Source organism: Harpegnathos saltator, unplaced genomic scaffold, assembly GCF_003227715.2.
Source record: "Harpegnathos saltator strain DR-91 unplaced genomic scaffold, Hsal_v8.6 scaffold526, whole genome shotgun sequence".
NCBI lineage: Eukaryota > Metazoa > Arthropoda > Insecta > Hymenoptera > Formicidae > Harpegnathos > Harpegnathos saltator.
Window position 1 is genome coordinate 61041 of NW_020230345.1, and position 72089 is coordinate 133129.

General features: G+C 50.7%; 1 protein-coding gene across 1 annotated transcript; it reads left to right on the forward strand.

Moving 5' to 3' along the window:
- The first annotated feature begins 5081 nt into the window (after positions 1–5081).
- LOC112589496 (suppressor protein of bem1/bed5 double mutants-like) lies at positions 5082–6266 on the forward strand. The gene is made up of 3 exons (XM_025303017.1): positions 5082–5265; positions 5432–5592; positions 5688–6266. The coding sequence occupies exons 1-3, from the start codon at positions 5082–5084 to the stop codon at positions 6264–6266; spliced, it is 924 nt and encodes a 307-aa protein (XP_025158802.1).
- The last annotated feature ends 65823 nt before the right edge of the window (positions 6267–72089 follow it).

A 72089-nucleotide genomic window follows, 5' to 3' on the forward strand; every position in this document is an offset into this window, starting at 1 on the left:
CAGTGGAAACAGTGGGAATATTATATCAAGTACATAATTATACATGAAATTATAAAGGCATATAAATGTCTTATAACTAAAATAGCTAATGAGAGAGATAGATAGAAGGCTAACATGAAGGAACGTCTCTGTGAGTCCTTGTTACGAGATAATTGTAATTTTTATTTTTATTCAATGTCTATTAACGAGGTGAAGGCCTAGGAGGTTGGAGTAAGCAGATTTTCAAAGCAGAGTCTCCGGCGTAAGGAATCCGCCTGGAGACGATGTCAGAGTGGTGGGATGCCACTGCTGATAAGGATTCTGACTATACTTATACGGCTCTGTGCTTGGCACCGATGCCATGCGCGCATGACCCTGTGCTTGGCACCGATGTCATGCGCCCGCAAGGAGGAATGGAAAGGGAATAATAAGTGTGTGAGCGTAGTTCACTGCGTTGACAGACACTGGGGTTTCGTAATCGCGATTTAGAAAAAAAGAAGAATCTGAAGATTGTCTTTCTCTCTCTCTCTCTTTATATATATATACTAGCTTGTATAGCGCATCCTAAGGAAATCGGAACGAAATTCTAAGAGCGGTTTGACAAACTAAACGTAGATAATACACTATTCGGATTATAATGAATGATCCTTACGTAAGGCAGTTACGAACCGACATGAATGAAAATTACAGCGTGATGCTATTGTATCTGTTAAATAATTCGACTTGGCATATGATGAAACGTCACTGGTTCACTCGCGTAACAATGTTCCTAAGGCTTAGATCGCGATTGTATTTCACTTGCGCGAAACGCGGTGTATGTGAGTGTTGTGCCTTAAAATATTGTATACTTACTATTTATTTCAGTAGCTCAGACTTTTGCAGAGAAATCTCAAAGAACAGGCTTTTTATTCCAGAATACTCGCAGTACTGTTGGGACCACTCCAGCCACGGCACAACTCGAGCGGGGAGTCGACTTATCCGCACACTTTGAGTATTATAAAACACCGTGGATGTTCTGGCAAGTTTCCTAAGAAATCTTCCAGATTTTAAATAGCACAAGGCAAAGGCTCTGAAGGAGCGTAGGAAAAGGCTCTTATGCGAGACGACCGTTGTCCGTGGTGGCACGGTCGCTCAGAGACACTTTTCCTCTTTGCGTCAAATTAACAAAGATGTCTTCGAGGCACGTCTGTACTGTATGAACTTCCGATGTCGACTCTGCGGTGGGAGCTGCTCCCGGGGCCTGGTTCGGTCCGGACAATGGAACTCAAGAGTGGGGTAGGCTATATGGTAGGAGTAATGGGATTATACGAGAGGGATCCAGAGTAGGAGCGTTCAAGGTTTTTCAGAGTGGGACTGAGTGGCGTGATGCTGACGGGGCGTCGAGACACCTCGGCGCGCCGCCGGATGTGATAAGGAGCGTGGTCAACAGGATGCCCTATGTTACGTGATATAGGCTCAGGTTACTCGGGGATTCCAGAGCACCCTCGGTGGCCCGGCTGCGTGCGTGCCTTATCTTTGAGACTTCCTGTCGCCAGTCTGACTTATTAATTTATACGTGCGCGTAATTATTTATGCCTTATAATATTATATTATTATAATAAAAATGGTTAATATTATATATGTGTGTTTCTTAAGGTTATAATATACGCCTAATTTAGTATTATATGAATAGTGTAATAGAAAGTTATAATGTTAATTAGTTATGATTTTTATAAAGACAATATGCATGTGTTATAATAAAAGAGATATTTGTTATTAAAGTTTAAATGTGGTTGTTAAGGATTATTACAAGAAATGTATATTGTTAACAGTGGGTTTTAGAGTGTAGAGATTTATAATATTGTTAACTGGAAAAATAGGATTTCTTATTACAGGGATCCTTATTATTACTGTTGTTAAATTAATGTTTCTCGGCAAGGCTGAGTTCTACCATAGGGCTCTCTACTTACGTATGTCGGTAAGGTAGACCCCTTGGGTAGGTTTCGCTATTATTGGCATCGGTAATTAATTAACAATTGTTATAAACGGTTCTTATGTATAAATTACCGACTTTTAGACCTTATAGAAGCTTATGGTAATAGAAGATTCGATGAACAATTAATTTTTATTATTAGTGATGAGTTCAAGCCGTTGTACTGTACGAACGAATTTAAAAGAGTGCAGTATTTAAAAGGAGCTTGAACGTGGACAGAAGGCTTAAATTAAATTAAATAAAGTATTTAAACATGACCAAGGCAGAAATGATGGATTCCAAGCTAAATAGAGTATTCAAGCGACCCCTGAACTTAAATAAATGAAGTTTATTAAATTTTAAGTAAGAATTACCAAATTTTGAGAATGTACTGTCAGAAGGATTCTCTGTTTGTGGGCAAGAATTAATTGGTTTCGTTTGGCATTATTTCCTTTTGTAATTAATATTCTGAGGTTTTGACATTTGCTTATGTTTCACTAAAATGTTCTCTATGTACGTAGGTGTTAAAAATATTTTAAATTGACTTTTCTTAATTTTCACGGAAGGTACGCATTACTGGCGTCCCAATAGTCCCTACGTATGAATTTTAAAATTTTCTGAAGTCTATTGGTAAGTAACATTGTTGGTTTCTTATTAATTGTTAATGTTTTCAAAATGTTAATATGGTCGTTAAATAGAGGTCTTTTAACGCTACTGTTAGCAATTAAGATTTTTCTTCTAGGCCTTATAGTTACTGAGAAAAACATGCCTTTTCCTGATTGGTCGAGACATTCAAATAGCCGTAACTTCTAAACTATCGATTTTACAGAAATTTTATTAGGATATAATTTGTAATACTTTGAAGGGGCCTTAAATCGCACCGCGCGATTTTCTAAAATTATTATTATTTTAAAAGATATGAACTTTTGTCGATAAATTTTAATAGTAACAATTACCTTTTATGGTTGAATCTACCTATATGTCTCGCTGGCCTTTTAATGTAGAGGCGAAAAAATGATATGGTGGAGAGAACGTCGCAGGACGTTATATAAGCACCAAGCTGCGACTGATGATCGACGACACGGGCGACGCGACGGCCGCGAACGACCGAATCAGCGCGTATCGTTATGACGACGGGACGAGAACCGATGACCACGGCGTCGCGGTGGACGACACGCCCTCGGTGTGGCTGCGACTGTCCGAGCGCGACGACGAGGTGTCGGGTCGCGTTGGCGAGAGAGTCGTGACGAGTCGATTCGCGACTCTGCGCTCGCGGGTCTCGTGCGAGTACGATCTGCGCGACTGCGTCACACTGCTGATCGCGCGATCGTACGTCGCGCTCGTAAGGGCGCTCGAGGTGAGCGCGTCCGCTGGCAAGGGACTCGCTGTCTGTGCGACGAGGTGGCGCGATCGCGCGCCGAACGCCACGCTCTGCGCGACAAAGTGGCGCGATCGCGCGAAGCCGCGAACGCGGAGGATCGCGAGATATCGACGAAGCGCGACAAAGCACGTGAATTGCGTGCCGTCAACGAGGTGCTGAACGCACGCGTTTGATTGGAGCGAGAACGCGTGGCGAATCGAACGAATCTGATCATAAGCGAGATCGTCGACGGTATGCGGGAGGTGGCCGATTTCGCGGAACGTAGTAGACAGCGTAAACTCGCGGAGCTTCGGGCCTCCCGGCAGCGACTCGTGGCGGCGCGCGACGACACGCTGAAATCGATGTCCCGGACGCTTCGCGCGATGGACATGACCAACGCGGGAGCGTACGATTCGGACGCGTCCGACGTCGCGTTGAGTGCGGAGTCGGATATGCGCGCCACGTTGGCGCGATGCGCGACCAGCGGAAAGCTCGTGCTGTTGACCGAGGGCGGAGTGGCTGACGTTGAAGCGACCTCTGCGTCGCGCGCGTCGACGGACGACAACGACGACCAAGAAAGCAAGGCCGCGGAACGCCTGGCCGTCGAGTTGCGCGCCACAGTGCCTCGATGCGATGCGCTGAAACGACCGCGCATTCACGAATTCGCCTCGGCTCTGGCAGAACAGACCGTCGCGCGAAGCAGACGCGAGACGCTTCTGCGCACGCGAGACGTGCTGACGTCTCGCGTGCGCGTTTACGCCGGGTTGCTGCGCCGTTACGCCCTGTGGTATTCCTGCGTCATCGACATGGACCGGTACGAGAGCGTGGTTCCGTATTGAATCCGAGAGCGACATCAGCCGTTGACGTCGACGGGTGTCACGACCATCGCCAATTGGTCGCGCGAGCTCGGTCGAGACGCTTACGACGCGATCGTGCGTTCGGTGACGCGTCGAAGACCGCGAGCGACGAGAGCCGGGAACGGGTCGGCGTGCGACTGCGGCGACGCGTTCGCCGTGCTCAAAGATCTGGTCGAACTGAGGCACGCGACGGCGGTGACGACGAATACCGAAAGCGCTGTCGTTACGTCGAGATCGACAACGCGACCGAGCTGTGGCGCGAGATCGTCGACTTCGAACGCACCACTCGAGTCGTCGAGATCGGCGATCGCGCGTGTGATCTCGACACGACGCGCAGGTTGTCGCTGTTCCCGAGCATGTCGCTGGCCGATCGCATTGGACTGCGCTTCGCCGTTTATTGCGCCTCGGCGCCATTCTCCTATCGCCCGCCCACCGTCGAGACTCTGTGAATCGTGGAGTCCTCGGTTCGAACGCACGAGGCGTGCTGACGCGGGTCCGTCGACGCGAACTGATCTCGAGCATTTCCAGTCGCGCGCGATCGCGGCACCTGTTCCCTCGCGACCGGAACCGCGCGTCGCGATCCATTCGTGAGCGGATCCCATTTTCGCGCGAGTCGCGAGCGGATCCTACTTTCGCGCGAGGTGCGAAAAATAGGTGCCGTCTCGAGGATTTTCGATGGATCCTAATGACCGTCAAAGAAACTCGAATCACCGTGTTTTCGCTCGATTTGACGAAAACAGAGGTGGCACGCGGATCCTCGAACGGAACCTAAAAACGCGCGATCGACCGAGCGATCGCGCGAAATAGGCATCCTATTTTCGCCGGAGCGACGTGCGCTCGCGCGAGAATATGATTCCTCGTTTACCGTGCGATCGCGCGAAATAGTTCGCGAAAGAGAGATAAAACGATCGAGCGCGCGAAACGAGACCCTAACATGGGCGCGAGCACGACCGTGCGCGTCCTGGTGATCATCGCGATCATCGTCGCACTCATCGTCGCATTGATCTACCTCGTCGGGCGGGCGAAGGTCCGGAGCAACGATCGACTGAAACAGCTGTTCAACAGCGAAACGTTGGACACGCTGCGCATCGGTGTCGGCGTTACAGCCGAAGAGATCAGTAAGTCTGTGGTCTCGGGACCCATGTCTGCGCTGTTGTTCCCTTCGAAGCGAACCTCGCGCGATTCGCCGTCGCGATGAACGCGTCGCGTGGCGCGACCACCTCTCGCGTTCCGTCCCCGTCGAGACTACCGCGTACGAGAGAGCGACCGACGAATTCGTTCGAGAGTACAACGAAGAGGCCCAATCGATCGTGGAATTGGAGCGCGCCGACAACACTGCAGCGGCCGACAAGCATGTGGCTCTCGGTACGATCGTGGTCCGATACGCCGCCACGTACGATCGATTCATCGTCGATCCGGCGCACAGACAGTTTCTGCGCAGCGGTGTCGCGCGCGTCGTCGCTTGGACGACGCGCGCAACACCGGCGACTCCGCGGACGCCGACGCCGATCCGCATGTGCACACCGATGGACTGTATAAGGAACAGCACGCGCTGTTGCTGAACGCCTATTTCGTGATCAACGACGAGCCGGAGAGCGCCCTGTTGGCGGACGAGATGATGGAGCGACGACCGAGCACGCGGGCCGGTGCGAACGTGATTCTGTACGGACCATCGGGCACCGGTAAAACTGCGGCCGCTCGAGCAGTGGCCCGGTCGCTCGGTTCGACTCTGGCGTTCGTCAACGCGGAGAACCTGCTGTCGGCCTACCGCTTGGAGACCAAGAAAAAACTGCGCTCGCTGTACCGGAAGATGCGCGCTCTCGTTTGCATCACCGGTCGCAACGTGTTGCTGCTGCTGGACGCGGTGGACGGACTGGTGAAGAATCGTAGCGGTGCCGTGACCAGCGGCGAGTACAGTCTGCTCACGAGATTTCTCACGATTCTCGAACCGAACGACGGGACGGACAACTACGGCGTGTTCAGCATCTTCACGACCAACCGTCTAAGCAACCTGGACGACGCGTTTCGTCGTCGGTGCGCCGCCGTGTTCATGGGTTACGTGGGTTACGTGGGAGGCCACGGTGCGATTGTTCAACGCTTTTCTGCACTGACCGATTGACTATGCGACACGAGGCACTAGATTCGCCAGTCGGGACTACGAATCGGAGATTCGTCGAACATGTCGTCACTGGGTGCCCGGAGACTTCACGCGCTTCAAACGCACGATCGGGGAACCGTCGCGCTTGCGTCGTTACTTCGAACGATCCGACACCACGTACGAGGACTTTGTGACCGAACGCCTGGCGACGCCGTCGATGACGGTCGCGACGATCGAGAGATAAGCGTGACTCTGCTGTTGCTATCATATACCGAGATATTGGCGCACGCGGCGCGTTACGAACCGGTGACACCGCTTGACAAATACGGCGAGTACGATCCGCCGCCGGCGCGACGGGACGGGAACGATGATGAGGATGGGTGAACCAGTAGCAGGAAATAATAAACGACTCGTCGTGGATACTGACGCGTACGTGCATTGTTTAATCGACCTCTTTCCTTCAGGTGAATGTGCATACAAGTGCATATACGTGCGTGCGTCACGAAAAACGCAAAAAGATACGGCGCGCGAACGCGCGCTCGATCATCGAGGTATGTGCGACGCGACGCGAGAGCCGCCGCTACGAAGCGACCGTAGCGGTAGTCCGGATGAGATTCGTTTCGTGTATATTTCTCAGATCGAGCACCCCGGATCGAGTTCGGACGTTCGAAACGTTCTCGGCCGAATCGCGGGACTCGGCGACAGGGTTGAACCGCAAGCCGCGCGGACACTCGACGATCCTCAATTTCGCTCCGCATAACTCGTTCGAACATCGACGATTCCGTAACGGCGACGGTCGTCTTCGGGCGGTTCTCGCGATGGTCGTTGGTCGGTCGTCGCGAAAAACGGTCGTCGCGTCGAACCGCGGACGAGGGACGCGGCTGTCGATAGCGACGATCCTTCGCGGTAGCGACTGACAGACATCCGGCCAATGGCGAATCGTACACCGTGGCGTTTGTTCCTTCGAGCGTGTGTCGACCGGCATCTGGCGCGTACGTACGATCGAGAGTCGACGATTTTCTGTCTCGTCGCGTACGCTCCGGGCTCTACGCGACGCCCGGATATCGCGATCGCCGGACGACGACGTCCTCAATGAACCATCCGTGCTATCGTTGCTCCGCGCTGTGATGGAGAATCTGGTCGCGCGAGCGAGTGTTGGCGCGAACGCGCCGGTCACTTGCCGAACGTGATATTTCACACGTGACGCGACGGCGAGACGAACGATCGCGGTGGCGCGTACGACGCGATCGGCACCATCGCTGCAGACTCGGCGCTTGGCGCCAGAAGGCGCCGCGCGTACACCGCGATCACGAGCGCCAGGATAAACAGCGCACCGCCGAACAATCATGGCAGATTGCTCGCGCTGGTGACTAAACTGTTCTTCGCTATCCTCGCGATCGACGCGCCCGCTCCGACGGCATTGTCCACCGTGGACCCTACGAATTTCTGCAGCGCATCCAAAGCGTCCATTTTCTCGCAGAGTACGTAAGCGTTATCGGCCAATTTCTCCTTGTTCACCCAATCGACGTTGCGCGGGTCGGTCTCAGTCGCAGTGCACGCAATACGGCGCTTTATGCTCCGCGGCCGCGCGATCGCACTCGTTCTCGCGGACTCGCATCTTCTTCCATAGGTTGGCGTCGCGACACGCGGTTGCGAGTGGCTTTGTCGCGAGAGAGCGCCAATTCGCGCGATCGTATTCCACCGCGAGCGACACGGGACAGGAACAGCCCGTGACTCGCCAATTGCTCACGCCGTTGGTGAGATCTCGCGTGTACACGGAACATCCCGTGTTCGCGGCTGCGTGCTCGACGACCACGCGCGCCAGATACCACAATCCGACGCCGGCCGAGATCAACGAGACGCCCAGATATAGAATCATATTAGTTCGCGACGTTTTGCTGAGAAGCGCGTTGGCTCGATTTAGAGTCGTCGGATCGGAGCGAATCACGCGCTCCAGTGTCTCGACGCTCTCGATTCGCTCGGTTCGCGCGACAAGGTTTCGCTCGATCAGCGTTTCGCGATGGCGCGTCAGGTACTCGGCGCGATGAGTGATATTTGTGTCGGGAAAATGAATCGACGCCACTTCGTCCAGATGTCGGAAGAAGGAGCTTCGAACGGCGGGTGACAACGCGGCGCCGGTCGCCGTCTCGAACGCCTTGACCGATTTGGCGGTGCGCAGCATCGCCATGAACTCGCGGGCTTCCACGCGACCGCCGAGCATCACCAGTTCCACCCCGTTTTCGGCGACTCGTTCAGTCGTTGACAGCGACGAGAAGCGCGCGGCGAGGGATCGCACGCGCTTTCCCAGTGTCGACAGCGTGATGTTCCAATGAGTAACCTTCACCGCGAAGGAAACGCCCACCGCGTGAAACGCGCGAGTCGCGTTCGCTATGAAATGGCGCAGAGCCGTACCTACGCATGACATGATGCTCTCAACGCACCATACGGATACGGATTGGGAGAAGGTCGAGAGAACGAGCGGACGATCGAACGACGAAACAGTGTCACGTTTTTTCCTCTCTCTTTATTCCCATTTGTCGTACACGCGCACACTCCGGTCTCGAATTTTTTCGCCAGTAGCGCATTTATCAATCCGAAACGCCGATGTCGCCGGTTCCTCTACCACGGACGATTCGTCGGTCGCGACGGACGTCGCCATCGGTCGTTTTCGTTCTCGTCCGATGTCGAGAATTGAGGGTCGCTGCGTTTCTCGGGGTCTCGCTCTTCGAAACGATCATCCTCGAGATGCGGATATTCGGTCGATTGAATCGCGATGTCCTCGGTAAGCGATGCGATCGTCGCGTCTTCGAGCCACGATGACGTCTGGGCTCGGGAGCGCGACGCGTCTTCGCACGACGCGAGCACGTAATCGCCCGTCGTCGTCGCGGCGACGCGAGGTCGCGACCGTTGACATGACTCGCGATCGCCTCCCGAGACAACGCTCGCGTCGTCCACGATCATCGCGACGCGTCATCGTCAAGCGGACGACGATTCTCGCTTCCCTCGAGGACGATTCGCGACCGCGCGAGATTCCTTTTTCTCCGTGGAGATGATCGCCTGTTCGAGAAGGCGCGACAGCAAGACGGTGTCGTCGGTGTCGTCGTTCTCGCCCGGTGGCTTCGTCGCGACGTCGACCTCAGTGGCGTCGATCGCGTCGTCGCGAGGAGCGACCTCGACGCGAGTCATCGCGGCGCCGATCGCGATCGACCCGGTCACGCGCGTCTCGCGTTCCGGCGACGCGGGATTGCGACGATCGCAGTCGTCGGTCGATGAGACTCGCGACTCGATATCGGCGACGACGTAGTCGACGGACGGTCGTCGCGACGACGCGATCGTCAACGCGTCCGCGTCGCGTTCGTTCGCGACGCTGTCGAATCAAAGTTTGTCGACGGTTGGAGGAGCGATCGACATCGTCGCGCGTCCCGCCGCGACCGTCGTTCGCGACGCCATCGTCATTGCGTTCAGTTCTCGCGTCGAACGAACGCGCGGCGACTCGCTCGCCTCGCTCGTCGTTCACGGCGATTGCGGCTCGATTCTCGCTCGCGCCGGAATCGCCGCGACGATGGAACGAACGCGTTGGCGCATTCGCGGTGTCGTCGACCGCTCTCTTTCTTTTGACGAACATGTCCACGTACGTGTTGACGGCGTCCATATCATTCTACTCGTACACCGGCGCGTCTCTGAACAGTCGCGAGTCATTACCCACATATTCGCGCAGCGCCTCCAGCACGACCGAGCGCATCAGGCGAAAGTACGGGTTCTCGCAGGAGTCACCGCTCGCACTCGCGTCGTACGTTTCGCAATTCCGTCGAATGTCGTTGAACACGTCCTCTATAGTGATGTAAACGGCGCGCACTCCTCTGTCCAGCGGAACGAGTTTGGACGCGGTGGACGCCATTACGCCGGTGCCCAATTGAACGGCGTACCGGTAGAACGTCAGTCGCGTCAACAACTGCACGAACATATTGAACACCATGTTCATTTCGCAGCACGCGATCACTGTCGCGCAGCAGCGTTTTGTACATGTCACGCAGTACCGCGAATATGCGTTTGTCGTGACATCGCAGCATATCGATCGATGCCGTTTGTACGTAGCGCACAGCGTCCATGATCGGCGATCTATCGCTGGCGTACGGATTAGTCGCCCGAAATGCGGCGGTCGCCGCATCGATCAGCGACGACGATCGTGGCGGGGTGTTCTCTCTCGTTCGTTCGGACTCCGAAACACCCTTCTCGTGCGCATCGTCGCGAGCAATGGCTTCCGCGACGCCGCATTCGTCGTTGTCTCGCGGCAGTGGAAAGGTTCGCGGTGTCAGATTGTGCAGGTGTTCCACGATGTTTCGCTTCGCCGCGCACGAACGGGGTGTGCTGAACTCTAACGTAGCGGCGCGAAATCACGCGGTCGGAATAATACGCTCCTGTATTAAGAGAACGAGGTTGGCGAAAAAAGAGCATGGTGGAATCGAACGCGTCGTCTTCGTCGTCATCGTCGTCTCTCTTCAACGCGGACGAATCGTCGCGGGCGACTCGTCGTCGCGATGAGCGTAGTTATCGCGAGTACTCTCGAAGCGCCAAGGGCGTTGCTCGCGATCATGAAATCCCAATGACGACGTCGCTCCTCGTCGAGAACGCCGTCGTCAAACCGATGTTTCGAGCGACGACCAGAAATGGCGTTTGTGGTGGCGCGTATTGCATGTTGCGATTCTCGTCGCGATCGGCTACGTCGTCGTGTACAGCATCACGCAGGCCTCTTGCAGGTACAGTGATACCTGCCGTTTTGAACGAGGAGTTCGCCAAACGACCGTTCATGCACGATATCCGGTACTTCGTGGTGTCCGCGGAGAAGCAGACATCGTTGACGACGACGACAGAGCGGGATGAACGTCGCGAACGTCGTTTCTCCGCGGAAACCGTTGCTCCAGACGCGTAAAGTACAACACCGCGACTTTCGCCGATTCGACGAAATGCAGCAGTTGTTTGTAATCGATTCCTCGAGACAATGGCGATTCGTCGAGCGGCTCGTACGAGATCGAACGACCGTCAGAGACGAATCTGGCGATCGCGTTGTCGAGAACGTTCATCGTTGCGCGCTACAGAGCCGACGAAACGGAAGACTGACGAGGAGTGCGCGCCGAGACAACGGAAGAAAGAATTCTCACGAGCATTGTTTTCCGTCGGATCGTTGGAGGCACCGACGATCTGTGTTTCTTTTTCTTCTGTACGGTCGAATGAATGAGAAATAAATTCGACGTCGCTGTCGTTTCGTCACTGAGCCGAATTGTTTGATTCGCCGGAAACCAGCACCGTCCTGTTCAATCCCGTGTTCTCGCGGTTCACCTTCGAGGTGATGCAGAATCCATCCTGACAGTTTTGACTCTTGTCGTACTGTACCAACGTTCTCTTGCACACGTCGGTGTACAGCATCGGCATTGTCGCCATCGCGCCAACGGTCGACAGATTCTCGGTCCTGGTGGTACCGTGGGGCATAGGTTGTCGCTGTACGCGAAATGTCCGCTCATCCATACGCCGTAGGTAGCCGGTGCCGAGTGAAATCGATTGTCCTCCATACGACTGTACGATTCGGATAACAAGCGAACGATCATTTGCGTGAGAGTGGTGCACTTGGACACCGGGACGCCTTGCATCTCGCGAGTACGATCAGACACGTGAAACACGTACAGCTCGGTCAGAGTTTGTCGAAGTATCTAACTGTAGTACTCGTTCCACACGTTCCAATGCATGATCAATTGATTGTCGAACAACTGATCGTCTCACGACGATCGCAGCGGTTGTGCAAAGCTCGAGTGAATCGTGATCAACTGGTGTAAAAATTTCACGTGCCATCGAGTAGATCTTCTCCCAATTGGGCGTGTGATCGACACCAGATATCGTTTCAAATTCGACAGATTGATGTCGCGCACGGTGGGTTCGCGCTCGAACAATTCGGAAGGACGGGAAACACGCGGTCATGCGATCGTCGACCAGTCTGAGATCCACCACGTAGCAGTAACTCTAGCCAAACGACGGCTTCACCCTTCGCGTTCAACGTGTAAATCGCGTCGTTGAGGAACGTCAGATTGAAGATGGCTCGCAGATGAAACGCGCAGAAACCGTTCATCACGGCCGTCGAGCCATGACAGAGGCGCGAACAAGCAACAGCCGCGTCCGGTTCTCGCCGCGTTCTTCTTGCACAGATCTACGTCCGACCAAACGAGCNCCGCATCACCAGAGCGCTACGTACGATGTCGCTTTCGTGCGAATCGCGATTCTTCGTTCCGTCGATACTGTTGGAATTCGCTGAAAAAGCATCTCTTCGCGACCGTGCTCGTTCGATCGTTCGTTCGTGAGAGAGAGAAAGAGAGAGAGAGAGAGAGAAGAATGGTTGTTTCGAGTCCGCGCATACGACGATACGTCGGTATCGCCGTCAAATCCCACGTATCGCTCAAAGATAACATTATAGATTCGGTGCATCGATAACGAAGAGAGTTATAAAACCGCGACATCGAGAACGGTTCAAATGTTCGAATCAGTCACTCGCTCGACAAGGTTGGAAGTCGGACCGAGGGAAAAAAATAATTCAACACGATGAATGTTTGTCAGTGTTCGACATACCAGCAGGTAAGTACATCGAACGATCGTACCTCTCGAGATCGATGTTCATACTCGACCGTGTTTTTTTCCGCAACGATAGCGAGCAAAGGCGATCGAGGAAACGTTCGCGTCGGACGCATTCGATCTATCCACGGATTCGAGCGACGACGACAAATCGACGCGAACGAGCGATGCTTCGCGAGACGATTCGACGGATCCTCTCGAGCGCAACGACGACGAAATGTTGATCGCTGATACAACATTGACGGAGTTTCTCGATGACGACGAAGCAACAGTCGCGGAGGAACGATCGATGCGGTCGATGGTGAGTACAAGGACGATCGTCGCGAATACAGTGCTCGTTTTTCGACAATTAACATTTGCGTTCCCTCTCCAGTTTTGCGATTGTCAAAGGTCGGCGAAGAATCTATCGAGTTCAATGAACGCGATACTCGGAATCATCACCGATCGACAACACGAACGTGACCATGTCGATGCTACGAATGCTCCCAGATACGGCCCTGAATCGTTGTCCATGAACACTTCGATCAAATCACTGTTAACACTGCGAATGCTCGATGATACGATCAACGAGTTCAACGGTCTGAACGTCATAACTCGAACGAACGATCGTTCCGCGTGCGAGTGTACAAACGTAACGACGGATTGATCGTGCGTTTAACGTATAAATAATAATAATAAAGATTTCTTTCGTACCAAAGTACGATAGTTCGTCATCATTGTCATCGTTTCCCTGAAACGCATTCGCATCCGCGCGAAAACGCATTTGCATCCGCGCGAGGACGTTCGAACAGATGTTGCCATGTGTATCGTATAGTTACACATGGCGACGAAACCGACAACCCTTCAACGACGGGCGAGCGTCGGTTGCTCACTGGGGCGCGCTGCGCTGGACGCTGGTACTTGTACACTTTCCTCCTACCACAGGCACAAAGAGGGCGTTAATTTCACCGTTCGAAGACACCGGGGTTGCGGGATTATCCTCGGTGTTTCGAGGTAACGCGATTGGCTGTAGAAGCAACCAATCGCAACATGTGTTGGTTGTGCCTGTGGTTGGGGGAAAGTGTACAAGTACCAGCGTCCAGCGCAGCGCGCCCCAGTGCGCAACCGACGCTCGCCCGACATCGAAGGGCTGTCAGTTTCGTCACCGTGTGTAACTATACGTTAAACGCGGCGACATCCGTTTGAACGTCCTCGCGCGGATGCGAATGCATTTCAGGGGAATGATGACAATGATGATGAACCATCGTACGAGAGGATAATTGCAAAAATGGCACAAAAAAGCTTTTCGATTCGTTTCTTTATTCTCAATACATCAAACGTACGAGCCAGCCACTGTGATGCTTGAACAATCGTACACACGGGCGTTTACGCTCGCGCGTGACAATATTCACGCTGTCGATCGCGTTGATCATCCCTTCGCGGGGCAGTTGCACGGTCAAGGGTCTTTTTCGCGCGAGTACGATCGGTTTCGGCGCGTCGTTATCGTCGTAGCATTCTCCATTCTTCGAACACGAACGATCGTCGATATTGCGTTCATTGAAGGAACGGTTATCGTCGTCGTCCTCGTTGCAGCAGCCCTCGTTATTCGAACACGAACGATTGTCGATATCACTTTCATCGGAGGAACGATTATCATCGTTATCCTGGTTGCAGCATCCCTCGTTATTCGAACACGAACGATCGCCGATGCCGCGTTCGTCGGAGGAACGCCTCTTGTCGTCATCCTCGTTGCAGCACCCCTCGTTATTCGAACAGGAACGATCGTCGATGCCGCGATCGTCGGATGAACGGTTCTCGTCGTTGTCCTCGTTGCAGCATTTCTCGTTATTCGAACTCGAGCGATCATCGATGCCGCGTTGTCGGGAGTCGACGGGCGAATGTTCTCCGAATGCGACTGCAACGAAACGGTCGATTGAGACAAGAGGTAAGAAAGGAGATAAACAAGAGGGAGAGAGAGAGCGAGAGAGAGATTTAACCTCACCGATGACGCGTCGTCACTCGACGCATCCGAGTCGTCTCGATCAGCCTCGTTCTCGTCGGACGAATAATAGACGTCGTTCGTGTCCAACGATTCGTCGTACTCCGACTCGTCGTAGGAATACTTATCGTCCATCTTTTACCGTCTCGTCGGATCGCGAAACGAATGCGTCGTGTGAACCAGCCTGGTTTCCATAGACGAGACGGCTCTCGTTAGCACGATCAAGCGAGCGCGTCTCTTCCTTGGGTGCGACTGAACGACCAAACTGTCGAACGTTGCGTTTTTATAGACCTCTTCTGGCGAGGCGATCGATCGCGCGTTTCGTGCCTCGTCGAACCTGGAACATTTTCGACCGCTGATAACACCGATCGTATCAAATAGAAGAATGTGGTGGGAGGGGTGAAGGATCGAAGACAGGAAAACTCTCGTTTAGCGAATCGTGAGAATCTTTATTTTTCGTACACTCGCGACGTACGTTTCATCGCGATCAATGCGCAATTTTTCACGTATTCTTGCTGCGTCCTGTTGACGCCCAAATCAATGTTATATATCGCGTGCTCGCGCAACTCGTGATTGTGCAGATCACGCCCGTTTCTAAAGAACGATCCGCACGTGTCGCACAGTTCGTAATGCGGACAATTGACGTTTCGGCCGACGCGTTGGAACGCCGACGACGTCGAACGTCCTCGCGCGCGTTTCTCGATGGTAGCGACCGTTCGCCCGCGACAGCAATGAGCCGCGTGATAATTCAAACCGTTCTGTTGAACGAACGATTCGCCGCAACGATCGCACGGATACAGATTAAATCGATAGTGCACTAGTATGTGTTGCAAGTAGTGAAACGTTTTGTCGAATACTCGGTGACACACGTGACACCGGAGAGTCGCAACGGCGTGTCCTCGGTCGTCGATCGTCGCGGACGAACCGCCCGTAGCGCCACGCGATCCACGCTCGACCGCGCCGTTAAGCGCTTGTCATGCTAGCAGCCAAGCCGCTCGAGCCAGCAATTTCTTGTGCATGTACGAGAGAAACGATGCGATCTCGCTCGCGCTCAACCGTCGCTCCTCCTTCGCCGTTTCGTACCTCGAGAGAGAATTTCTCGAACAATGCGTTCGTTCGTCGACGATTGCTCGCGTGGAGCGCAGCGTGAGGTCGCGCGTGTACTCGATCGCCACCACTGTGCACCGAGCGGTCAATCCATTCGCGTCTGGTGAACGATCGTACGTCGACACGTGAAGGCGTCCATCGTCGCTGTCGTACGCGAACGTCGAATCGGCCATGCTTATCAACCAGCGTCTGTACGCTCGAGTCAGTAGCACGATGCTGTTCAGTGTGACCGCTAGACTGCGATACACTTGCGTCAGTCATTGCGACGGCGCGATCTCGCTGGACGCGGGAGAGTCGAACGCGAGGTCGGCGCTCATTTCGATCGCGCATATCAACGCGCGCACCGCCGAGGCGACTCGTCGATTTTCGGTGTCGCGAGAAGCGGTCACGCGGTTTCTCTTTCTCACAGCACCTTAAGCTCCAGCAAGCGATTCAGCAGATCCACCAGTGTGATCGGCGGCATGTCGTCTCTCGATTCTCGGTCCGACAGCAGAGAGTCCAACGGCACGACAATTCGTTCGCCGCATTTCCCGAATCGTCTCGACGAGTCTTCGTTGCACAGAAACGAACCGAACAGCTCCAGACGACTGGTCGCCAGATAGCCGGTGGTCAACAGTTCTTGTCGCGATTGTTCGTCGCTGCTCTCGGACGGCAAACGCGGTTTCAACATCACCACCGAGCTCTCGTTCGGCTGGCATTTGATCGCGCCGCTGAACGTGTTGGTGAGAAAGTAGAATCCGTCGTGCGGACAATAGTACACGTACCAGTCCAACGGGCGAATGACGATCAGACCGTCGTTCGCGCGTCTGAACACCTCGGCCCGCAGCACGCTCGAGCCACTGACGGCCAGTGTTCTCTAGGCGATTTGTTACGCTCTCCACCACGAATTTTGGGCCGTCGACAGATACGTTCTCGAGGATATCACTCGTTCGTTGACGCCGTCGACCATTGTCTCGTTCAATGTCCGTTGACATTCCCGTAGACGCATCTCGTCGAACACCACGATTGTTCACGCGAAACGAATCACAGCGCACGCGACAACGATACAGCACGCAACGATCGCGAGCATCGTGCGACCGAGCAATCGAGAGTGGGTGTTTTCGCGGTTATTGTGACCGTCGGCATTGTCATCGGTCACGACGGAGCGACGGTACGTTGCCATCGCGAACAACGACGCGTGCGAAAGGAGCTCTCGTCTTAGCCCTTAATGTCGAGACCAGCGTTCGAAATCTGCCAGTTGTCGACGCGCGGAGAGTACGCTCGATTGTGTATCTGACGAGGTAATCGTTCAGCTGCAAAAGCAACTGTCGATCAGGTGGATCTCGACCGGTATCAATTCGTCGTCCGATCGTCGAGCCAAACGAACGATCGTCCCCGCGTGCGATTGTACAAACGTAACGACGGATGGATCGGACAATGGGAGGCGAAAGTGAATAACGTGCGAACGCGTGTAATATCCGTTTCACGAGTTTCTACTTCGCGGAATCATCGAGCATGTTTGCGCCGCGGCGTTTCGGTCTCGTCCGTTGCGCTCCTCGTCATCCTCCTCCTCCTCCGTACTAGCGAACGAACCGACGATCGCGTTGTCGAACATGGGGAAGCAGGATTGCTTGCTGACATCAGAGCTCCGTACACGGAGAATATAATTAGAGCGCCGCACAGAAACACCACGAAATTTTTGTTCTACGAGAGAATCAGCGCGAGTAACAGAACGATCGCCAATAGGCACATGATGTACGTGACGTATCGCATGTTCCATAGTACGGTTTTGCAGTCGAACCATGTACCTGACATCTTGGCCAATCCCGGGGCTAGAGTGCACCGCAGATTGTTGAACGTGTCGCGAACGTTCAGTCTGACGCCGTCGTCGTTCGCGCCGTTATAGCCACTGCCACTGACCATGTTCACGATTCCTCGTCTCTAACTCGACGCGAGCACGATTTTTTTCACGCGCTCTCCTTACTATTCCTCGGTTCGGAGCGATGACATCGCCGAGTCGCTTCCCGAGAAGCTTATCTTGTCGACGTCCTCGAGGAACATCGTACCGATTGCACCGTCGCGATCGGCCATTGGCTCTTGAAATCGATCGGCTAGATACAGCAGGAAGAATCGATCGTCGCGTTCGTTCGTAGCGGACGCGCGAACGAGCGCGGGCGAGGGAAGACCGAGCTCGCCGTCGATCACGATCGGGGACGGAGTCACGCGAACGGTCGTTCGCCGGAACGAGCGCCGGCTCGCAGCGGTCGTTCGGTCGAGAATTTGATCGCCGTTGTCGACACGAATCAGTCGCGTCGGCACTGAGGACGATCGACGTTCGGCGGGAACGAGTCGACAACCGTCCTCGGGGCCGTCGTCGCGTCGCGACTCGCCGTTCTCGCGATCCGCGTCCACGAGACCGACGAACGGTCTGTCGTCGAAATCCGCATTGTCCTATGTGATCTTACCGTCGATGCGCATCGGCAGTTGCATGCATAGAGGTCTCGCGCGTTGACCGTTCAGAACGTACAGATCGAACGTTTTCGCGACATTTGGCAGCAGTACGTCCTTGCCGAACTGTCGAGACGCTCCCGTGGCGACTGTCGATCGAGAAACTTCAGCAACGTGAATCTCCGTCGTCGAACCCAATCGAATCCGCGGATCGTAGGCCACCATTTAGGGCGCAAGTTACACCTTGATGGTCGGCGACACGTATAGGCCGATCGGGGTCACTATCACGCCCGGAACGGCCTGGTTCAGACGCATGGTTCGCGTGAAGCTGAGAGTGCAGGTGTCGTTCGTCTTGCGCCGATGCAGAACGAACGTGTTCGGCGGTGACGTCAGAACGAGGCCGTCTCCGTCCAAGCGCCACATCGGCACGCGAGTCATCTCGCGAAAGAAACGCACCGCGTGCATTCCGGCGTACGTAAGATCGATCGAGGAGGAAAGAGACAGAGAGTCCGCTCTCGAACCGCTCGCTGTAACGTCCTGCGACGTTCTCTCCACCATATCATTTTTTCGCCTCTGCATTGGAGGGCCAGCGAGACATATAGGTAGATTCAACCATAGAGGGTAATTGTTACTATTAAAATTTATCGATAAAAGTTCATATCTTTTAAAATAATAATAATTTTAGAAAATCGCGCGGTGCGATTTAAGGCTCCTTCAAAGGCTATTACAAATTATGTCCTAATAAAATTTCTGTAAAATCGATAGTTTAGAAGTTATGGCTATTTGAATGTCTCGACCAATCAGGAAAAGGCATGTTTTTCTCAGTAACTATAAGGCCTAGAAGAAAAATCTTAATTGCTAACAATAGCATTAAAAGACCTCTATTTAACGACCATATTAACATTTTGAAAAACATTAACAATTAATAAGAAACCAACAATGTTACTTACCAGTAGACTTCAGAAAATTCTAAAATTCATACGCAGGGACTATTGGGACATCAGTAATGCGTACCTTCCGTGAAAATTAAGAAAAGTCAATTTAAAATATTTTTAACACCTACGTACATAGAGGACATTTTAGTGAAACATAAGCAAATGTCAAAACCTCAGAATATTAATTACAAAAGGAAATAATGCCAAACGAAAACAATTAATTCTTGCCCACAAACAGAGAATCCTTCTGACAGTACATTCTCAAAATTTGGTAATTTTTACTTAAAATTTAATAAACCTCATTTATTTAAGTTCAGGGGTCGTTTAAATACCCTATTTAGCTTGGAAATCCACCATTTTTGCCTTGGTCACGTTTAAATACTTTATTTAATTTAATTTAAGCCTTCTGTCCACGTTCAAGCTCCTCTTAAATATTGCACTCTTTTAAATTCGTTCGTACAGTACAACGGCTTGAACTCATCACTAATAATAAAAATTAATTGTTCATCGAATCTTCTATTACCATAAGCTTCTATAAGGTCTAAAAGTCGGTAATTTATACATAAGAACCGTTTATAACAATTGTTAATTAATTACCGACGCCAATAATAACGAAACCTACCCAAGGGATCTATCTTACCGACATACGTAAGTAGAGAGCCCTATGGTAGAACTCAGCCTTGCCGAGAAACAGTAATTTAACAACAGTAATAATAAGGATCCCTGTAATAAGAAATCCTAATTTTCCAGTTAACAATATTATAAATCTCTACACTCTAAAACCCACTGTTAACAATATGCATTTCTTATAATAATTCTTAATAACCACATTTAAACATTAATAACAAATATCTCTTTTATTATAACACATGCATATTGTCTTTATACAAATCATAACTAATTAACATTATAACTTTCTATTACACTATTCATATAATACTAAATTAGGCGTATATTATAACCTTAAGAACCACACATATATAATATTAACCATTTCTTTTTATTAAATTATAATATTATAAGGCATAAATAATTACGCGCACATATAAGTCAGACTGGCGACAGGAAGTCTCAAAGATAAGGCACGCACGCAGCCGGGCCACCGAAGGTGCTCTGGAATCCCCGAGTAACCCGAGCCCATATCAGGTAACATAGGGCATCCTGTTGACCACGCTCCTTATCACATCCGGCGGCGCGCCGAGATGTCTCGATGCCCCGTCAGCATCACGCCACTCAGTCCCACTCTGAAAAACCTTGAACGCTCCTACTCTGGATCTCTCTCGTATAATCCCATTACTCCTACCATATAGCCTACCCCACTCTTGAGTTCCATTGTCCGGACCGAACGAGGCCCCGGGAGCAGCTCCCACCGCAGAGTCGACATCGGAAGTTCATACAGTACAGACGTGCCTCTTAGGAGAGCCTCCAAGACATCTTTGTTAATTTGACGCAAAGAGGAAAAGTGTCTCTGAGCGACCGTGCCACCACGGACAACGGTCGTCTCGCATAAGAGCCTCTTCCTACGCTCTTTCAGAGCCTTTGCCTTGTGCTATTCAAAATCTGGAAGATTTCTTAGGAAACTTGCCAGAACATCCACGGTGTTTTATAATACTCAAAGTGTGCGGATAAGTCGACTCCCCGCTCGAGTTGTGCCGTGGCTAGAGTGGTCCTAACAATACTGAGAGTATTCTGGAATAAAAAAGCCTGTTCTTTGAGATTTCTCTGCAAAAGTCTGAGCTACTGAAATAAATAGTAAGTATATAATATTTTAATGCACAACACTCACATACACCGCGTTTCGCGCAAGTGAAATACAATCGCGATCTAAGCCTTAGGAACATTGTTACGCGAGTGAACCAGTGACGTTTCACCATACGCCAAGTCGAATTATTTAACAGATACCATAGCGTCACGCTGAAATTTTCGTTCATGTCGGTTCGTAACTGCCTTACATAAGGACCATTCATTATAATCCGAATAGTGTATTATCTACGTTTAGTTTGTCAAACCGCTCTTAGAATTTCGTTCCGATTTCCTTAGGATACGCTATACAAGCTAGTATATATATAAAGAGAGAGAGAGAGAGACAATCTTCAGATTCTTCTTTTTCTAAATCGTGATTACGAAACCCCAGAATCTGTCAACGCAGTGAACTACGCTCACACACTTATTATTCCCTTTCCATTCCTCCTTGCGGGCGCATGACAACGGTGCCAAGCACAGGGTTACGCGCGCACGGCATCGGTGCCAAGCACAGAGCCGTATTGGTATAGTCAGAATCCTTATCAGCAGTGGCATCCCACCACTCTGACATCGTCTCCAGGCGGATTCCTTACGCCGGAGACTCTGCTTTGAAAATCTGCTTACTCCAACCTCCTAGGCCTTCACCTCGTTAATAGACATTGAATAAAAATAAAAATTACAATTATCTCGTAACAAGGACTCACAGAGACGTTCCTTCATGTTAGCCTTCTATCTATCTCTCTCATTAGCTATTTTAGTTATAAGACATTTATATGCCTTTATAATTTCATGTATAATTATGTACTTGATATAATATTCCCACTGTTTCCACTGTAACCTGCACTTGCACATATAAAATATACTGCGTTCTGCTATTACCATTACCCGTAAAGACTATTCTATATTAAACAATCAAGTTACTAAGGTTTCAGATTAATAATATTTTTACAATCTCATTGTTTATTTAGACGAAAGTATATTCTTAATAACGACAAGATCTTGACATTATCCATTATAAAAGCTGGAATAATATAAATCATTTCATGAAGTGCATCCTTCCCCACCCACATATATATATGTATATGCATTTATTGAATTGTAACTGATTTTATTGTGTATGTGTAGACGTGTGCCATTGCATCGGCATACGCCTTAATTACCTCACTGTGTTACTTGCTATTGTACAATTCCATTAAAATCACCGATTTTCTTGTACAACGAACATATGCCATTGCATCGGCATACAATTCTTCAATATTTTCTACTAAGCATTTTAATTTTATGCAGCATCCTTGTTTTATCGGCAGCCTTTTTCCTCTTATTCGAACATTTTCTTGAAAGGAAGATATTAAGCATTCATAAATCTTTGTCCTTTTTATTCAGTTACTTAAATCAATTGGTGCCATAACATCTCTTGCCAGAGGAATTTATAGTTCATTAACCATTAAATCTGAATCTTACATTATTAAGCATAGATCTTGCTCACTTTTAGGGAAGCGCCTTACTGGAGCTACCCGCCTCTATCCTTGTCCAGACTGAGGAGCGCCTTACGGGTGCCTCTCGGCTCAAGCATCCTATCCATCCCGTCCAACTCATAAGACCACCCCTTTTCCATCAAGATCAGGAAATTTAACTTGTGAATTAATAACCTGTACAGTGCTTAGCATCCTTCAATCTCAGGGGCGCAGCTGACAGCCGCCACCCGCCTCAATTATCCTTCTCCTACAATCCGCATAACCTAACCCTGCCAAAGCATGGTAGTAAGCATTAATTATTAGTACTTTTACAGTACTCTGGCAACGGATAACTAAAGTCACAAGAGTCCTTTTCACTCAATAATTAATTTTATCAATTGCTATTTTAACTTGTCCGACCAAAAATGTTATTCTTAAACTCAATCCGTTAGATGCCAAATAAACATCGCGGGGGCGTTAAACAGAAGGCAAGGCAGCTACGTAAGGAAGCTTGCCGACGAGCGGCCCTGTTGTCTCAACACATGGACCCCACCAAACCCCGTATAATACAAGATATCACGGGGCACGATCTAGTTCCTCCATCGTACATCAAGTTTTTATTACAAAACAGACTCATAAGCACATTTAAATACGCTCCACGTCCATTACATTCCACACAAAGACACTTCATTCCGGATTCGCATTCTTTACCAAGCTCTTACAGGGCTCACACGCGCAACCCTCGGCTGGTTAAACAGCGTTCGACGACAGAAACTCTAGACATAGAATTGATAGATTTAACACAGGACGACACTTTCAACAACAAGACAGCCACCTACATTTACCAACTGGAGTCCTATTCTCTCACTGGAACTCCTCGCAAATTACCGTACCACCTTCATTACTTCCACCGGGCAGGATAACTGTACATTTTCTCAACACTTCACTGTAACTCATTACTAGCAGCTATATAATGTAAACCACATTTGTATTCATTAATTATATAACTATAAGTATTATCACTCATTTATATTACACTTTCAACTATCATATTGTCTCATTGTTAAATAAACAATTGTTTAGTCTCTATTCCTATCAATAGCCATAATCTTTATATCACCTACAATCACCATATTTCCCCCCTTTCACCATCTGTCCGGAAAAGCTCTCGGCATCCCAGGCAGTGCCGGTGTAAGCAGGTAGGCCTAAATAAATAGAGAGCAGGCGGATCACGATCCCTAGGGAGACGCGAGACGTTACAGTAGCCGTCGTTCTCTGCGGTCCTCTGCGAACTCGCGATGACCATGAATGCAACAGCACCGACGGTGCCGGTGATACTTTGCGACTGTTACTGGCTCAAGAATCGCACGCCGCTGATGCGCCCATCGCTGTCGCGGTAGCGATACCCCGCGACCACGCGATAATCGCCGTATTGTTACTGTTGAGTGGCGCGGGCTTTCTCGAGACGGCGGAGTCGACGAAGGAAAGCGCGCCTACCTCCAACATGATCGTTGACGCTCGCGATCGTCGGAGCCTGCTGTTGAAGCGTCTGCGATCATTCTTCGAACGAGTTCGTGGAATCGGGCGAGTATTTTACGACAGTTCGCTCGATTCTGTCGATCTGATCGAAGTGTTCGACGCGGTTCTCGCCTCGCAACGACACGATCACGCCGCGAAATCGCTCGATATCGCGTCCAAGCGAGCGAATTCGCAACGAGTGCGCGCGTACGAATGACGCTTGGCACCGTTGTTCGACGCCTTGTGCCTGGGAACGCGGCGTCGATGAATAACGCGTCTCAGCGAGAGCCACGTTTCGCCGCGTTCTCAGTCGTCATCATCATGGGTGTCTAAGATCGCGCTCGGTTCATCTCGTATTTCGTCGCGTTTCGTGGCGCTTGAGAGAGAGAGAGAGATATATATAATGATCGATACGATCGCCGTGTCGAACGGTGCGTGCATCAGGTCTCAATTCGTGCACTGTCGAGCGTTCGATCGCGAGTACGCCAGTTGGCCTCGCGAGATCGACGCGTGCGACGACGAATTGCGGGAGCAGCTCTGACGAAGCGCGCGAAGCATCGTCCGAACCGAACGTCGAATCTACGCGCCGACAAGTCGTCGCGATAACGACGAGATCGCGTTCTCCATCGAACGAGCACGGCGATTTCAGCGAGAACGCGTTCGAGATTCTGTCGTCCTCGCAGTCGTCGCAATGATGAGACGGTGCCGTTATCTGGCGACCGTTGCATCATATCGCGACGTCTCTCGTGAGTGACGACGATCGCTGTGTTTCGCCGTCGTTGCGCGAACGCATCGAAAACGACGACCGTCGCAAACTTGCGACGACTATGCGCGATTGGTTCTCGGAAAGTCGTACGATGAACGACGGCGACGACGCGATGATGCCGAACATCTGCACGTCGAACCGATGTCGACGATTGTTGGACGCGATGTGTCTCGCCATCGTGGGTTACACAGTGTCGCCCGAGTGCAATCGCGGGATCGCCGATGCGGCGGCACTGAACGCGTGCGTTCGCGAGGAATTTGCGCGCATCGTCGAGAAGTTCGATCTAGACGAGGGTGCGGGTGTTGCGACGAGAGACGACGATCCGACGGAAACGCTGCCCGAACCGAACGGGCATATGGTCGAGCGACGAGTGCGCGTGACGACCGTTCGCTCATCGGCGGATACGGATTCGCGTCGCGAAGCTCGCGGTTCAACGGTGCATACTGACGAGACGGCACGCGCGACAGCGACAATGGGAGTTGCAGTCGAGGGGCGAGCGAACGCCGCGACGATATCGGGTCGTCGAGAACCGGGACGAGCAACGCTCGTCTTCCGACGCGGCGGTGGCCGCGATACATGTGGTGGAACATGGCAGCCGCTGTTGACGATTCCGACGACGAGGTTCGCGCGTTGTTCGGAGCTAGGCGGAACGATTCGCCGTTACCGTCGCCGATCGGATGTCGTTCATCGTCGACCGAACGATCCATCGCCGCGGAGGAGAGCGCGCAACGCGCGATTGTCGATGGAAACGAGCGACGAGAGACCGCGAGAACGATCGCGCGCGGCGTCGTCACGAGATTCGCCCGCGGCGAGTCGAGCGGTGGTTTCGACCTCGTACGTCCGATGTATCGATGAATAAAGAAACGAATCGATAGTTTTTGTGCCATTTTTCGCAATCATCCTTTCGCGCGGATGGTTCGTCATCCAGCGGCCCTCGTTCCCCTGAAACGCATTCGTATCCGCGCGAGGACGTTCGACGCGTGTCGCCGCCGCGTGTAACGTGTAGTTACACACGGCGACGAAACCGACAGCCCTTCAGCGTCGGACGAGCGTCGGTTGCGCACTGAGGCGCGCTGCGCCTGGACGCTAGTACTTCTACACTTCCCTTTCTAGTTACAGGCACAAAATGGGCGTTGTTACGGGTTTGTCGTCGGAGTTCGAGATATCGCGAATTGTATGTTGAAGCAACCAATCGTAAGACCGGTGTCTTCAAATGGTGGAGGGAGAAATTAACGCTCACTTTACGCCTGTGGTGGGAAAAACAGTGTACAAGTACCAACGTCCAGCTCAGCGCGCCTCAGTACGCAACCGACGCTCGCCCGACGCGGAAGTGCTGTCGGTTTCGTCGCCGCGTGTAACTATACGTTACACGCGGCGGCGACACGCGTCGAATGTCCTCGCACGGATAAGAATGCGTTTCAGGGGAACGAGGGTCGCTGGATGACGAAACATCGCGCGAAAGGATGATTGCGAAAACTGACAAAAACTATCGATTCGGCGAATTGTCGCATTAAGCTCGCGCCGCTCGATAGCGAATCGACGTTATGAGCGAGTCGCGTCGGCGTTCGACGCGCGTTGGCGAATTCTGACGACGATCGGACGCAGTCGTCGTCTCCCGATACGACAGGACGTCGTCGTCGCGGTCCCGAAACGCTCGAAAATGGATACGACGACGAGGATGAGAACGAGACGGTGCACAAATGCGCTCGATACGATGTAACGGAAGACCGCGCGTCGTCGTCGCGAGACGCTCGAGGCTGACGACGATGATGAAGCGAACGAGGCGGTGCGCAAACGAGCTCGATACGACGCCACCGTTGCGTCGTCGAACGGATGTGACGCCAGCGACAAGATTTCGGTCACGGTGCGCGACAGCGACACCGCGATCGCCGAGACGATTCCGATTGACGACTCGACACTGGACACCGAGCGAACAGGGCGTCGCGTCGACAGCTCGGTTACATGCGCGCAGGACTCGGTGTCGCTCCATGCTGGAACGAGCGTTGCTCTCGCCCGAGTACGCGCACGGTCATTCGCGCGAACAATTGCGCTTCGGGATCTGAGCGCTCGATTGTTCGATCTGGCCGAAACGTTCGATCGCGACAATCGTCGAAGCGTGCAATCTGATGCGATCGTTGTAACGTCCTGCGACGTTCTCTCCAACATATCATTTTTTTCGCCTCTACATTAAAAGGCCAGCGAGACATATAGGTAGATTCAACCATAAAAAGTAATTGTTACTATTAAAATTTATCGATAAAAGATCATATCTTTTAAAATAATAATAATTTTAGAAAATCGCGCGGTGCGATTTAAGGCTCCTTCAAAGTATTACAAATTATGTCCTAATAAAATTTCTGTAAAATCGATAGTTTAGAAGTTATGGTTATTTGAATGTCTCGACCAATCAGGAAAAGGCATGTTTTTCTCAGTAACTATAAGGCCTAGAAGAAAAATCTTAATTGCTAACAATAGCATTAAAAGACCTCTATTTAACGACCATATTAACATTTTGAAAAACATTAACAATTAATAAGAAACCAACAATGTTACTTACCAGTAGACTTCAGAAAATTCTAAAATTCATACGCAGGGACTATTGGGACATCAGTAATGCGTACCTTCCGTAAAAATTAAGAAAAGTCAATTTAAAATATTTTTAACACCTACGTACATAGAGAACATTTTAGTGAAACATAAGCAAATGTCAAAACCTCAGAATATTAATTACAAAAGGAAATAATGCCAAACGAAAACAATTAATTCTTGCCCACAAACAAAGAATCCTTCTGACAGTACATTCTCAAAATTTGGTAATTCTTACTTAATATTTAATAAACCTCATTTATTTAAGTTCAGGGGTCGTTTAAATACTCTATTTAGCTTGGAAATCCACCATTTTTGCCTTGGTCACGTTTAAATACTTTATTTAATTTAATTTAAGCCTTCTGTCCACGTTCAAGCTCCTCTTAAATATTGCACTCTTTTAAATTCGTTCGTACAGTACAACGGCTTGAACTCATCACTAATAATAAAAATTAATTGTTCATCGAATCTTCTATTACCATAAGCTTCTATAAGGTCTAAAACTCGGTAATTTATACATAAGAACCGTTTATAACAATTGTTAATTAATTACCGACGCCAATAATAACGAAACCTACCCAAGGGATCTACCTTACCGACATACGTAAGTAGAGAGCCCTATGGTAGAACTCAGCCTTGCCGAGAAACATTAATTTAACAACAGTAATAATAAGGATCCCTGTAATAAGAAATCCTATTTTTCCAGTTAACAATATTATAAATCTTTACACTCTAAAACCCACTGTTAACAATATGCATTTCTTATAATAATTCTTAATAACCACATTTAAACATTAATAACAAATATCTCTTTTATTATAACACATGCATATTGTCTTTATACAAATCATAACTAATTAACATTATAACTTTCTATTACACTATTCATATAATACTAAATTAGGCGTATATTATAACCTTAAGAACCACACATATATAATATTAACCATTTCTTTTTATTAAATTATAATATTATAAGGCATAAATAATTACGCGCACGTATAAATTAATAAGTCAGACTGGCGACAGGAAGTCTCAAAGATAAGGCACGCACGCAGCCGGGCCACCGAAGGTGCTCTGGAATCCCCGAGTAACCCGAGCCCATATCAGGTAACATAGGGCATCCTGTTGACCACGCTCCTTATCACATCCGGCGGCGCGCCGAGATGTCTCGATGCCCCGTCAGCATCACGCCACTCAGTCCCACTCTGAAAAACCTTGAACGCTCCTACTCTGGATCCCTCTCGTATAATCCCATTACTCCTACCATATAGCCTACCCCACTCTTGAGTTCCATTGTCCGGACCGAACGAGGCCCCGGGAGCAGCTCCCACCGCAGAGTCGACATCGGAAGTTCATACAGTACAGACGTGCCTCTTAGGAGTGCCTCAAGACATCTTTGTTAATTTGACGCAAGGAGGAAAAGTGTCTCTGAGCGACCGTGCCACCACGGACAACGGTCGTCTCGCATAAGAGCCTCTTCCAACGCTCCTTCAGAGCCTTTGCCTTGTGCTATTCAAAATCTGGAAGATTTCTTAGGAAACTTGCCAGAACATCCACGGTGTTTTATAATACTCAAAGTGTGCGGATAAGTCGACTCCCCGCTCGAGTTGTGCCGTGGCTAGAGTGGTCCCAACAGTATTGAGAGTATTCTGGAATAAAAAAAAGCCTGTTCTTTGAGATTTCTCTGCAAAAGTCTGAGCTACTGAAATAAATAGTAAGTATATAATATTTTAATGCACAACACTCACATACACCGCGTTTCGCGCAAGTGAAATACATTCGCGATCTAAGCCTTAGGAACATTGTTACGCGAGTGAACCAGTGACGTTTCACCATACCCCAAGTCGAATTATTTAACAGATACCATAGCGTCACGCTGAAATTTTCGTTCATGTCGGTTCGTAACTGCCTTACATAAGGACCATTCATTATAATCCGAATAGTGTATTATCTACGTTTAGTTTGTCAAACCGCTCTTAGAATTTCGTTCCGATTTCCTTAGGATACGCTATACAAGCTAGTATATATATAAAGAGAGAGAGAGAGAGACAATCTTCAGATTCTTCTTTTTCTAAATCGTGATTACGAAACCCCAGTGTCTGTCAACGCAGTGAACTACGCTCACACACTTATTATTCCCTTTCCATTCCTCCTTGCGGGCGCATGACATCGGTGCTAAGCACAGGGTTACGCGCGCACGGCATCGGTGCCAAGCACAGAGCCGTATTGGTATAGTCAGAATCCTTATCAGCAGTGGCATCCCACCACTCTGACATCGTCTCCAGGCGAATTCCTTACGCCGGAGACTCTGCTTTGAAAATCTGCTTACTCCAACCTCCTAGGCCTTCACCTCGTTAATAGACATTGAATAAAAAAAAAAATAAAAATTACAATTATCTCGTAACAAGGACTCACAGAGACGTTCCTTCATGTTAGCCTTCTATCTATCTCTCTCATTAGCTATTTTAGTTATAAGACATTTATATGCCTTTATAATTTCATGTATAATTATGTACTTGATATAATATTCCCACTGTTTCCACTGTAACCTGCACTTGCACATATAAAATATACTGCGTTCTGCTATTACCATTATCCGTAAAGACTATTCTATATTAAACAATCAAATCACTAAGGTTTCGGATTAATAATATTTTTACAATCTCATTGTTTATTTAGACGAAAGTATATTCTTAATAACGACAAGATCTTGACATTATCCATTATAAAAGCTGGAATAATATAAATCATTTCATGAAGTGCATCCTTCCCCACCCACATATATATATGTATATGCATTTATTGAATTGTAACTGATTTTATTGTGTATGTGTAGACGTGTGCCATTGCATCGGCATACGCCTTAATTACCTCACTGTGTTACTTGCTATTGTACAATTCCATTAAAATCATCGATTTTCTTGTACAACGAACATATGCCATTGCGTCGGCATACAATCTTTCAATATTTTCTACTAAGCATTTTAATTTTATGCAGCATCCTTGTTTTATCGGCAGCCTTTTTCCTCTTATTCGAGCATTTTCTTGAAAGGAAGATATTAAGCATTCATAAATCTTTGTCCTTTTTATTCAGTTACTTAAATCAATTGGTGCCATAACATCTCTTGCCAGAGGAATTTATAGTTCATTAACCATTAAATCTGAATCTTACATTATTAAGCATAGATCTTGCTCACTTTTAGGGAAGCGCCTTACTGGAGCTACCCGCCTCTATCCTTGTCCAGACTGAGGAGCGCCTTACGGGTGCCTCTCGGCTCAAGCATCCTATCCATCCCGTCCAACTCATAAGACCACCCCTTCTCCATCAAGATCAGGAAATTTAACTTGTGAATTAATAACCTGTACAGTGCTTAGCATCCTTCAATCTCAGGGGCGCAGCTGACAGCCGCCACCCGCCTCAATTATCCTTCTCCTACAACCAGCATAACCTAACTGCCAAAGCATTGGTATTAAGCATTAGTTATTAGTACTTTTATAGTACTCTGGCAACGGATAACTAAAGTCACAAGAGTCCTTTTCACTCAATAATTAATTTTATCAATTGCTATTTTAACTTGTCCGACCAAAAATGTTATTCTTAAACTCAATCCGTTAGATGCCAAATAAACATCGCGGGGGCGTTAAACAGAAGGCAAGGCAGCTACGTAAGGAAGCTTGCCGACGAGCGGCCCTGTTGTCTCAACACATGGACCCCACCAAACCCCGTATAATACAAGATATCACGGGGCACGATCTAGTTCCTCCATCGTACATCAAGTTTTTATTACAAAACAGACTCATAAGCACATTTAAATACGCTCCACGTCCATTACATTCCGCACAAAGACACTTCATTCCGGATTCGCATTCTTTACCAAGCTCTTACAGGGCTCACACGCGCAACCCTCGGCTGGTTAAACAGCGTTCAACGACAGAAACTCTAGACATAGAATTGATAGATTTAACGCAGGACGACACTTTCAACAACAAAACAGCCACCTACATTTACCAACTGGAGTCCTATTCTCTCACTGAAACTCCTCGCAAATTACCGTACCACCTTCATTACCTCCACCGGGCAGGATAACTGTACATTCTCTCAACACTTCATTGTAACTCATTACCAGCAGCTATATAATGTAAACCACATTTGTATTCATTAATTATATAACTATAAGTATTATCACTCATTTATATTACACTTTTAACTATCATATTGTCTCATTGTTAAATAAACAATTGTTTAGTCTCTATTCCTATCAATAGCCATAATCTTTATATCACCTACAATCACCATATTTCCCCCTTTCACCATCTATCCGGAAAAGCTCTCAGCATCCCAGGCAGTGCCGGTGTAAGCAGGTAGGCCTAAATAAATAGAGAGCAGGCGGATCACGATCCCTAGGGAGACGCGAGACGTTACATCGTTAGCCATCGACTACTTCACGCGGTTGTACGATATATCGTATCGAGCGTATCGCTTCTTCGACGTGGACACGCGACTTTCGTGTCGCTCGTTGCCCGTCGTTTTAGCCGCTACGGTCGATAACTCCGTGGTCGCGGGATCGGTTCCGATGTCCGTTTCCGTTGGTTCGTGGTTGAGGAAAGGAGCGATCGAGGAATTTTGTCGAGTTCAGTTCTACCGGGTGTACGAGTACCTGCGATGCTACGAGTTGCAACAAGTGATCGTTCGCGAGGCGTTCGATCGAGACGACTACGCCGTTTTTGCGCGAGAATGGGGAGCGACGGCGACAGCGCGAGGTCGTTTGTTCGAGATGGTCATCGGCGTCGACGACGAGACGATCACCGGACGATAACCGACGAAGCGACTCTCTGTCGCGCCGTGGCGACGATCGCCAAGGTTCTGCTCTGCGTGCGTCGCATCGAGGAATCGCTGGACGCCGACGCGATAACGGTGCGCGATCGCATCGAGGCGTTTCCGTTCATCTCCGAAGATCTCGTCCGCTCGGCGTTATCGCGCGACTAACGACGCGTCCATGGATTTGGAGCTGGGAGCTCTTGCAACGAAACGCGTGACGACGCCGAGCGGACGGGGTCGTTTCATCGTTGAATTGGCCCGCGTGGAACTTACCCTTGTCGCGATACACGGTGTCGCTGGCCAAGGCGCGCACCGTCAACAGCGTGGACGATCGCGGAGACGTGTCGCTCGCAACGGTGACCACCGACGCTACAAACGGCTCCGACGCGAACGTTTGGGCCTCTCTCACGTCGGAGCTACGGTTACATGGTTCTCTATCGCGTAAACGCGCACTACGATCGACGTCGCGTTCGAGGAGACGATGATTTTTACACCGAGTTGTTCACGAACCTGTATCGCGTCCTGGACGCGGAGAGTATCTTCATCGCGCTCTGAAAGATGGAGGATCAAGGGGCGAGTAATAAACAGCTGGACGATTGTAACGATAAATAATATTGTGTTTTTTATTTCACGCGCGCAAGCGTTTTCATTTTTACGCGGCCCCCCTACCACGATATTCGACAATGCAACGCGGGTCTAGTTCGACGAAAGTCGAATCGCTCAAGAACGCGACGATACGCACGACAGCACGTGCAACGTGTACCTGTCGAGCCAGAGCACTGAGGTCGCGACGAGCGATGCGCCAAACTGTTTGATCGTTGACGATCGCGTGAGCCGGTAATTTCACGGGTCGGCACATGATTCGCAGCGCTGGCGCTGACTCGTGTAACTGTACATCACCATCAGAAAGAACGATCGGATCTTGGCGTACGTATGGTTCTACATGTTAACCGAGGATGCGAGAAATCTCGGTCCGGCAACATGACGCATCGGTACAAAACCTCGTGCAACGACGTGACGTTGCGACGCACGGTCTCGTCGGTGCTCAACTGCTCGGAAAAACGCAGCGACGCTCTGTTCAGCGCGGCTATCAGCAAGCACGCTTCGCACATTCTGCACATTCTGATCGTCAGAAACGGTTGTTCGTGAAACATCCACAAATGTGAGTCGTTATCGACAATCGGATTCTCGTCGGTCTCGCGTTCGCGATCGTTTCTCGCTCTATCGTCGCGTCGCACCTCGATCCCGCGAATGACTCTGACATAGTCCAGCGCGAAAGACTCGACGCTGTAGTGATCGTGAGCGAAGACGGTACCGTTCGTCGCTGCATGTTCGACGGCCGAACGAAGCTGGCCGCGTCGCACCGCGAGACTGAACGGCACCGCTAGTACGTATATCTCGCGCTTCATGCATTCGCGGAACAACGTCTCGATTCGTGATCAGATCTTTTCCGAGTAACGGTAATAGTCGCGAACGATACGATCGAAGATCATGGTCAGCGCGAACAGCGTGCCGTGACACGTCGCGATGAACGCGTCATTGACGGTTTCGCGATGATGTCGACCGGGATCATCGCCGCAGTTTCGGAAGTGATGATCCGTAGCGTTCGAGCGCGCGTCATCGTTCACACCGGATAGAACTTCGCGCGACTTCCAGTGCGGCAATCGGTGCAGTATCGCTGGCACGATCTCGAACCAGAACATTTCGTCGTCGAGGAAGGTCCAACAGTCTCGCCATCGCGGTTCGGTTATCGGATTCGGTACGTTCGGCGAGTGTCTCCAGTCGGCACGAAATCTAGCCGCTCGCTCGTCTCGATACAACCAACACGGTTGATCCGCGCGCCGCACATACATCAATATACGCTCGCCGTATAATGTCAGCGTTCGGAGCATAACGTGCAGATACTGAAGGCGCGCGATGCGCGTATCGTCGCCATTGTCCTTGTCGCGCCGTTGCGCGGATGTTAATTTGGATATGAGTTCGCGCCAGCCGCTCAACGAGATCCACAAATTGTCGTCCGACGATCCGTTCGCGTTCTCCATCTACAGATGAAACAGTCCCATCTCCGTGTTCAATTCGCTAAACGTTTCGGCGTCGCTGCCATCGACGATCTCGTCCGTTCGCTCGACGTCGGTCTCGTCGCTGTCGCTGACAACGGTGTCAGGGTTCAGCACGAACAGCAGGAAATTTGCGGTGTCCATGAGGCAGCCGTGAATGTCGCCTCGATCCAATCGACACGAAGCGAGTTCGTCTTCGCGCAAAACGTTGACTACGCGCAGAAACGCCGAGCGCGATACGTCGGCGCAGGACTATATAGCCGCGGACGAGGTCGGGGCGTCAGCGGCAGGAACGACCGAAGACTGTCGCGTTACGGACGCTTCTCCTACGATGGAATCGACGTGTCGCGAGACGGTTCGCAACCGCGGCAACAGCACCAGAATTTGTACCACCACATCGCGACGTCGTTGCGTCGATCACGTTGCGCGGAGATACAAGCGTTAGAATCTCGCTTGAACGGCGAACCACAGCACCGATCTGCAGACCGGACAGCGATCGATTCGTGTTCCGCACGAGACGCACGATACCATGTGTCTGCACGGTAAGAATATGAGATCGCGAGTGGCGTCGCAGCACATCAAGCACGTTGTTTCGTCTACGGTCTCGAGGACGTTGCGGTGCCGGTTTCGACCGGCCGACGCGCTATCGTTGCAACTGTCTATTTTGCGGTCGCATTTGTACCAGCGACTCGCGTTGTTTAACGCGTCTATCATCTCCATGCACTGTTGTCGCAACATCGCGGCAATGGCATTCTCGTCATGGCGCGGAAACGCGTCGATCGTACTGTTTAAGGCAACGCGCAATTTGTCGATGTTCATCATCGCGCGCAGAATGTTTCGGTACATTCCGTGATTCCTACAGGTGAACGCGACGAAGGTGCGCTTGTTCAGCAGGGTCTCGTATCTATGTTGCGCAATTGTCCCTCCCCGCTTGGAAAGAATGACGTCGCTGAGAGCGCGATCGCGTCGTCCACGCGCCGAGATCTCAGGAAGCGATCCAGCGACGTCGACGACGAATGCAGCATGAGTTGCGTCGCCGACAGTCGATAGAATCGCAATCTTTGTTGCAACTAGGCGCATTGAAATCGCCAGAACAGATGTTCCCTGAGCGGATCGAGCATGGACATTAACGTCGCGATCGTCGTTGCGCGACGACGACGTCGTTTCCTTCGTTCGAGTCGTCTTCGTCGTCGGTGTCGCGCAAACCCCATTCGCTCAATCGCAGACCGCAGTGGTGACAGATCACCACATCCGCGCGATCGTGTTCGGAGAAGAAACCGTTCTGAGCGAAAATAATAACAGTACGAGGGAAAAATCGTTGCGGCGGCCCATTCGCAGGACGATACTCGGTCCACGTAATGGGCGTATCGCGACGCGGCCGAAGACACGACCTCGAACGCACTCGCGTTATCGCTATCGATGGCATTGATGAGATCGCGTTTTCGTCGTTTCATATTCGAGATCGCGCGTGTGTCTTTCTTCGAATCACCGCTCTTCGAATCGAAGGTATCGCGATCGCGATTTTATTTTCGACGCGAACGATCGAACGTTTTTTCCATTATCCGAATCAAACATCGTCGCGCTTTGTCTATCTCGAAATTAGCGCGTGTCATTCGCACGTCGTCGATCCCGAAATTGGCGCATGTCGGTCCTCGCGTCGCAAATCCGTTCGTCGTTCTGAAAACAAACATCGTCACGGTTCGTTAAGTTCGTAATCGGAGCGCGTCGATATTCGCGTCGGTGCGTTTCATCCCGTCCTAATTATCAACGATCGAATCCTTGCATCATTCCGAAGATGGTAAACATTGTCACGCTTCGTCGATCTCGAAATTAGCGCGTACTATTAGCACGGTTATCGATGCGATTTCATATTTCGAGCAAACATCGTCGCGGTTCGTTGAGTTCGTTATCCGAAGCGAACATCGTTACGCTTCGTCGATTTCGAAATTAGCGCGTGTCATTCATTGTTCCGAAGACGGATAACGCTACGCTTCGTTAGTTTCGAGAAAAATAGAGATTACCGCTCAATCTGCGAGAATAATGAGGCGGACGAAAGATATCAGTAACTCAAGCGGACGAGACGCAATCAACCGTGACGAAGAGTGGCGCCGTATAGTTGAGGGACACCGGAAAACAGATACCGAATTGCGAAACGAATCGGTGTTATCTGTCCTCGAGAACGTCGAATCAAATTAGTTGCATAATTAGGTTTCGTCTATTGAAAAATAGAAACTACCGCTCAATCTGCGAGAATGATGAGGCGGGCAAAGGATTTCATTGCCTCAAGCGAACGATACGCAATCGACTGCACCAAAGAGTGGCGCCGTGTAGTCGAAGGACACCGGAAAACATATACCGAATTGCGAAACGAATCGGTGTTATCTTGAGGACGTCGAATCGAGTTAGTTTTATGATTAGGTAGTATCTGTTAAGACAGCCGGACGTGGTCGTACGTGACTAAAAGCATACCATCTCTAAACGAATCTTTTTGTTTACGTTATCACTCGATCGTCGCGAACCCGAGTACTTGTTTTGTCACAAAGGACGAACAGATAGCGACTTATCGGAACTGGTCACGCGAAAATATTCGATCTTGATCATGGTTAGCATAAAAAGAGTCATCGTTGACCGGGCGGATAGGCGAGATGATGGCGCCACCAAGGGCGCATTGCGTACGGAAGAAAGCGTCGCGCCTCAGAGACCGGGTCGGACCGAAAGCGTCAAATCGACCGATTGGCTCCGCGTCACGCGGTACCCTCGGAGGAACGCCGCTCTTACCGGCGAGATAGAAGAACCGATCGACGATACATCGTCGATATTCTATGGAAAATTAACACGCAGGCTGATGGGTCCACAGAGTAAGTGTTCGATTTGCGCATCTCGTCTTCTCGCTATTCCCCCACCCCCCACAATGCGATTGTTTTTCTAACAGCGCGTCTGCTTCTTTTTCTCAGATTGCTCGCGACCTGTCAGCTATTCAAAGATTGCGTGCGAAAGTACGCCAAGGATTTGCAGGCCAGATGTCAGTGTCTGCTGAATCGATTGCGCATTCAGGAGGCGATCGATTGCGAAGAGATCACATCTATCCGCGATGTCGAAAGACTGCTTGATCTGAGGATCGAGGCAACGAAAGCTGCATCGTCATCGAGTATCGTTCGAAGACCGGAGCTTGATTCTCATCCCAGAGAACCGGTAGTCGCGCACCGGTGATCACGATCGTCAATGACGTGAGATCGACAACACCAATCGATTTGACGCTGTCTTGTACCGTCTCCGACGAAGAATCGCAATTCGCCAACGTCGAGATGGATGCGGTGACTGCTGCGATTCTCGATACGACCGAAGCGCTCCTGAGCTTGCAGCCTCGGAACGACGATGTCTAGTCGGACGCGCAGCAGCCGAGCTACGTTGAGTGGTTGAACGCGATGGACGCTGAACTCTCGAACGTTGCGGTGCTTCCGTCGAGTGAAGTTTCGAACGCTGTATGATCAGTCTTCGAGCGAACAACGACACGACGAGTGGCCGAACGCTACGAACGAAGGTATACGCGAAACGATAGAAATGGCATGTTTCGACTATGATTCCCCGCTGTGTCACGAAATCGCGCACAGTATCGCGATACTGCTCAAAGACGATGATTAACCGATGGACCACGTCAGTCTGTCGAACGTCGAATCGTCGTTGAACGAGACTGCTGTAACCGTGCTGTAGACGTGCTGAATATTCCGGATCGAGTCGCTTCGTTGTCGCATCCGTCCACGCCGACGACGCTGATGCGCGATCTCAACGACGAGCCGTCGCGAATCGATTACTTCGATCTCGACGATGATTCGTGGGGTCGTACTTTCGCGGACGCAATCAGCGGTATCGTTCGTTCCGGTGTCACGAATTTGCGATTGATCACGAGGTCATCATTGAGCGAGATCATCGTTGGTGGTTTTGCTCGAGCCTCCGTGTCGGCGGCGACAAAATTGCCCGTGATAACCACGTGCTGTTACGAGCAAGGTGTGCTGTCGCACGTGCACAGGGGGCGAAGAGTAAAACCGTCGATTCAGCTTCAACGAGCCATGTACCATGAATTTTGCAAAACTCACAATTCGTTCGGTCGGAACGTTGTTGTCGGGGATGCGAACGACGTCGCGATGTTCGAGTACGACGGATTGTTTTGTTCGACCGCGAACATGAACAGAGTCGCGAACGTGTTCGCGATTCTGTTCACGTTTTAACGATGGTCACGCGAATCGAACTCGATCGTGACAGCTTCCATTGAAAATCGATGCGATCTCGTGTTGTGCGCCGAGACGGTGCTTTATGTGCCACCGACCGTCTTTGTGAGTGTGAACATCGAGCATTCGCCGAATCAACAGGGACAACCTCTCGTTCGGTCTTATGGCTAAGTTATCGAAACGCTGGTTAGATTGCAACATCGCGACGGTGAGCAACTTGATGATCGACGACGCGAAACTGATCGAACAATTGCCCGATATGAGAGTCGACGACACGCGCGAATTGGTGCGCTCGTTGAAGAGTCGCGGTCGATCGGTCCCGATATACGGTGTCGAGGTGCGCTTCGCGGATGCGCGGGTGCATCGCGACATGAAATTACGACCGATCGGTATAACTGATCGATTTGACAATTTTGCGATTCAGCGTTCGACCGCGGTTTTTCGACTTCGACGTATTGCGCGAATCGTTGACTCGATAGTAGCGTGAATGGATCGCGAGTCGTGTTCGATCTCACGACGTTTTTTCACCAAAAGAATGTTCCTGTCGCGTCACTTCTTTTCGTACAGTTATTAATAAACTATTGTACTTATTGTCAAATTTATGTACTTAATGTTTTTAACGAGAAACTGATTTCTAAGATGTTCTTGCGTAAATGACGAAACAAGAAACGATTTTATGAAAATGTATTTTTTAGGAATAATGATTTTTGTCACAACTTTCAACGTTCGATCTCACGACGTTTTTCATCAAAAGAACGTTCCTGTCGCGTCACTTCTTCTCGTACAGTTATTAATAAACTATTGTACTTACTGTCGAATTTATGAACATGTTTTTTAACGAAAAACTTATTTCTAAGATTGTTCTTGCGTAAATGTCGAAACAAGAAACAATTTTATGAAAATATATTTTTAGGAATAAATGATTTTTGTCACAGCTATCTCACTTATTTCCAATTTGTTCGATACTCTCGCACGCGATAAGAAATCAGACTATGTTCGGTCTAAAGAGAAACATTGAGTCGACCGATCTTGACACGGCTCTTACATAATCGTACAAGGTGTTTTTGGCATCCGATGACGATTCGTCGATCGACAGTTTCATATCCAGCAATCTTGTCAAAATGGATCTTAGTTCGCGCAAATCGTTGCACAGTAGCACGTCCATGGAAGAAGTCTGGAAGTCTGTCTGGTCGATCGATTCGCTCTTCCGTCAAATACCGTCCCATACTAGATAACACAACGATGCAGAGTTCCTCTGGAAACGTGAATCGTTGTCGCGTTTGAATTTTTGGTAACTTCGCGAATGTGCATGGAGTTCAACGTGAGCGCTAAAACGTACGTTATTGTAACGATAATACCGACGACGTACGCGAAGATTCGTCTTTGACATCGCAGTTTCGATCCCGTCGACGATCTAGTACCGATGGAAGTCACCTCCTCGTACTCGGATATCATTTTTGTTCGTTCGTCATTTTCGTAATCGGGACTCACTCTCTCATCGTCGTTGCGTTCGTGTCCAATGTTGACTTGCGGCACAGTGGTAGGTTCGTACACTACGCATCTCTCGTAGTATTCGTCGCGCATCTTCGTGCCGTGTCGTCGTCTGATCGCGTCGCAGAGTTTGCGCTACTGTTACGGATCAATTGACGACTTTTTCTCGCTCTTGCGCAAACGCGACACGTCGTTGCGGCAACGATGGTTTCGTGTCGAACGATGACTCCGTTTCGACGTCGTTGGTACGATGATGTAAGTTGTGACGATAAATAAATTTATTCCCCGTTATCGCGGTAGCGGACATATTTAGCACTGAGGTCCGAATCGTGTCGATCAGTCGTTCCAACATTTCCGAAAAAACAACTGTTCCATCGGGGTTAAGAACGCGAAATGTATCTCGTGGTTTATTCTGTCGTTGACGGTAACGAGCCAATTTGCAGAGTATGAGTCGCTGACTTGCGACGGTACGAAGCGAGTTGTTCAAGGAACTAGTTCTGCTCGCGTACTGTCGGAAGATTCGTTGGATCGCTCGCTCAGTTACATTCTATCGTCATCCAATGTGGAATGCGCGCAAATAGTGCGCGATTCCTCGCAAGATAACGCGACGTCAACGTTCGATGATTCGAATACGTTCGTGTCGGCGAAGGAAAAGCAATTGTTGATTCAAACCGAAATAGATCGTGCGGTTAACCAATGGCTGTTCGAGACCAACGAGGAAGAATCGAACTTCGAGTGCGATCGACGCTCCAGATCGTACGAAAAACCGATCAGAACGTTTTACGTGATTTTTAAATCGTCGAACGTCGTAACATTGAACGGGAATGTTTTGATACTTCCGATCAAAAATCTACGCGATATCATCCACTGGAGATCACGATAAAATTGTGAACAATTGGCCGGATTATTACGTGGATCTGCAACCGGTGTTGCTCGTGTTCATCGCGCGATCTATGGGTTTAGGTACATGCGAAGCATATCGCCCGGATTATCCGGTTGCAGGTCCATAATTCGTTTACGCAAGATAACTGAGCGTTCGGCGCGCGTTATATTTCGAAAAAATGTTAATGTTATGATTTTTTTGATCGCAGACGCTCTGGAGAATCCCGGATCTGAGTGCATATCGATTTTTCGTCATCTTGGATCACCGGCAAATAATACGCTATTGTGCAAATGGGAGAAGAGTATAATGCGAACGTTCATGTACAGTTGCACCGCGAAGATCGAATGTTCGAGGGATCGGACAAAATATCACGGCGGTATCGATGATCGAAACACCGCAAGATCAAGAGTGCACTGAATCTTATTACAAGAGGTGTATCCTCTGATGCGTCGTGTCTACGGTATGCTGACGACTTATAACGACGAATACAATCCCGCATCAACGTTGAATTATGTATTGTAAAAAAAGAACTGATGAACGGAAATGATTTTGGAATTATTGCTTGGCGCGTTTATTTCTTCGTTTGGCAGATCCTAAAACCGCGATCGAATTGATCGAAGATGCCACTATGGATCGCTTGTTGTGCGTAGCGAAATCTCGATTGTGCACGATCGATCGAGGTTTCTCTTTGACATTCGACGCGTTGAACACCGATTCGAGCGTATTTGTCGTTTCGATGGCTTTGGGCGGTGATCGCGGTGATTCGGTAATTATCGAGTTATACAATTTCGACGGTGCGTTGACGGTTTCGAACAGAGATTGCCGCGGCTCGCTGAAAACCGTTCCGTAGCTCTCGCGATCGTTCGGACGAGATGTCGTTTCGAACGACGGCGTGTCGACCGCTTCAGACGACGGTGTGTCGACGAGGACGATCTCGCGGTCGTTTGGACGCGACGTCGTTTCGGACGACGGCGTGCTGACGTCTTCTGACGACGGCTTCGGACGACGGCGTGTCGACGGCTTCTGACGACGGCGTGTCGACAGCTTCGAACGACGACGTGTCAACGGTTTCGGGCGACGGCGTGTCGACGGCTTCGGACGACGGTATATCAACGAGAACAATCTCGTAGTCGTTCTGACGATACCTCGTTTCGAACAAAGACGCGTTGACGAAGACCTTTTCGTACTCGTTCGGATACGATGTCGCCGCGATCGCGAGTTTCGAGCTCGTCGAATCGATGGCGCTGTTTTTTCGAGCCGTGAACGATCTCATTGAATTCATAGTTTCACTGGATTCGGATTCGCTTCTTACGGATGACAAAACGGACAGTGATTTCGGTACGATCAGCAACGGTCGATTATTCGTTTGATCTTCGTCTCCGGCGTCGATCGAGTCTGTCATCCTATCGACGATCACGAGCGATGAATCGTGCGCTGGTTCCTCGTCATCGGTCGAATCTTCGTTATCGCTCGCGTTCGATTCGTAGTTTATCGCATTGTTGCGTTCAGATTTCTCGTTCGACAGTGATATTCGTCACAGCGATCGAATCGCGTGACAAGCGTCGATGTATCGTGCCACGTACGCGGCCAAGCGATCACCGGGCTCGGATAACCCAAATATAGTTCAACAGAGCGGTTAGTCCACCCAGCAGAACGAAGAAGCAAACGATGCCCGTTTGATACCACAAGTTCCAATCAACGACCATGACGTTATCGTCGATGCTATGTGCTATCCGTTAACGGATTTGCGCGATGCTCATTCTTCAGAGCGCGAATTATAGAAAACAGTCAGCCAGATCGACGGTGCACACTCTAAGCGTGAGGAAACTCGCGCGAGAATTCGCAATGGTATCGGGCTTTGGGAATACAAACGACGTCGCGGTGTTGACTTCGCGATCGATCTTAGTACCTAGGGTGTAGTGAGCGGACATTAATTCAGCCAAGGTTCGTTCGGTGGTCACCGTGCTCAACGAATCGTAGACCAGACGCTCGATATTCAGAATGACCGCCAATATCGAAAACACTGGCCAATCCACGATCGAGCAGTAACCCGCGTACAAAGAATCGACCATGTCGGTCGCGAACGGCATGACGGTATCGTTGACCGTTATTCGACGATCCGGTATTCCTTCGGCGGCGAACAGACATTTTTCGAGAAGACGCTCGTCAAAGCAGATGTACAATTCTCCCGATTAAGGGTCGAACAGAGCACCGAATGGAACGGCTCCGTCGCCACCGCTGTCGATTTCCGTGGGTACGATGCGCACTTCATACCCACGGAAACGCTATTGACTACGTCGTAAAAATACGAAAAATACAGAGAGACACACGACAAGATATGACCGATGAGAGGGGTGCGAGCAGCGATGTTACAAGTACGAGTGCTTCGCACGCGTCGCGAGGATTCGTGCATCTGTGCGACGGTGTCGTTGCATCATCGCACTCGAACCGCGTCGATTCGTCGCGATCTGGTGCGAATGTAAATCGGAGCGCCTCCTCCACGAAGATCACTCGTGACAACAATTGCCGGTCGTAATCGTCAAGCGCGCTGAACACCACGTGCGTTTGACACAATATTCGATCGATCGGTGGTCGCTGATACGCGATCGATCGGCACTTACCCGGAACGAAACGGTAGCGCATTCTTCGTCTCCATTGCTCATCTCTTGTCGCAGTCGTCATCACATCGGTTTTATCGTCCTACGATCGTTGTCTTATCTTGGTGCAGCGACAGAATGCATTCGCGTATTGTGCGGTGAATGAGGCGAAGTGAACATGAACAATGAATATTAAAAGATTGTCTATTTTTATCTCACCTCCTAGTCCGCAAGGATCGACGAATTGTTTCGGCGGTGCGCGTTGATGCGCGCGATCGAAGTGCCCATGTGAGAAACCGAATCGCAATTGCGATGGCGAGTAGATCGACCGAACTATACATCGATCGATCCGTACGCCGCATCAAGACCGCAATAACCGTCAATGCCGTATTCGTTGCGGCACCGTTGTTTCTCGCGACTGCTTTTCTCCAATCGACCGCCGATTTATCGATCGATCGAGCGAACGTCGCAACGTTCTCTCGGATGTGTTGGAAATCGCGAAAAACGATGAATCGATTCTGGACGAAATCGCGACGATTCAAATTGTACGATAGCAAGGAGATTTTGCGATTGTCGAACGATGTCGATTGCGAGAAGCGCGACAATGCGAATGTCCTCGAAGGAGGCAGTGATTCGACGTTGCACCGGTACGAATGGCAACGAAAAAGCGAGACCGTCGTCGCTGTCGCACCTCCCGTCGTTCGTGCTCACATCGCGAAAATAGTCGATCCAGCGACGCTGAATGGCTATGGTGTTTCGTATTGTTCGTTTTTGACGACAACGTACGCATCTGGGCTGTATCGTGGCACTCATCCGAAGAATACGCACTCGTCGTCCGACGTGGAAAACGACGCTTTATCGTACGAATAAGATCGCGAATGTTTCGAGCGACGAAGGTGCCGTGAAAGTTCGTATTTGCTTCTCCGTTGTCGCGACGAGAAAGAAACCGTACACTCGCGCCTGTTATTATTCTTATATGTCTTTATTACGGAATACTTTCGCATCGCGCGAACGAAAACCGATCACATAGCGTCGCGCATTCCGCGAATCGTTATGGGACCACGGTCAGTCGCACGGAAGCAACGTTTCGTTCGAGCTACCGAGTCCAGGTGGCTGCGATCAAGAGAGTCGATGACGAGTCGTCGAACAGCGAGTCCATGGCGCCACGATCGTTGTTCGCTCGTTTCAACCAGGTCGCGTACGCTCGTTGCAGCGTACGATCAAATTCGGCGGCGGTCGTGCACGTGCGTTTTTTCAGCGGATCGTCGATACTGCCGCGTTTAAATCCCTCCACCGATTGTACGAAATAAACAGCAAGTCGTCTAACGATCTTGTAGTAATTCAATCGATCGCGATCCGAGTGAAAATCCCACAATAGACAAAATGTGGTCGCGTTCGGATCCTCAACGTCCAACGCGAACACGCAGTGCACGCGATCACCCGGATTGCAACCGTACCGTTCGATCGTGGCTTGAATGAAACTGGCTTCCGATCCGACCATACTGCGCGGATTAAGCGCCATATTGAAAGCGAACGCTTCGACGCCGTGCGATGCGTAATAACGATTCAGCGACGCGAACATCGCTACGAAAAACGCCACTTGATCCTCGATCACTAGTCGGCAGCGAGCCACCTCGGGACATGTCGCAAGGATACTCGCGACATTGCGCTGCAACGTGTTTACTGTACGTTTGACGAATTCCTGGGCGTTTTTCTCGAATCCTTTGGTGACAAAACGGCCTCGCGCGAGTTCCAGCATTTTCCAGTATTTCTTCTTGCCCATTATGCTGCACGTTTCCACGCCCGAATCCTCCAAATCGATAGCGATCAGTGGGCAATTGTAGCGTCGAAACGTTCGATTGATCAGTCGCACTATCAGCGCCTCGTATTTTGTTGCTGATCAGCGTCTATGGCGTTGAATTTTGGTCCTTTGTTGAGATCCGAGACATCGTCTGCTCCTTCGAGCGACGATTCGCACAGCGTCAACACGCACAGAATGAGCCTGTCCATATCGCGGTATATCACATCGCATCGAATCTCGCGACGCGACAATGCGACACCGTCACCATCACCGTTGTCGCCATTGACCACGCGAATAACCGATACCGGGGAACACGCAACAACCGCGGGTAACGCCACTTCGCATATTTAGGCGATTTCGTGAAAAGTCTTTTGCGACAACAGGGTCACGGTGGCGGCCACTTGCGACGAATACACCACGCTGCGTCTGTGATTCAGGTATCCGTACATAGAATTGGCGACCACTTTGAACATCTTCTTGCAGCCGAACACGCATCGCTGAAACACGTCGTCTATCGCGCGCATCTTTACTTTGTAGCGCTTCCGCACGCAGCGCGTACGCAGATAGCGACTCCACAGGGAACATATTATAGGCCGATCGTCGTTCACCGTGGCGCTTCGACACACCACGAGGATCTGTCGTCGCGTCGGATTGACGCTGGACTCGATCATTTCGCGCGCGTTCGAAAACTCGACGCTTTCGTACCATCCGCCATGACGTCGAACGACCGCCGCTGCAAGCGAGTTTCAACCGCGAACCGTGTAACGCGACATATCATCCTCGGCCATCGCGTCGTCGTCCGTGGACTCGATCAGCAGTTGACCGGTGCTTTTGCGCGATAAAGAGTCCGTTGGTTCGTAGTTGAAGCATCTCACCAATCCGTCGCGTATGTTTCGATCCCATAGAGTCTCGTCGTCGCCGTGAATCTCCAATAGATGATCGCAGGTCAATACATAAACCGTCTCCATTGACAGTTCGTATTGGCATCCGATCGACGGGTAGAACGAGCGAAAGGTCCATACAAATCAGTGTCCTGCAACAGGACAAGATCGGACGTTCAGACAACGATCGTCGCGCGTTCGTCGTCCTTCTCGATCGGACACTCACGAGTAATGATTGGGTGCTGCCGAATTGATGCCTCCGATGTACACCTTGTTGTCGTCGATGCGCATCAGTGTAGCAATTGATCGTACACCGGTGGCAACGCGGTTCGACCGGTNATGGAGATTACCGCGGCTCGCGAAAATCGTTTCGTAGCTCTCGTGATCGTTTTCGGACGAGATGGCGTTTCGGACGACGGCGTGTTTGACGTCTTCCGAACGGCGCGTATCGACGTCGTTCGAAGCGCGGCCAGCGACGTGTTGACGAGGATGATCTCGTGATCGTTCGGACGCATGTCGTTTCGAACGGACGCGTGTCGACGGCTTCGGCGACGGTGTGTCGACGAGGACGTCTCGCAATCGTTCGGACGCGACGTCGTTTCGGACGGATGTGTCGACGAGGACGATCTCGCGGTCGTTCGGACGGACGTCATTTCGGACACGGGCGTGTTGACGTCTTCGACGACGGCGTGTCGACGTCTTCGAACGGTCGTGACGAGGCGTGTCGTGTCGTTTCGAACGACGGCGTGTCTTCTGACGACGGCGTTCGACGCTTCGACGACGGCGTGTCGACGGCTTCTGACGACGGCGTGTCGACAGCTTCGAACGACGACGTGTCGACGGTTTCGGGCGACGGCGTGTCGACGGCTTCGGACGACGGTATGTCAACGAGAACAATCTCGTAGTCGTTCTGACGATAACCTCGTTTCGAACAACGGCGCGTTGACGAAGACCTTTTTGTACTCGTTCGGATACGATTTCGCCGCGATCGCGAGTTTCGAGCTCGTCGAATCGATGGCGCTGTTTTTTCGAGCCGTGAACGATCTCATTGAATTCATAGTTTCACTGGATTCGGATTCGCTTCTTACGGATGACAAAACGGACAGTGATTTCAGTACGATCAGCAACAGTCGATTATTCATTCGTTTGATCTTTGTCTCCGGCGTCGATCGAGTCGTCCTATCGACGATCACGAGCGATGAATCGTGCGCTGGTTCCTCGTCATCGATCGAATCTTCGGTTTCGCTCGCTTTCGATTCGTAGTTATCGCGTTGTTACGTACAGATTTCTCGTTCGACAGTGATATTCGTCGCAGCGTCGAATCGCGTGATAAGCGTCGATGTATCGTGCCACGTACGCGGCCAAGCGATCACCAGCTCGGATCGCCAAATATAGTTCAACAGAGCGGTTAGTCCGCCCAGCAGAACGAAGAAGCAAACGATGCCCGTTTGATACCACAAGTTCCAATCAACGACCATGACGTTATCGTCGATGCTATGTGCTATCGGTTAACGGATTTGCGCGATGCTTATTCTTCAGAGCGCGAATTATAGAAAACAGTCAGCCAGATCGACGGTGCACGCTCTAAGCGTGAGGAAACCCGCGCGAGAATTCGCAATGGTATCGGGCTTTGGGAATACGAACGACGTCGCGGTGTTGACTTCGCGATCGATCTTAGCACCTAGAGTGTAGTGAGCGGACGTTAATTCAGCCAAGATTCGTTCGGTGGTCACCGTGCTCAACGAATCGTAGACCAGACGCTCGATATTCAGAATGACCGCCAATATCGAAAACACTGGCCAATCCACGATCGAGTGTACGACGCAGTAACCCGCGTACAAAGAATCGACCATGTCTGTCGCGAACGGCACGACGGTATCGTTGACCGTTATTCGACGATCCGGTATTCCTTCGGCGGCGAACAGACATTTCTCGAGAATACGCATGTCGCAGCAGATGTACAATTCTCCCGATTGAGGGTCGAACAGAGCACCGAACGGAACGGTTCCGTCGCGACCGTTGTCGATTTCCGTGGGTACGATGTGCGACACGTTATTGACTACGTCGTAAAAATACGAAAAATACAGAGAGACGCACGACAAGATATGACCGATGAGGGAGGCACGAGCAGCGATGTTACAAGTACGAGTGCTTTCGCACGCGTCGCGAAGATCCGTGCATCTGTGCGACGGTGTCGTTGCATCGTCGCACTCGAACCGTGTCGATCCGTCGCGATCTGGTGCGAATATAAATCGGAGCGCCTCCTCCACGAAGATCACTTGTGACAACAATTGCCGGTCGTAATCGTCAAGCGCGCTGTACACCACGTGCGTTTGATACAATATTCGAACGATCGGTGGTCGCTGATACGCGATCGATCGGCACTTGCCCGGAACGAAACGGTGGCACATTCTTCGTCTCCATTGCTCATCTCTTGTCGCAGTAGTCATCACATCAGTTTTATCGTCCTACGATCGTTGTCTTATCTTGGTGCAGCGAGAGAATGCATTCGCGTATTGTGCGATGAATGAGGCGAAGTGAACGTGAACAATGAATAATAAAAAATTGTCTATTTTTATCTCACCTCCTAGTCCACAAGGATCGACGAATTGTTTCGGCGGTGCGCGTTGATGCGCGCGATCGATGTGCCCATGTGAGAAACCGAATCGCAATTGCGATGGCGAGTAGATCGACCGAACTACACATCGATCGATCCGTACACCACATCAAGATCGCAATAACCGTCAATGCCGTATTCGTTGCGGCACCGTTGTTTCTCGCGACTGCTTTTCTCCAATCGACCGCCGATTTACCGATCGATCGAGCGAACGTCGCAACGGTCTCTCGGATGTGTTGAAAATCGCGAAAAACGATGAATCGTTCTGGTCGAAATAGCGATGATTCAAATTGTACGATAGCAAGGAGATTTTGCGATTGTTGAACGATATCGATTGCGAGAAGCGCGACGATGCGAGTGTCCTCGAAGGAGGCAGTGATTCGACGTTGCACCGGTGCGAATGGCAATGAAAAAGCGAGACCGTCGTCGCTGTCGCGCCTCGCGTCGTTCGTGCTCACATCGCGAAAATAGTCGATTCCAGCGACCGCTGAATGGCCATGGTGTTTCGTATTGTTCGTTTTTGACGACAACGTACGCATCTGGGCTGTATCGTGGCACTCATCCGAAGAATACGCACTCGTCGTCCGACGTGGAAAACGACGCTTTATCATACAAATAAGATCGCGAATGTTTCGAGCGACGAAGGTGCCGTGAAAGTTCGTACTTGCTTCTCCGTTGTCGCGAAAGAAACCGTACACTCGCGCCTGTTATTATTCTTATATGTCTTTATTACGGAATACTTTCGCATCGCGCGAACCAAAACCGATCGCATAGCATCGCGCATTCCGCGAATCGTTATGGAACCACGGTCAGTCGCACGGAAGCAACGTTTCGTTCGAGCCACCGAGTCCAGGTGGCTGCGATCAAGCGAGTCGATGACGAGTCGTCGAACAACGAGCCCATGGCGCCACGATCGTTGTTCGCTGCTCGTTTCAACCAGTCGCGTACGCTTGTTGCTGCGTACGATCAAATTCGGCGGCGGTCGTGCACGTGTGTTTTTTCAGCGGATCGTCGATACTGCCGCTTTAAATCCCTCCACCGATTGTACGAAATAAACAGCAAGTCGTCTAACGATCTTGTAGTAATTCAATCTATCGCGATCCGAGCGAAAATCCCACAATAGACAAAATGTGGTCGCGTTCGGATCCTCAACGTCCAACGCGAACACGCAGTGCACGCGATCACCCGGACTGCAACCGTACCGTTCGATCGTGGCTTGAATGAAACTGGCTTCCGATCCGACACACTGCGCGGATTGAGCGCCAGATTGAAAGCGAATGCTTCCACACCGTGCGACGCGTAGTAACGATTCAGCGACACGAACATCGCTACGAAAAACGCCACTTGATCCTTGATATCGGTAACGAGCCACCTCGGGACGCATCGTGAGGATACTCCCGACATTGCGCTGCAACGTATTCACTGTACGTTTGACGAATTCCTGGGCGTTTTTCTCGAATCCTTTGGTGACAAAACGGCCTCGCGCGAGCTCCAGCGTTTTCCAGTATTTCTTCTTGCCCATTATGCTGCGCGTTTCCACGCCCGAATCCTCCAAATCGATAGCGATCAGTGGGCAGTTGTAGCGTCGAAACGTTCGATTGATCAGTCGCACTATCAGCGCCTCGTATTTTGTTGCTGATCAGCGTCTATGGCGTTGAATTTTGGTCCTTTGTTGAGATCCGAGACATCGTCTGCTCCTTCGAGCGACGATTCGCGCAGCGTCAACATGCACAGGATGAGCCCGTCCATATCGCGGTATATCACGTCGCATCGAATCTCGCGACGCGACAATGCGACACCATCACCGTTGTCGCCATTGACCACGCGATTAACCGATACCGGGGAACACGCAACAACCGCGGGTAACGCCACTTCGCATATCCAGGCGATTTCGTGAAAAGTCTTTTGCGACAACAGGGTCACGGCGGCGGCCACTTGCGACGAATACACCACGCTGCGTCTGTGATTCAGGTATCCGTACATAGAATTGGCGACCACTTTGAACATCTTCTTGCAGCCGAACACGCGTCGCTGAAACACGTCGTCTGTCGCGCGCATCTTGACTTTGTAGCGCTTTCGCGTACGCAGATAGTGACTCCACAAGGAACATATTATAGGCCGCTCATCGTTCACCGTGGCGCTTCGACACACCACGAGGATCTGTCGTCGCGTCGGATTGACGCTGGACTCGATCATTTCGCGCGCGTTCGAGAACTCGACGCTTCGTACCATCCGCCATGACGTCGAACGACCGCCGCTGCAAGCGAGTTTCGACCGCGAACCGTGTAACGCGACATATCATCCTCGGCCATCGCGTCGTCGTCCGTGGACTCGATCAGCAGTTGACCGGTGCTTTTGCGCGATAAAGAGTCCGCTGGTTCGTAGTTGAAGCATCTCACCAATCCGTCGCGTATGTTTCGATCCAACAGAGTCTCGTCGTCGCCGTGAATCTCCAATAGATGATCGCAGGTCAACACGTAAACCGCCTCCATTGACAGTTCGTATTGGCATCCCATCGACGGGTAGAACGATGTGAAGTCGATACAAATCGGTCTCCTGCAACAGGACAATATCGAACGTTCAGACGACGATCGTCGCGCGTTCGTCGTCCTTCTCGATCGGACACTCACGAGTAATGATTGGGTGCTGCCGAATTGATGCCTCCGATGTACACCTTGTTGTCGTCGATGCGCATCAGTCGCAATTGATCGTACACCGGTGGCAACGCGGTACGACTGGTCCTCATTGACAGCGTTGCATCGTTGGTCACTCCTTTCTCTTCGTCGCTATCGCGCGAACGTTTACCGCGTAAACATCGACTGACCTCCCGCGGTGAGCGAGGCGCGACCAGCGATCTTTCGTCGTCGTTGCATACGCGGTTCGCCGACGGCATCGCGAGCGAGTGATCGTTGCACCGAAATGGCAGTACAAGTTGCTGTGTTGCAAAGCGCGCACCGCGAAGGCGTTCGGCAAAAGTCTAATGTTGCCTGAGTGCGACGAATCGATTGGCGTGGCGTAAAAGTGTCGCGAGTACAGAGCTATCGTCGGCAAAAACGATAGATTTTACATTAGATGGTACACCGCGGTGCAATCTTGCATATTGTACAGAGCCACGCGCAACATGTTAACGCCGCGATCGATATCGAGTGCATCGAAAGCCGAGCCGGAATTGAACACTTCGCTGCCACCGTCGCGATTAAAGTACAATCGACGAATCGTTACCGCGTCAAAGTTCATCTTTTCGCGCCCAGAACGTTCCGTCAAAGAACGTTCAGCCGCCTCGTCGGCGCCGAAGTATCTCGAGACGTTCTTCAGCGCGATCGAGCCCACTTGTGCGAGATATCGCGCCTTCACGTGCAGCATCAGATCGAAACTCACTTGGGTCATGGCGAATCTCGACTCGCGATGCACCGTAAGTGCTTGAAACGTGATCGTAGTTTAGCGCACGGTTCACCAGGAACGTGTAATCGTACTGCCAACTGTTGTAGGCCACGAGAATACACGCCATGCGAGCAGCGTCCGTCGGATCGTCCAATCTGTACAGATCGACGAAGAACTCGTTGTTCAATAGCATCTCCAGCGCGTCGAGCAGAAGCGCTCGTTCGTCCCGATTAAACAGCACCGTCACGCGCGACATGCCATATTGAGCGCGCAATGCGCTCTGCACTTGTCGTTCTCGCTCGTTCATTTCTTCCTGCGTGGTCAACGGAACGTACGCCAGTAGTATTGGTGTCACGGTGGTCTCGTCCATGCCATCACCGACTACGACGCCGCTATCGTTGAGCGAACGATTCGCATCGTCGCCGAACCGTCACTGATGAACGGTCACGGCTACGGACGCTAGACGCTGATCCTCCTCCATACCGCGAAGCAAGGTGCTATCTATACGCGCGATCGTCTCGATGTCGTAACACACCACCGGCAGTGTGCTCAGTGGATCGCGCGGCAATTGATTCCGGCGCACCTCGCGAGCGTTCAGTTTCGCTATGTATTGCAGAGACTCGGCGGTCGCTCCGTCGTTCACTCGGCACCACACACCCATTTCGAACACACGGTGCAGATCGATAGTTTCGGTTTCCGCGCGCTCCTCATCCTCCGTCTCGTCGTCGGTTCGTTTGGCGTCGTCTTCCATTTCGCAGTCGTATTCTCGAAAGCGTTCATCGTCGCGATCGTCGCTCGCGCTGCGCGCTAGTCATTTGCGAAAGTACGGCGCTAGAGCCACTACGAAACACGTGGGCTCGGTCGCGAACAACGAGTATTTACAAGTTTGCGCGTGCGTGTTGTCTCGCAGGTAACGAAAAGCTACGTCTCGCGACCTGTACGAATCGAAACGAAATTCGCACAGATCGGCATCCTTCACCGTCCACAGCACACGGTCGCTGTTACTCACGAGAGTGCACACAGTAGCGCATATCGCCGTGGTCATCGTTCCGCAACGAGACACTATCAATTGACAGTTTAGCCGTCTGCGCAAATTGGGCAGGTGCTCGCGTTGTACTGCCGCGTACAGAATCGGTGTCCACGGTAGGAAAATAGTCGAACGTATGCACAAACGTCGCGTCAGATCACCCGGAGCACGAAACTTCCGTATATTCCAGTGCGTCGACAGGGAGCACGTTTCGATAACGTCCTTCCTCCGTGACGCACGATCGGTCGCTTTCCTCCCGCGGATCATCGGCTCGGTTGTGCTCTTCAGTGTCGCGATAGCCGCTCTGGTGAATAGTGGTCGAATTGGCATTGCGAACCAAATCGAAGAAGCCGGTTGTGCCGGGATAGTACACCGCCAACGGACATATCACTCGCACAGCCATGATCGCGTTGTTGACATTATTACTGTCGAATGTTGTTTGCACCATGACTCATCACCCGTCGCGCGTTATATACCAATCGCTCGCCGACATCGGGGCGAACAGAAGAATGCCGCTCGCGACCGATTCGCCGGACGACTGTCCGCATCGACACTGCGTGATAGATTACGTGCGAACGCAGGGATTGCCCGATTTATTTTGGCAACGACTCGAGACGTACGGTCTCACCGATCGCGAAACTGTAAAGAGATTGTTGCTTGGTTGCAAACTTCGTTTCGCCGTTCTCACACCGAGCGATCCCGGACTGCGCGATTTGGAGCGAATCAGTGTGAACGCGCGTTAGAATTTAGGATATCTTGGGTTCAATGACGCGTACCTTGCGCAGAACTTAGCGAACGACTGGAATCTGTATCTGTTGGATGACAAGGGAGACAAACCGTACCGTGCTCGTGCTCGACGCGTGCTCGACGAGGCTATACGAGCTCGATTGTTGGCCGACGCCTTTCACGCGTCGTTCGACACTTGGTTGGCGTTGTATCGCGCGCCCGCGAGAACGATCGAAAATCGAGGGGTATCGGCTCGCGACGACGAAGTCGTGGATGTGATTCAGCAGTGGTCGTCCGCATCGTCGACGCACGGTGACGAATCGATCAAAGAGGAGTACTATGCGACGTGGTGCCACGGTCGCGAAGGTGCGACGGCTAGCGGTGCAGATACGAAGCGAGAATTCGTTTTGTATCTGGACGTCGGGGTTTCGAGAGAAGTGGCCCTGGGACTGTACGCGTTGACATCTCCAACTGGACGATCTACCCGGTTGAACGCTTTGGCCGAGTACTACGTATGAGTCGACGAATTGTCCGATCGGTCGCTGCGTGCACTGATCGTCGACGAGATCGATGGTCGTCGTCGCGGCCGTCGATCTTTTTTCGGGTCACCGGTTCGATCCGATCAATGGCGCGTCGAAACTCCGCAATCGAAATTCTTCGAGTTCGTCGATCAGCGACGACCGTCGACTCACGTGTACTCGCTACGCGGGATAGCGCTCAACGAGTTGGCCGCGTATTTCGGATTCGGCAATCACACGCACGGCTCGGTCGCGATCACACGTATCCGTTCGCTTCGGTCGAATCAGTGGACGATGACGTAAATTTTCCGTCATACGTAAGTTTGAGCGCGAGTTTCCGTATTCTGTTAGATGCTACGTTCGCTCTAGTGAATGCGTGGCGACTCGTGCCACATCTCGCGTCGCGAACGCTGGCTACGCTTGAGCGATCGCCCGATGTGCGATGTCGCTCGATGGAACGATTGATGCGCGAATTGGCGCAATGATGATCGTTGCTCGATACGTTTCCCAGGAACGGTTCGGCGTAACGCCGACGCGGAATTCATTCGAGCGCGACGGTGGACACTAGACGGTGGACACTAGAGCGACTGCTGCGGCGTTCGTGGCGGCGCTACTCGCCTCGTCACTGCTAACCGCACCGATCGGACATTCGCGTAGCGCGCTCGATCGCTGTTCGGTGTCGTCGATTATGCATAAACTACCGATCTGCGGCAAGACGCGTAGCATCGTATTCATCGCCGAACTCATTAGAATCTGCGATACAAAGAAGAGATAGAGCGCCAGAACGAACACCAGCGTCCGTTTCAGCCACGGATTATCCATCGCGATACTTATCGTTACTCATATCTTACGATGCGTTTGAGCGCGACGAATGCGCGGACATTTAATCGCGCGAGCAAAAGCGAACGGAGTTCTTGCCGATTCGTGCATTGAATCGGCGTTTCTACGAGCGAACGAAGACAACGCGACCGAAATAAAACGCTAATTGTGAACGCAGCGACATTACGCACCGAGATAGAATCGTTGAGTCGAGTCGAGGCATCATGACGGCGATTGCCGTTTTGACCACCTCAATGTTCGTTGTCGTCACGTTGCTGTCGTCGAGACTGGCGAACGATTTCGTCCGCGTGTTGCCGCGAAATCAGCGAAATTCATCGGTCGAACGCCGAGACGTTGAGTCGCGATCGGCGATAGATCTCGACGACGCAACCTTCGTCGACTCGAAACGGTGTCCGGTGGATGCGAACGACTGTCGTGGCCATCTCAGATCACATGGCATACCAGAGTCTCTCTGAAGGCACTTGCAACGTTACGAAATAACGAATCGACCGGCTGTCGAGATTCTGTTGCTCAATTGCACGCATCGTTCTCACGCCGACCGATTCGCATGCACGACGCTTATTTAATCGTACAGTGAATTCGCGTCGGACAATCGATGACAGCGGAAGCGTGTTTGAATGGAAGAATCTGGCCGAAAATTGGCGTTTGTATCTTGTGGACGATCGGACCGGGTTGGATTTCAACGATGTTGGTGCCAGAGAGTACCTGGTGCATCCGGTGACGGACGATGCGCGTGCAATTGTTGAGCGATGCTTTTCACTTGGCTTTCGATCGGTGGTTAGCACGAGGTCCGGATCGGACGAACGAAGAACAGTTCCCGACAACACCGTCGTTGCCGAGGCCATTCGATATTGGCTGTCCATGCCAACGCATTGTGCGATCTACGAGGTGCGCGCTGCATGGTGCGACGATCCAGACCTCGTATCGAAGAACTCTACGTTGCAGGAACGAGTCGGGTTCGAGCCAGATCTCGATATCGGAGTGACCAAGGAGTTGCCGGACGAGGCATTCGCCGTAACGTCCTCGATGTCTATCAGATTGAACGGCCACACGAATTGGTACGTGCGACTCGAGGATGTGACAAACGTGTCGTTGCGCGCGATAGTCGTCGTGGCGATGACAGCGAGGAAAAACGATGATCGAACGGACACGACGAAGCGAGCTACATTTAACGATCCGTTCATGTCGAATGAATGGTTGAATGCGTACGCCAACACCCATTCGCACCGTTTGTTTCGCGAGAACAAACAACGACTGTTGGTCAACTGTCCACCGTGCTCGTTGCACGCGGTAGCGTTGAACGAACTGGGCGAATACTTTGGTTTCGTCGACCACAACGAAGGATATCCCGGAATAGCAAACACCAACGACGAAGAGGACGGTTTACCTTCGTACACGAGATTACCCGTTAGCCTTCGCGTTCTGCTCGAAGATGCGCTCGCGCGCCCGCGTCTGTCCAATTTGTTCGATCAGTCGTCGCGCATATTGTGTCATTCGACGAAACGATTGGTGCGCGAGTTAGTGCGGTGGCGTCTGCTGCTCGATTCGGTTCCCCATCGAACAGTGACTTCCGACCGATCGCTCGCTTCGCGACACGTCGCGTAAAAACGTACACTGCGTATCGATGTAGAAGGGATGAGGGAAGGGAACATTGACGATGCTCTGTGAGAAATGCAATAAAGGGGTATACGAAGCAAAATCTGTTTATTTCAATTCCTGTGATTCCTTTCTCCTTGAAGTCGCTTCGTAAGAACGATCGGTGGAAGGTGCAACGTATACAAAAAATGAACAGTATCTATGGAACGTAAGTGTTCATGGATTCGCCGTGAACCACGGGCAATAGATCGCTCGTATGTGTGTTCGTCAAGGCCATATCTCGCAAATGGCTGAGTAGAGTCAGTTTCTGGTGGACAATCGACCGACGGTGTTAACGTCTTCGCGCTGTTCGAAGAAATCGATCACTTCCGCAGGTAAACCACGATCGTTCAATATCGAAATTATGGTACGATCGTTGTCTCTCCAACGTTCATCTTCGTCGCAGTATTCAACCGGTGCGGTGGGTAAAAAAGACAACGACGGGGGCGATGACGACGATTGAACGGTGACGGCGCGAGATTCGCTTCCATAGTCATCGCGACGTCGGTCGAATCCGATCAATCGCGATGCGGAATCGTTGACGAACTCTTCCTCATCCTCGTTGTCATCGATCGTGTTCTCCGTTTCGTTCACGGGTAAAACCACATTCACGCAAGTGTACAAATCGTCCAAGTGCGAGTGATTCAATTGACGCAAGACCTCGGTCACTTCGATCATATTCTAACGTAGGGTATGTCGAGCGTGTACAAACAAGATTCGCACCGTCGCACGACAGACAGATCTCCACTCGACTGTGCGCCAATGTAATCAGTAATACGATCGCTGGGTAGCCAGTTTGCCGTTTGAAGTCGAAGATCCCGTACTGATTGTCGGGATCCAAAATACGTACGGAACCGGAATCTCGCCACCTAGATCCACGCATCTCGTTAACGTTGCGACATTGTTCGCGATCGCACGCGAACGACCACGAGGATTGGAAAATCCCACCACCGTCGGACTACCAGGTAGATTTTCCTTCGCCAAGTGACCGCGCAATCATCGCGCGAATACGTGATACGAGCCACGCGTTAAACATTCGTCCAGTGCGTACACTATGCACGTATCGAACCGTGAACTAACACTCGATACCGCTCTCTCGTTCGGAACGTTTCTTGTCGTTTTATCGTTCAGAGTCGGACGACGAACGCTTATCGATTGAGAATCAGAATTTTCGGTTTCCTCGCGAACATTGTTCGTCTCGTCCTCGTCCGATTCAAAAAATTCGTTGCCGAAGTCATCGCCGGTCTCGGGGCGAGTTGACGATTCTTTTGCAACGACCGTTGTCGCGGTGTATCTTATTCCATTTGAGAATTGTTAACCGCGAAACGGATCATGATATCAGACATTCGTACCTCGCGCGTCATCGACGATTGTTGCGGGTTGAATCTTAGAGTTAACCCGTTGAACGCCGGGATTGCCCAGATCTTGGGCGCTAGAGCGAGTACGACTGGAGCCGACGGACATCAGCCAAAAGGAGAGGACCGGTCGGTTCTCTGGACAATAATGTGTTCGAGTCTCCGATTCCGAAGCGTTTATTAGCGTTGACCCAGTACAGCGGCTTGTAGATCGCGAACAATGACGTTGTGTCTCAATAACGAGACGGAGAAAATAATCACGCGCCGGAGCGACGCGTTGTTAAGATTCGACGGTAGCCGAACGGAACTTGAGAATTGAGTTCGACAGCCGGATTCTGCCGAAAATCTATCGTCATGATATTGATCGTGATATTTATAATTTTATATCGCTCATGCGGCTCAAGCCGATTGGCAGATTTGTACACATCGTTGGTTGACTGACACAAAGATCTAGACGGTAAATACATTGTTTTGCCGTTAGTCACGAGACATTAGACTGCCGCACGTTTTTTCTGATGGAAAGAACGTTATTGTCATCGACACAATAAGACAGTGTAACGCGCCGAGACAATACCAGGCGGCAAGACAAAGATCGAGCAAATAATTCGTTTGTAAACATGGGTGATTTGCCCGAGCGGTGACTCGCTGTTACCGGCGTCCAGCACACGCTCCGCGAGAATCCGCTGGACGATTTTAATGAGCACGCAGAACCGCCGATATGATTTTCCAATTCGGAACAACGATGTATGAGAGAGCGATTTTTCCTTCTCGCAAAAAATGCAATTCGCTCGTTCGGTATTGTACGCCGACGCTACACTCGAGGACAACGGACGATGTTCGATCGCAAGAACTGTACGCGCCGAAACGGTTAACGATCAACTCGTTCGCGCCAGACGAATGACGTTCGATCTGACAGGATTCATGGAACCGAGACTGGATAAACGACCGCGAGTGAATCGCATAGACATTATGAGCTACGGAGTCGATAGCATGTGGAATCTATTGCGACACGTGTACATGTCGTCCCGAGAAGCGTTCGACGAACCGACGTTATCGGTCGAAATTCATGCCGATATGTCAAATTACGAGAGCGACACTGATTTGTCGGAACGACCTTCAACAGTGTAACCATTTATACGCACGAGCACAAACGTTCGCGAGTAGATATATCTCGACATCGCAACGGATGGATAACCAAGTTATCGTATAAATAAAAATAATGAATGGCTTTCAAAACGTATGGAGACTGCTTTTTTGTGTCACATTTAATTAAACTGCGAAGTGCGCGCCGAACGATCACCTATCACAGCGATCGCGAAGAGGACAATGAGCGATTAGACGCGAATGAACATATCAAGTGCGAAGAGGACGGCGAAGATGTTCAAATTATAGAAGAAGTATTCGCATCTTCGGTGAATACATTCTATTATTAATTAGCGCGCTATCGTTCGGATTCTCCGGTCGCAGTTCTACACTTTGCTTATATGTGATAGCTGAGCATTTGGCACGCGCTCAGTTACGCGTGGCTCGGTCGGGCGGAAACGATCGGGCGCGTTCATTACGTGATGGATAACAGGAATGAAAAAAACGCCACGAATTTTTTTCCAGACCCAATATACGACTTATCGTGTGCATAGCATTTAACGAATTCCGCCAAAACTCTACGAATACGCTACTCATATCATGCGCGGCATGAGACGCAACCCAAGTTATCGAGCGGAAACGATTGGGCGCAAAAAAGCCACGAACTTTTTTTTCAGACCCAATATACGAGTTATCGTGCGCGTAGCGTTTAACGAATTCCGCCAAAACTCTGCGAATACGCTACTCGTACCACGGGCGGCATTAGACGCAACCGAAGTTGTCGAGCGGAAACGATCAGGCGTGTTTGTTACGCCCGATTCGTTAGTTAGAGATACACGTGGCGCGGTTGAGCGGAAACGATCGGGCCCGTTTGTTGCGTAATGGATAACAGGGATTAAAAACGCCACGAACTTTTTCCCAGACCCATATTTGTATTTATTATTGGTGAACGATACAATTTACATCGTTCGTGCATCGTGCTACGCGAATTTTTCGCCCAACTTGTAGATGGTAACAATGATCATTTTTCGCTTCGTTTTTTTCCTTAGCATCTTCCTATTATCAAAAATAAACGTTCACGCGCGCTTCGTGTCGTACGCGTAGTGTTCTACGTATTACGACAAAACTCTGCTAGTACCTCGACAAGGACCGCTCCCGTATCGTCAATCAACAACACGAATACGCTACTACGCACGACACGAAACGCAACGCTAGCGTTGTGTGATCGCATGTCAACCAAGCGGGCAATATCGAACATTCTCGCCTATGCGCTCGATTCGTTATTTGGAGTTTCAAGTAACGACCGTTATTGCGTAACACTGCCTCAAAGTCAGGATGAGAGTATACCATATTCGTCGAACCGATATCCAATTGAAACATTCCGCGTCGAGAATATCGCTCGATATCGCCGATACACAGTACGGTACACCCTAGAGCTCCGGCGCACGGATTAACTTCGATCGGGTGATGTACGACGCGGAGAGCGAGTTCGTCGGGTGCCCTCGAAACAATCGAATGAAAGTTATCGCGCAAAAAATAAAACATATCTCTCGTTATTTCAGTTAACAGAGGAAAGTCGATAGCGCTTTTATACACCAGTGTCAGTTTTTTTCCGACGATGGCGTCGAGGATCAGCGTTTATCACGTAGTCGTCGTTCACCGCGTTATCGTACGCATCGTTGTATTCGTCACGATCCGATTCATCGGTATCGGACGATCGGACATGCGATCGGGGTTTCGCTGCGAAGAACGGTGCTGGCATTGCGCGGGCGATCGTTATCGAGACGAGCGCGAGGAGGTGGTCGATAACGAACTTCGAGCTGCACCGGTCCCGGTTTTAGCGCGCGAGAATCTCGCGTCGTTGACTGATTCGTTCGTCGGTGCGACGAAGGACGAAGACACTGCTGTAATACTTGGTCTTTTTCTCTTCGATGACGTTTCGTTACGCTCGTCGACGCGTTCCGTGCTTCTCTTCGCGATCGCCGATGGCGTTTCCGTGAATTCTTTCGACTCGTAGAATCGCGACGATTGCGTCTGATGCAACTTCGGACAGTTTTCCGATGCTGTTGAGACGCAAAAATTGTATCATGCACATGTGGCACGCGTGATCCAGTGACGCGTCCACTCTTCGATTGCTTATCACGTTCGTGAAGTCGGTTACGCTCAGGTTGCGAAGAGAGCACGTCGCGTCGTCGACATACGAGTACCAATAGTCCACGAATCGCAGCATCAATTTGTCGATGACTTCGGTCACGTTGCGAAATGCGTCGAACACGCTCAGAGTCGTTAACAAACGGCGTTTCGCACATTCCGGATTGATATCAGTGCCCTGACATATATGGAATTGATCGTGAACATTGCGCCTAACGAGCGTCTGTCCTGAGCACAAATTGGCTTGGTCGACGGTCAGAGCACGGCGTAACAGTTCGGATAAATGCGATTGAAATTCGAGCGTTAGCACGTTGTACGCGTTCATCAGTTTGACGAAACTGTGAAAGGACGTTTGCGAACGTGAGAGCATTGCGCCATTTGTCGTTACGAGCGTTTGTTTCGCTACGAACGAATTGGTCCCGCTGTCGTAGTCGCAGTGCTGTCAGGTGCAATATATTGCGATGCTACAGCGCATGCGTGAGATGACGTAGGAGCTCCCTGTTTGAGTGAAAGTCTCAGTATCGTATCTTTTTTAAGGTATTATAGAGCCCATATTATACTATGCAATTGAGAATTGCAATCGAGCATTTAGTAAATTAGATAATCTAAATCGTGGTTATTTTAATTGATCTGATAGTAATTCTCAATCTATAGTCTAATATGAGTAATACAAATATTATGTAACAGTTACATAGTTGAGTGAAAAATTATAATGTTAATGTAACGTAATTATTACTTAGTACCCACTGGAATTATAATGTTAATATAACTGATATTTAGTATCCACTGAACAATACCAGGTATGTCGGTAATTACTTTCCGGTTTTTGTAATAGATGTCACTAGCCATAAGTATGCAATGTTATGATTTGATACATATGTCATTTTATTCTACTGACATTAACCTCAAAACTACACAAGTTACGTTCCGCCAAAATAACAGCGTTATAGATTAATAATTTTTTGAAAATGTCGAGTTTTGTGCCTGAAAACGTGCATTTGTGGCACGCATTACTTTTTTTGTTTAATCAAAAGAAAAAAGCCGCTGAAAGTCATCGTTTGCTGGTAGAGACTTACGGTGAGCATGCTCCAACCATAAGAACATGTGAAACGTGGTTTCGACAATTCAAACGTGGTGATTTCAACGTTCAAGACAAAAAACGTCCTGGTAGGCCGAAAACGTTTGAAGATGCGGAATTGCAGGAGTTATTGGATGAAGACCCAACACAAACTCAAAAACAATTGGCAGAAAAGTTGAGAAGATGGGTGCCACATGAATTGAATGACAGGCAATTGGAAAATCGAAAAATCGTCAGTGAAATGCTGCTTCAAAGGTATGAAAGGAAGTCATTTCTGCATCGAATAGTAACGGGTGATGAATAATGGATTTATTTCGAAAATCCCAAACGAAAAAAATCATGGTTATCACCTGGCGAAGGCGGTCTATCGACTGCAAGGCCAAATCGCTTTGGTCGCAAGACCATGCTCTGTGTCTGGTGGGACCAGGTTGGTGTCGTATATTATGAACTGTTGAAACCTGGAGAAACAGTTAATACTGATCACTACCAACAACAAATGATCAATTTGAACTATGCATTGATCGAAAAACGTCCATAATATGCTCAAAAACATGATAAGGTGATTTTGCAGCATGACAACGCGCCGTCTCATACAGCAAAACCAGTCAAAGAAGTGTTGAAATCACTTGGGAAATTTTATCGCACCCGCCGTACTCTCCAGACCTGGCTCCATCCGACTACCACCTTTTCGCATCGATAGGGCACGCGCTTGCAGAGCAGTACTTCGCCGATTTCGAAGAAGTCAAAAAATGGCGCGATGAATGGTTTAGCTCAAAGGAGAAACAGTTCTTTTGGAATGGCAACCATAAATTGCCTGAGAAATGGGCAAAATGTATAGAATCAAATGGCCAATACTTTGAATAAATATATTTTAACTATCCATTGTAAATAACGTGTTTTCTTTAGCGAAAAAACCGGAAAGGAATTACCGACACACCTGATATGATCTAAAATAAGGCACTCGCGCAAGAAGCACGGGAAAATTACACTGGAGCCTGGAAGACAGCTGATCGGATAGCGTGGGCCCCTTCATGGACCCTGCGATTCGCTTTATTGTCGTCATTGGCATAGAGCTCCTACGTCATCTCACGCATGCGCTGTAGCGTCGCAATATATTGCACCTGACAGCACTGCGTAGTCGTCGATCGCGGTGGTGTTGATCGCTGCGTTGTTGAACCACGGTTGTCTTCGTTGCGATGATGTTTGTTGGACACTGTCTTGATGTTGATACGTCGCGGTCGACGGTGTTACGATTGCGTTGGTATCGGCGAACACGGTACCGTGGCACAACATATTCTGCGTGTTCATAGCGTTTTGCACGTCGTAACCCTCACGAATCGATTGAGCGGTAAGCGCGTCCGATGTTGAGTGTTGCCCTTAATGTCGATCGAATCACTGGCGAACCACGACGGTATATCGCGACCGCTGTCTCGCGGTTGCTGTCGCAACACCATTTGACGCGTCGGTCGATGGTGAGAAGTCCATCATTGCGACTGACGATCGCGATGACTCGTAGCATTCGATCGATGCTTTATATACCGATTCACGAGTCTTCCCCCCTTTCTCGGTACGGTGAAATCGCGGAGCTCTGTTCATTTCGGAGAGATAGCGTCGAGTCGCGATGGATCGTTCCTTCGTTAAAGCGGTTCGTGTCGCGTTTCGACGATGTCTCAGCGTCGTCGGGGAGCGCGTCAACGCGGCGAGAATACTAAATGAAACACCTGCGTCTTGTCGTCGAACGCGTTAGGGTAGTCCGTTTTGATGCGTTCCTTGATCTTTACGACCATATCGCGGAAATTTGTTCGCGACACGATGTGTCCGGTTTCCTCGACGAATTCGCGCAGAAACCGATACAGATCGCTATCGCGCATCGTGACGGTGAAGTCCTCGCGAATTCGGTATCGTTGTAGCAGGGACTTGAACGGATCGATCATCACGTGCAGATTTCGAGCATCTCGCACCATGGCGTCCGGCAGTTCGTCGATCAGCACCGGATCTTCCAAATTTTCGCCGGCTGTTTCGCGAAAGATACGCACCGATCGTCGGCGCATTTTGGCATCGCGTTTCACCGCCGTTTCGTCGACGCGATTGCGCGACAATGTCGGATTGTTGGAAGCGGGCATTAACAGACAACTGGGTAGAACACTGTCGATTTGCGTCGTCGGTGCGTTTGATGCGTTTGCACTGTCGAATCCGTCCTCGTCTTCCTCGGATTCTTCCTCGGATGATGTCGAAGACGGCGCTGATGATTCGCTCGTGTCGTCGCGATAGCGAGCATTGGAAGTTCGACGTTTGTTCACTTTGGCGTACGTTACACCAATACGGTCGCTCAGATGAAACACCAACATGCGACGAAACAGGGCCAAACCGTTCATCATTGACTCGAGACGCGCCCTGGATTCATCGTTCAATCCGGTTAGTTCGCCGTGACATCTCACTTCGGCCTGGCACCTATAGCGTCGTATAGCACGTATGAGGCATTGTTGTGCGTGCACGTATCGATACCGTAGTGCTACATGGCGAGGAACAGTTCGGTGCGAAATTCCGGAAAGTTGACTCCTTTGGCGAAACAGCGAGTGGCGAACTGATACGACACGTACGGTATGGCGTTCGTCTTGACGAAATCCACCGCGGTGTCGTGTTGACGGCTGTGCAGAGCTTTGAAACGGTGAACCATTCGTAGACATAATTTCAGTCGAATGATCATACCGGCGTCGCTGCGTAGCGATATTGCGCCGTTTACGGTCAAAACAATTTTGGCTAGATTGCGCAGATACTGCGTCTTCTGCTGATGAAAATAGCGGCTCTTCATCATGGTTGTGGATATTAATTTCTTGAACAGTTCCGCGTTCATTCGTTCGGGCTCGTCGGCTTGACAAACGTGCGAGCGCATCATGCTCATCAGATCGATATTCACCTCGTCCTTTATCCCCTGGCGCAGCGTAGCGTTGCTCAGAGTGCCGCTGAGCACACTGGAGAAAATCGGCCTCAGCACCTCGGACACGAATTCGCTCTTGCCGCTGTCGCTGGTCCCTTCCAGCAGTAGCACGGTTTTCAAAAACTGGCCTGGAAATCGAATCGCCGTAGCGTATCGCAGAAAGAACAACAACACGTTGGTGTCGCCTCGAGTGAATATGTACAGAGTACATAGCAACGCTCATACTGTACGCTATGTCATTCGGTACGTAGCGACCCTCTGGTGCGGACGTCACCTAGGCCGCTAGACCGTTCGCCAGCGAATTGGTATTATGCGAGTGTGTTTCGCTCGGGATACATACGACATAGAGAATCGTAACATTCGTCGAACAGATCGCATCTAGGATCGGTCAATTGAGTGAATGTGTTTATACGATGATTCGCTTTGTCTGTTAGGCCATAACAAACGTCGTTTCGTTCGATCGCTGTTTCTTCGTTATCGAGGCGAATGAACGCGACGCGTCGTTCTCTCTCTCGCACTAAAAGAAACAAATACGCAGCCGCGATATTCACCATCGCGTCATCGCTGTCGCTGTTGTTTTCGCGCGACGACGATATCCATAATGCGAGTTTCGGATCGTCGGCGTGATTTCGCGCAAACTCGTACAATCGCCACGACGCACAGAAATTGCGAGTAGCGTCCAAACTTCCGACGCGATCGTCGTCGAGTCGTCGTCTTCGCTGTTGAACGCCGTGCATCAATCGACGATTCTTCGTTGTTGCGTTCGCGTCGTCGACGGTGGAACGACGACGAACTCCGTGGACGACGGCACGAGGTCCCGTAGATTCGTGTCTCTCGTGGAGTCCGAATCGATTGTAGTCTCGCATTCGTCATCACAAACGTTATCGTCGATATCGAGCGTCAACTTTCGACGTTACTTTCGCAATTCGTTCAACAGCACCTCCTTATCGGTGAGACAACGATCGACGGTGGTCGCTATGGAATCGCGACACCCGTCTGTTTCGCGATTCTCTCGATCCATGAAGGAGAATGAGCGTCGCGATTCGTCGAGAACGAAGTCGCGCGCGGAGTCGACGGTGTCGCATTGCTGACGACGCAAGATCGAATCGCCGCGAACGAATCCCGAGCCAAGCGTTCGACCGAGTTCGTCGGTGCACCGTCGCTCCGTTCGTTCTCTCTTTCCGAGAGCACGGATTTGTAGCCCAACAGGGTGTAGAGCACGTGCATTATTTGCGCAGTCGCGCCATTAACGTTGCATAACGGTGATTCCAACAGTACGCGCATAATTCGTAGCACGCTGTCGGAACCGCGCAGCAAATGATGACCGATAGCGTGAGATTCAACATCATGATCGCGAACACTCGCACGAAACGATGCGAGTTTAGCAAAACGTTTCGCGCATCGTTCGGGCCCAGTGTCCGTGTTAACAGATTCGTCAGATCGGCCACTTCGCATACGAACGGACGATCGAACTGACGCAACACCGACGACGAGCGAACGGTTGTCTCATCGTTATCGTTGTCGTTCGAGCGGTCGTCCGTGACCGTAACGAGAGTTGCGTCTGCGCTTTTCCGACGCGTCTTTGCGGTCTCGATACCGTCCGAGATCGATCGTGACAGAGAGAAAGACGCGGATTGCGTCATGGACGTTTCGCGCGATGCTCGCTCCGCTACCACGTACGAGTGCAAATAATGATTCATTGTGTCTCGCGAACACACCAGCGCGAAGTAATCGTTCGCGTGTTCGATGGCATGGTGCAAGAATCGATTCAATTGTTGATCGAGCACTTCGTTGAAGCGATACCTCTGCAGCGGATTGCAGTCCTCGTAGTTTATCGTGAGCGTGCGCGAGCGGCTGGTGTGCTCACTTCAAATCTGCTGAGATACAGGTTCAATACGATATGATGCAAAGTGTGCTTGTCCATATAGCGAACAAATTTGTCGAGAGTCTGTTCGCACACCATCGTGATCTGGCCGCTGTCGTGCGATACGTTCTCGTTGCCGTTTCCGACGAGAGTTCGCGATGCCGCCCAGTGCGCTACTTCGATACGCCATGCTGACAATGTCCATAGCTTCGTTCAGACCTGTTCGAAACGCGACTGCGGCGGCCGATGACGTGTCGTTGCTGAATTTTTTTTACGACGGGGCCCTCATTTTCGCCGCTGTTGTCAACCGATGCTGTTCGTTTGATCGATGGTTCGTTTGCGTCCGATAGTTGCGGCAAATCTATCGGTCCATCACAGTCGAGATTGCGCGATTCGTCGATGTCGCGACGCAATCGCTCGTTCACCAAAGAGATGCACTTTGCCGCAAGATACTTGGCGAAAGCGTCGGAATTGCGCGAAAACGTCAGTGCGTCGTTGGCCGGATGCAGGTAACAGGTGCCGTCGTAACGCCAGTGCAGGAAATTCGCGAGCTCCAGCACGTCACGAGACCGTAACGGGTCGCTGTAGAGATATCGAACGTCCAGTCGCGGGCGTAACGATTCGTCGTCGGCATCGTTAGCCACGGCGTTATCTCGATTCGCGGCGTTTCGTCGTCGCGTGATCGCCCTCTGATGCGCGAAATCGAACGCGATCTCCAACGCGTCTGTACGCGTGTACAGACGTTCGTAGAGGATACTAGCGGCTACACATGCACCATTTTGCAACAAGCGTTCGTGCGATACGCACATGAATTCCAAGCGATCGTTCAACGGCATGCGTCGCAGTAGCAACGGGAACAGCACCATTTCTGAAACGCACATCTTGTCGAGTATAGAAGTGGCTCGTCCATCGCCCAGACGTTAATAGCGATAGAGCAGGAAACGCGTGCGCAGAGCAAAGAGAGAATCCGCGATGTCGTTACAGGCCACAAGAAAAAATTCGCACACTTCGTCGAAGCAATAGTTTTTGCCGAACACATAGAAGTAAAATTGTGACAATGTCACCGAGGGTGTAGCGTTGATAACATACAACAACACGTGAGACATGTTCGACACGTGTCTGTGTCGATTCGGTATCCCGCTCATAACGTTAGCGTCCAATAGAAAATCCAAAAGTTCCGGACATATTCGTCGGTACAGGTTCACGTGATTGACGTAAACGATCAACATGCGAGGATGGCGATCGCTCAACGGTGCGTTGCACCATGCGAATCAATCGATCGACGACGCGTCGATGCTCCGGCACGGTCGAGCGTGCGAGCATCAGTCGGGCGAACATGCGAGACAGCTGGATCGCCTTCTCGTACTCGCCGATCTGTCGATCCATCGCATCTACGTTGAATCACGTGATTCATCGTCTCGCTCGCAGTTCGCGCACTAGTTCCAAGTCTGTCGGTGTGAACACGTAACCGTCGGCGACAATGTTCTCTTCCGATGTCGGCGAATTCACGCGTCGGCCGTGCTCTCCAACGAACGATGACGAGTGCTGTCGCAGCGTTGATAACAACGATTTCGCTTCATCGTCGCAATCGGCAACAGCGGACGAACAAGACGACGAAGCGTTTGAGGTTTTCGACGAGGCGATCGAATCGCGATGACGTCGTCGTTTACAGCAAGACTCTCGTTTCTCGCGAATCACTTCGGCGATTGTCCAGTCCGCGATGTCGCAGTACATGGCTCGTCTGTTCGCGCAACGGCGAGATTTGATCATCTCAGTCGTTGCTGCGGACACGCTTCGGCGCGCTGGGTCCTGGAACAACGGTGACGTGGTCCGAACGGGAAATCGTCGTTGTTGATCCATCAATGACGCGATCGTCGCCTCGTTCGTTGTAACAGACATTTCTGTGATAGCGATTCAGCGACAGGTCGCTCTTTTCTCGTAGGTCGAACGCGCGAAAGATCGCGACCGATTCACCGTCGTCGGAGGGATTTTCAGCGCGTACGGTGTTCGTCGTCGCGAACGAGACCGTCGGTCCGAGATCGAACGATGTTTGATCGCGATGAAGATCGTCGTTGACGTCGAGAGGTTCGCGAGGATGCAACAGCCGGTATTCGCGTCTTCTTCGTTGAGGAATGGCCGACCGTCGATGGTCCGAGGTAGCGATGATGGGACGACCCAAAATCTCGGAGATGTCGATCACTGTGACGCAGTGACTTATCGCGATCACAGTATCTTGTTCGCGCACCGTTCGTACGGCAGCGGCGAGACCTTGCACGATGTGAGTGTCGCCATAGTACACCGGAGCGGTCAGAACGTCGTCAACGATGACCGCAGAGATCCACGAACGCATACGAGGACACAGCGATCGCGGTCTCGCGGTCGCGAAAACTAACAACACCCTAACACTAATAACACACTAATAACACTTGAACGTCACGCAGTAACGAGTTCGCCGATGATCGATAGCGATCGTCAGAGACGAGAAACTCACCGAATGAACTAGCCACGAAGACATCGTTCGTGTTGATCAAAAACATGTCGGTCGTCAATGCGGTATGGTCCTTTTTAACCGTTCTTTATTCGTTTCACCCCACTCATCGCTCCGCGCTCGATCGTCGCGACGCGTCGATTCGACATGATCGATTATATCACGCGCATGTTGATCAGCGTACGAGCGGATCGATCGATATCGGTACTTTCAACGAATCGTACCGATGATCGCGACTCGTTAGAAGCGATCGCGATTCTCACGTCGTTAACGAAGAATCTGTCTCGACGCGCCTGTCGACACGTCGAGTCGCTACACGACGAATTGGACATTGTCTTCAGAGAGAGATATTCGACTCTGGTGCCGGACGCAACGGCTATCGAGTCGCTCGTTCACCGATTGATTCACATTGAGAACGGCTTCGCGCGTTTAGAAACCGTGGCTGACGTACCGAATCGGTCTTAAGTGAAATTGGCCGAAATGGACGCGCTCGTACCGATCGTGCCTCGCGACGTGGAAGTAAAATTTGTGGATCTGTGCTGCGCACCTGGAGGCTTTCTGGACTACGCTTTTCTGCGAAAACGTTGGTCGGCCAATGGTGTCGGCGTCAGTCTGTCCAAGAGACAAGGAGGCGTCGATATGTCGCGACGTCGATTGCGATCATCCGCCAAGGATACGCTCGTGTTTCACTGCGACGTTGAACGAGTAGCGACGCGATTGCAGCGCGAGCTGTCGCGTTCCAGCGTCGGGAAGCGTGTATTCATCGACGACGGTTCCACCAGTGACGATGTTGCTGTTTCTTTCGCCGTGAAAAACTTGCATCAATTGCGTCGCAGGATCAATTTGGTCATGGGCGACGGAGCGAAGGATTCCTCGAACCTGACGATCGCTTAATAGATTGTGGCTTCGGTATTGCGCGCAGACGGCTCGTTCTTGTTGACAACGTTCGCGTGGTACGATAACGCACGTGACGAACCACTGAGCAACACGACCGCTCGCACGATACGGTCCATAACTCCGTATTTTCGAGACTTCGCGGTGCTGAAACCGTGGCATTCAGCGATCACGAACGACGAGCGATATTTGCTGTTTCGCTCTTTCTCCGCAACACCTAGACCCGTTGTCCACCAGACGGAGGAATTCACGCTTTTGCGCGCCGAAGCGATCATCTCGACGAAGCAGGTGGACGCTTACGAGCGAATCGTTCCGTGTTGATCTCGAGTCGGACGTGTCATCGAGCGATTTCTCGAATGATGGACGTCGCTTCGCACCGGCCAAGATACGAAAACTCGCTACCACCATGTCTCGATGCGACGCGGAATCGATCGAGCGGGAATTGCGTTCGTACGATGCCAATTTTCTCAACTTGCCGATAAAGCACGATCAAACGGCTGTACCATTCGAGGTCGTTTCTCATAAGACAAAACGTGCGCAACGATGATATTGCTCGTGTTGACGATATGTCTGATCGGTTGCGCGTACGCGCTATATCTGGCGACCGTTCAGGCGCCGTTGACACCGCGCGCGAAGACCCCGTTGACGCCGACACCGGGTTTTGTATCGGCGCTCTCGTGGGATCGGTCGCCGAACGAGTCACCCGAGACGAATAATTCGCCAAAAGTTTCGCCAAAGACTCCGTCCGCGATACGGGCAACGATCACCGTGAGAAACAACGTCGTGTTCGCGAACGCGGCGTCGTTGGCCCATCGCGTAAGATTTGCGCGACTCGATCCACGCACGGATTACGATCTAATCGACGCAGACTGATCCGTTTTGACTGAACGCGAACGAGATAGGTCTCACGTTGGTCGCGATATGGCAGGAACTTGGAGACCTAGTGCCCGGTTCTTGACGTCGCGAGCGATCCACGAAGGCGGAAAACGCGATCGTGGACGACAAGGTGTCAGTGTCCGAGGAATTCAACGCTTCAGTTCTGACCAACGGTTCGAACAACGATCACTACGGAACAACAGCCGGAGGTTACGGATCGATCGAGATGCTACTGACCAACGACGATCAACACGGCAATCGCGCGTTCTCGAATTCGTCTCTCGCTGTGCGAACGGCGCGTCGTCGAGATCGAGAAGTCGCCGTATTGTCACGTATGTGGCGATTGTACAAAGAATTCGAAACGGAGAGCAACCAGTCGCATCGATATAAAACTGGAAAAACCCGTCGATGGTAGACGCTTATCGTGCGATCTGGCAATGTGCGCTACCGCGTTCATCGACGCCACGGATGAAGAAGGTCTGGCTT

Excerpts from the sequence above, each read along its gene's own strand:
- LOC112589496 (XM_025303017.1), top strand. The coding sequence starts at position 5,082 with ATGGGCGCGAGCACGACCGTGCGCGTCCTGGTGATCATCGCGATCATC. Across the intron at positions 5,266-5,431 it reads CGTTACAGCCGAAGAGATCA|AGTACAACGAAGAGGCCCAA; the intron begins GTAAGTCTGTGG and ends AATTCGTTCGAG. Across the intron at positions 5,593-5,687 it reads GACAGTTTCTGCGCAGCGGT|GAACAGCACGCGCTGTTGCT; the intron begins GTCGCGCGCGTC and ends GGACTGTATAAG.